Genomic DNA, 72089 nt, shown 5'->3' with positions numbered 1-72089 from the left:
AGTCAGTCCCAGATATTTTCTAACTACTTTGCAAACAGTTTTTATTTTTTTGTTATTAATTGTATTTAATGTTTGTTACGAGAATTATTATAAAATCTTAATTTCTATGGTAACCTCAGCTTTGTTGCAACTTTTTAAAATAACTGCTATTAGGCTGCTTAATAATATTTTTTTTTTAGATGTAAAAACGTTGGGTTTTTTTGTCAAGAAAAGCCTGAAATAAGTTATAGCTGTTTCTATTACTTTTATTTTGTTTGTGATAAAAATCATTTCAGATCCTCATTATTAAAATTTAAAAATCCATATCCTACCCTAAAATAGTCTTGCCTAATAAACAGCATTGTGATTGTTTAAAGTTTAATGCGCAATATTATGATTATTATATTGTAGATAGTTGTATATAAGAAATCTAATAATCGGCCTAAAGATAAAATGAAATGTTTTCAAACAGTATTATTGTACATGATGCTGTTGTAAACCAATATTGTAGCAGAACCTTATTATTAGAAAGGAACGAAGGAAGGAACCGTTTCTTCCTATGACTTTACAAGAACCGTGTTTCCCTTTATATGGCTTTCCGGCTGTCCCGTTGATATGCTTGCAGTTTTAAGGCTCGTTTATACTACGACGATAAACAACTGCAGTAGATATTCACAATTTTTTTTTTCATTTTCATCAATTTATCTTCGTTTTTTATTGTCCTAGTATAAACAGGCCTTTAAACTAATTAGACCTGGTTTCACACGTAAAATGTGCCATTTCAAAGCAATATGTTTAATTTACTAAAATGGTGAATAGAATGCAGTCCATAATGACATTAGAGTTATTTGGTTCACCACATCAAAATAACAAATTACAAACTACAACTGTATTGAACATTATTTTGTTTGAACATCAGCGTCCAATTGTTAGATCACCATAGATAAGTGTGGGACTCAAAACCTTGAAAAAAGTATGCGTTGTTTACTGTACTTAATTGTGATGCAATGTTCAATATTAAGATAGCTCTGTATAGAATTATATTATTTGTGTATACATGTGTTCATTTTTTAAATACAAAAACGTTTTTCATGTTCTCCAAAATTCATTTAAAAATGGACATCCGTGCATTTAATTCACTTATTTTAATTCACACCGTTACCATTGTACGTTATAATCAAATACCAAATAGTATTTGTCACTTTTTTATGAAAATGTTTTTTAAAAATCTGTATTCCTCTAAAGTAAAAACGTTGTTCCAATCCAAGAAAAGAAATTCAGTCAATCGATTATAACTATGTATTTCATGCAGTACAATACAATACTGCTACTGTAGTAATAGGTTTTTGTTGTTAAATAAGTCTCAATGCTTACGAGTTGAGTCCACCACTATTAATAGTAAATATTTAACTAATTATTTTCCGTATACTTTTTAAAGGAGATATTATTAGCATGATAATTCTACATGGTGTACACTAGATAAATTGTTGCACATTACTGTATGTACAGTTATTGGATTCTCCCCTGTGCACACTAAATTGTAGGGCATCACTGCTTCCTGTCAGTAGTTTGATGCGATCTCGTGAAAAAATGATTCTTTATAAATAATAATGTGAGTACACTTACATGAAGTGTGCTTTCTTTAATATGGTAATAATAATTGTTTTCTTGACAAAAAATATATCTTTGTAATAAATCGCTCATTGTGTGTTGAAATAATATGTACTGTGTTTTTTTGTTGTTGTTTTGGTATAAGTAGTATTTTATTGATATTACACTCATAGGCGACATGATAATTATACGGCCCTAATAGATTTGAGTTCCTGTATCTAGTCATCCGTATCTTTTACAATTACAAGAGTTCAGTTCCTGTATCTGGTCATCTGCATCTTTTTGAAGAGTTGAATTCCTGGATCTGGTCATCCGCATCTTTTACAAGTGTTCAGTTCCTGGATCTCGTCATGTCTGCATCTTTTATAATAATTGTGAGTTCCTGTATCTGGTCATCAGCATCTTTTAGAAGAGTTGAGTTCATGTTTCCGGTCATCTGCATCTTTTAGAAGAGTTGAATTCCTGGATCTGGTCATCCGCATCTTTTACAAGAGTTCAGTTCCTGGATCTGGTCATCCGCATCTTTTTGAAGAGTTCAGTTCCTGAATCTCGTCATGTCTGCATCTTTTATAATAATTGAGTTCCTGGATTACGTCATCCGCATCTTTTATAAGAGTTCAGTTCCTGTATCTGGTCATCAGCATCTTTTAGAAGAGTTGAGTTCATGTTTCTGGTCATCTGCATCTTTTAGAAGAGTTTAGTTCTAGATGTATCTCGTTATGTCCGCATCTTTTAGTTGAGTTCAGTTCCTGTATCACGTTATCTGAATCTTTTAGAAGAGTTGAGTTCCTGGATCTGATCCGCATCTTTTAAGAGTCGAGTTCCTGGATCTGATCATCCGCATCTTTTAGAAGAGTTGAGTTCTTAGATCTGATCATCTGCATCTTTTAGAAGAGTTGAGTTCTTGGATCTGGTCATCCGCATCTTTTAGAAGAGTTGAGTTCCTGGATCTGGTCATCCACATCTTTTAACTGTTGAGTTCATGTATCTAGTCATCCGTATCTTTTACAAGAGTCGAGTTCCTGTATCTGGTCATCCGTATCTTTTAAAGAGTTGAGTTCCTGGATCTCGTCATGTCTGCATCTTTTGAAGAGTTAAGTTCTGGTATCTGGTCATGTGTCCGCATCTTTTAGTTGAGTTGAGTTCCTGTATCTCGTCATCCGCATCTTTTAGTTGAGTTAAGTTAAGTTAAACGCTAAATACCACTGCTTCTGTTTAATGATTGACGTGTAAAGCTTTATATATCACAACAGCTAAAACGGGAGTTAGACAGTCAGAACATTGGAACAAATTCAAAGAAATTCGAAGACTCTTGGAAAGAATGTAGTGTGAAATAGATGTTCGATAAGTGTGCCGAGAAAATCATCAACATGCTGATGAGAGACAGATTAGTTATAAAGAGCATATCGTATATTAAGAGTTAATTAATGATGATGTTCATTTCATCGTGTATATTTGTTATATACCTATCAATTTATATAACATTTTCAAATCTAGTAAAGAAGGAAATGAAGGAAAATCAGTTGTAATAATTGAACCAAAGGACCTACATCGTACGTTAACAAAGAAAACAACAAAGTAGAATATGATCTCATATCTTGATTGTTTGTTTAATGAAGACCTGCACTCATTACTTATCACTTTTATTATGCATGTTGCCCTGGTTTTCAGGTGTTTCTCAAAAACTTTAAAAAATACTTCAAACCACTCAAATTAAAGTTGCTAGGTTTATATTAGATAACATAACCGAACACATCTTGGTAAAGACGAACTGAACCAAATCAGTCTAGAGGATAGATTTTTCCAACTCAAGCTAACTGTATCTAAAAGATATTTTATGGATATTTGATAAGTTTAAAAGATTTTCATCTACTAGAACAAGAAAAATGTTAAATCACATAAAAGAATCTCAATGGAAATAAGCTAATAAGCTTTTTGGAAAATCTTTTATAATGTATTTATTTGTAATGTCAGTAATTTATTATATCACTTTGTATTTTGATGATGATTTTCCTAATAAATTCAAATCAAATCAAAGTTCCATGATTTACCGTGCCATGCATAATTTTGTTTACTACACAGAAAAATCATTTACAAGAGCCATTGGAAAGAATTTAAACAGGAAAATACGTACAGTTATGCCTATCGAAATAACAACTCCAAAACATGTATGTATAAAAACAATTAAAATCAATGCATGCTATCTCTAAATCTCTGTCTTGAAAAAAAGTGCGCTAATATGGTAGTTATAACTTAGACATTATCGTGTTCATATATGGGCACATCACTTTTTTGTCACATAAAGTCTTATAGTGTAATAGAGCTTTACTCAGCAAATGAGTGATAGGTATCTACATTTTTTTTAAAGTAGGCTACTGTGGGCCTATAATTAATAATAATCAGATTTAAGACAGGAATTAGGCCCTATACGATAGGCCTAGTTGACGATAATGCACACTGTATTATATGAATAATTCTTTGTTTGTCACACAAGCTGTTTAAGCTAGCGCAAAAAGCTTAGGACTTTAAAAGGTCCTAAACGGCGCCCCGTACTAAATTCAATAAAAAAATACAAAATGCGCTGGATATATATAAAAATATAATGTAATTGTTGTTTGTTGGTTACGCTTGGCTGCCTTCATTATCATTTCCAAGGCACTCTTTCGTGTGTAAAAACAGTATGATCCTGATAAATACTGTACACGTTATACCTACATTTGTGATTATTAAACGGACGCAGAGATCTTGAAAATCATTGGAGAACTGATAATACTACACGTGCGGTGAGTTAACATTAATTAGGCCTAGGCCTAACTGCCTTTTTATTCGGATAAGGAGTGGAGATTAGGTCTGATCATGGAGGTATAACATTTTAAAATGTTACACCTCAATGGTCTGATCCTTCTTCTATTCAACACGAATTTCGTTCTACACGGAAGCCATCTTGCAGATTGTATAGCAAGCCGTTTTATCATAAAGGCCTACCTCAAAATTAAACTAGGCCTAGGGTATATTAAAAGTCGAATATATTACACTGAAGTGCAATTATATTCATCTTCATAAAGTGCGATACATTCGACTTAAGTGCAATCAATTTTATTTGCATTAATATTTTACTTAACTGCAATTGAATTACACTTAATTGAATTAAAATCTAATTGTATCCTAGGCCTAGTTAAGTACTGTACAAGTTAATCAAAGTTAACTCTACCTTAATTGTATTCAACTTAACTGCAATTTTTCACAATTGGAATATATTAGTAAGTTTTTTGTCTTTCCATTAAGATATATTGGGTAAAGATTGGGCGTTTCAAACAGATACAATTTAACAACAAAACATATACGGTATATACATTTGTTCATACTTATTATGACTACTGTACTTTATTTAGAAGAGATTGTGTTCTTCAAGTTCTTTTTTTTTCAAAATAGACAAAGGTTTGTCATCTGTGCATTCACTTAGTGTTCCACATACCGTTACGCCAACTTGGGCAATGTACAATAGTAAAATTATAAGAAACTATATTCAAAAATAGAAATTCAATCAATAATTAAGATCATTATCGTCCTACTATAAATGGGCCTGGCTTTACAGTACTACACAACCATTGGATGGATCAATTAGAGGGATATATAAATGATGCTGCCTGTTATTTCCAATAATTGTTTTTTTTTTTTAATTAAAAATGTCATTTTTTGATAAATTGAAATAAACACTGAGCATACTTCTTCCATCCCACCTAATATCTATTTTTATCATTGACTAGAACTGGTTTGGAGGATGTTTGTGCAGTTTAGCAATAACTATAAATGGCTATGCTACTAATCTAGTTAGTCAAAATAGTGTACAGTAGTGCTTTTTACAGTACGCTCCTTTTCTACACTACAAATTTACTGTAGCTGTACGAATGAACACAATTAAAAATTACATTTTTTTAAAATTTATAATATATTATGGTCAATTGATAATAATAATGTGTCGTAAAGTTGTTCGATCATTGAAATTGACAGGAAATTTGACCATGTCATTTTCAGTAAGTTCAGTTGGCTTTATGTTATATTTCAGGTTTCATAATTATTCGTTATTAATTTATTTCTTTTACTATTGTCTCTTAATCTTACTTATATGATAACGTTGAAAGAATATTAATTGATACTAGACTGATACTAGGCAATGAATTTCGGTTTGCTCCCTTTTTCCATTTTAAAAATTGTTTTCCTGTTTTAAGGGTTGTACTGTACCCTCAACTGCACTAAAACAGTTCAAGGGTGATACTTGAAATAGGTCAGGTTTGAACTTGAAAGCATCTTCCTAGTACTTGGTATTGAGTAAACCATTCCGATTTTATTGTTTTTTAAAAATCGAAATGGTACTCACCTCACCATCACAAAAAGTGTGTAGTTGGTCGCTTTCTTGTAGATGCTTTAATTGTAGAACGTAATTATTTATTTATTTCTTTCTTTCTGTGCTCTGTTCTGAGTTGACCAACTAGCATAGGTGTTTAGCACCTGTTTGGTCTTTCCTTGCCTCCTTTTATAATTGCTTTGTCTTCTTTGTATATGGCAGAAATTGAATAAATAAAAATAAATAAATAAATAAAAAATAAATAAACAATAAAACAGTTTAGTAAAGATAAAAATCAAACACTCGTTATTAACTATAATGTTGTATCTTCACAGATAATGGAGTCAAGAATACGTCAGTATATGCTAAGAGAAGGAGTTAGGCAAGAAACTATAGATGCCCTTCAAGACAAAAAAGTTAGTGAATAAACATTTAAATTCAATGTGTAAATCTACTATATGCCTCCACTAGTTTGTAATATATACAGTATGCCAGGTACTTTGCTTCCAATCCTTTCACTGAGTGCCCAGTGTAAATGCTGATGCTATAGTTATTTTGAATACCACCTGTAGGCCTACATGATTACTATACAGTAATAAACAACTTAATTTGCATCATACGAAGTCTGTATCAATTCATTACACCCAGTAGCCAATATTTTCCCTAAGACTGAACTGCTTAAAAATAATTGTTTTAAATATTTTCTATCAGTACTGTCACCCTCTCTATATCTTTTCCGACTAATTTAAGTTACTTGCAATTCTCTTATAGTGTTCTTATCTATTATCATAGACAAACGACATAGAAGGATTTGCATCATAGATCCACATCAAAGCCTAATAAAAATGCATGTGAAAACACATTTAAAAATTTGTTCGCATCCAAATCCTGTCAAAAATTAAATGTGCGCTAAAACAGGAATGGAGTTGTGGCTTGGTGGTTATGATGCTTGGCTACCACTCTAAGGCTCCTGGGTTCAAGTCCTGTCACATGTCAGGATTTTTTCTAAGGACAAAATTACAACTCCACTCCCAAAGACTTGTAATAAGACTTTGTTTATGTAGAGCATCTTGTGTATATGTTTGTCTTGTGAACCTCGGAGGGTCCCTAATGATCAGCAATTGTGGATGGATCACCCTCATTAAATATGGTAAAAAAAAAAGAAATAGAAAATTCCTAAATGGAGTCTTCTGTGGACTAAGTTCTATCTATGTGATCAACATTTGGTCAAAATCTGTTCAGTATTTTTGTAAGTAATCTTACAGACAAACAAACAGTAACTTCCATTGTAAACATGGTTATTCTTTTACAGTTGAATTTTGTTGCTCAGATCAACAAGACATCTGATGAGACTCTGTTGAAGACTTATGGATTGAAATCAATTGAAATTGAGAATATACGACGTGGAGTTGAAATGTTTGAATTGCATCACAAAGAAGAAACGGTAAAATGTTTCTAGACATTTTTTTTATTAGGCAGTACTACTACACTGTATACTTCTTCGTATTTTTTTTTTGCCCATAAGTTACATATTTGAAATATGTTTTGAATAATGATTATGTTTTTAACCACAGGAAGATATAAAACCCAAGTCAATTAAGACTGTTGTGTCGAATCCGACTTGGGATCCGACTTTACAAGAGGCCTCCAGCTCTAGAGAAACAGAGGTACAGGTAATGGTCCGTAAGAATGTTTAAATAATCATAAAGTAAGAAAGCTACCATTAATAAATAAAATCCCATCTAGGAAAAAATATGATGATGCCATTGGAATGTGGTGCAGATGCTTCAATATACAGTAACAATGGTAGTAATTTTGTCTGCCTGCTACAGTATATTCATTCATGCAAATTGTACCATGTATATGTTTCTACTATAATCAGGTAGAAACTCAATCAAGATTGTAATAATTTGTATGACATTTATGTATCAATTGATCTAGAGTAAAGGTGCTCAACATTTTCACAAAGATAGAAACAGTGAGAAGTTTGCAGAGATACAGTAAATCTGCCCAAAGCCATAATTTTTTCTATGCAAAATTTGTGATTACAGTACATACACAATTTAGCAAAATATACTGTAAAAACATAATAGTTCAAGCTTAAAGCTGGAAGATGCTTGGAACGGTGGTCATAATGGGCAACTGTATCTGATTCTAACCTTATTAGAAAAAAACAGATTTAAAAAATGATATACAGTACCTATACTGTATGCCAATCACCTATATATTGAATTTAACTAGTTGTACCTCTTGTATTGATTTCTTTTTTTAATTATGTTCATTCGAACTTGAACTATTATTATCTTATATTCATCACATTAATTAATTGTAATTATCGATTACATGAAGTATTGTACATTACAGTGTGTAAACTAATTTTACTTTTCATGATTTTAAGGAAGCACATAAAGGAGATTTCTTAATGGAAAGGTAAGTAATTAATAAATTTCTATGCAATAACATTTAAAAATATAACTTTCTTTAGAAAATGAAAATCATAATAATTCAATTATTGTCCCTGAATGCTTTGTTTTTTTTTAGAAATATATTGGAAGAGGCTATTTTGGAGGAAAAAGGATTGCAAGAAATTGAAAAAATATGTATGAATAAACCACACCTTGTGAAAACCATCAATAAGGTATGGAAAGTAAAAAAAAAAAAACCATACATTTTAAAATGTATACCAACATAAAACAACATACCTATAGTACACACAATATAAAACATATGTAACTTTTTCAAAGAATCAAGGAACGGACAGCATTTACACATTACAACAAGAACATGCACAGAACCAACCAGAGAAGAGAACACAAAATACACAAACTGTTTTAGTTACATTATTTACATTATAATTAGTTACAAACCAGTACTTATTGGATTTGTTGTTGTGTAAAAGAATTTTTTATTTATACATTAATTTTCATTAACTCTCAGTTTTACCTTCCAAGAAAACTAAATAAATGTATTGTATTATAAAAATATATTATTTACATTCATTCACATTTAGCTACTAAGGAAACTAAACAAATTTATTGTACTACTTTATACAAATTGATTACATTTTTATTTCGAAAAATAGAAGCTTAATGGTGAAAATAAAAGAGAATGTACAGTAGATCTATCAAAACAGACACTTTTAATTAGTCAACTTGGTATTATCATGTGAAATCCAAGAAAGTGTCTTCAATTCCTTAAACATGTAAAACCTTTATTAATTTTAGGTCAACTATCTTTCTCTTGTCCCACCAAATTTTGAATACTGCAGCAATTATATTGTCAAACTTACTAACTACTACTAACTAAATGTGGAACAAGACTTACTGTATATGAAATGCCCATTTCCTCTCACCGTCTAAGGGAATGTTCATGTCACTTGGTTGGTTAAACCTTAGGTACATAATCTGAATAGATCATCTTAAAAGTGTTTAAATGGAGATTTATCCGAATACTGTACCATTTATATTTGAAATTTTATAATGAAAATCATGAACATTTCACAAGAAATATAGTTTCATTTCATACTTTGCCTCAAAACAATACATAAAAAAAAAGAAAAAAAAAACACAACCAGAGACAGGATTCACATCTTTCTAATGATATTTAAAAAAAAAATCATTTTTAGTCTTTCTTTGTTTATTCACCTTAGTTTTATTACTACCATGTATATATTACATTTCTCAAGACTCAACTTTAAGGCTCCTTTTGGTTTATTTGAGTCACCAGACATAAAACAAATTTAAGTTTGTTAAATAAGATATGTTTTACGTTTTTTTTTTGGTATTTATTTGAAAAAAAATATAATTAAATGAATTTATGAGGTGTATCTTTACCTCTTCGGTAGTTCACATCTAGAGCCCTAACATGCCAATTTTTTATCTGCATTTCTAAAGTCTGAAGTCTTCTTAAAACAAGGATCACGGCATTAAATAACACATGCAATGTAAAAATACAGAAACAAATGTAAAGGCCAATTGTATTCATTTAGAAACCAATCTATCCCTTGACTAATTACGATTCTTTTCAGGATGGAGACACACCACTACATCTATATCTAAGAAGGAGTTTATCCAGACCACTACCTTTATATCTAAGAAGGAGATCTGGAGTTAAATTAGAGATAATAAACTGTCTCGTAACCAACGGTGCATCAATCACAACTCCAAACAATGTATGTACATTTAATTTTACAAATAATTTATTAATGGTAAGCCAACATTTTTAATTGCAATAATAGGTATTAGACATTTCAGATCAAAAAACACAGCTTAAATTGAAAATTTATTAAATTATAAATTAAATTAATTATCTAGTTTTAAACCAGTAGGTTTAAGATAATTATGATCTATATTTAAGTATAGTCCATCACACAGAGTTTAGCTCATCATCTGATAAAGTGTGGTAATAAATTAGAGAAACTGTCCAGTCTTGTTCATCAAGATGCATTAACCACATCAAAGTAATGTGCAATAAATGTTAACAATTTGTTTTCACCTTAAACATAATTCTTTTTTTCCTATCATGCAATTAAAGTATTGTGTACCCAATGTAATGATAGCAACATTGTATTTTATATTTTAATTATACATTTTAAAATAAATAATCATCATCATTGCAGATGTTTGTAGGCTAGTAATAGAACCTTTTTTTTTAATCTTAAAGTTGCAACATGTCTATTTTATAGCATGTAATCCTAAACCAATAAAGCTTCAGTAATTATTATTTATTTCAGGATGGAAACACCCCACTACATCTATATCTTAGCTTATTCATGCCAGAGTATGACTATCATCGGATGAGGCATCATCAATTTGAATTAGAGATACTGAACAGTCTTGTACATCCAGATGCATTAACCACATCAAACAAAGTAATGTACAATACATTTTAACAAATAATTTAAACCTTCAACATGTCTAATTTTTGTTCCTGTCATGGAATTAAAATATTGTGCACCAATGTAATGACATAGTATTGTGTTTCATCTTTATTATATTGCAAAGCAGGAAACATACTGTACATAAATAAATTAAATTAATAAAATAAATAAAAAAATACATTGATTTAATTAATTAAAATTGAAACACATTATATGATTGATTGATTGACTGAATTTCTTTATTAATTAGAGTGGCATAATACATACAATATAAAAACAATTAAATCATGAGAAACAGTTAAATGTCTTTATCAGAATGCACTGTGAATTACCAATTTTGTTTTAGTTAGACTTTATAGCTAAACAATTTTTATAAAAATCTGTTCATAATCCAGATGGGTCAACATTCATGAGATATGACTTGAGTCTTTGCTTCAAAGTAATTATGTTGGTCAATATTGACAGGATTCCCAAAAAGTAAATCTAATCACTCTAGAGTAACTGGTCTCCAAATTGCACCGATTTAGAATATAAAAATATATATAAAATATATATATTAAAAATGTGTAAAAATACAACTTTATACTATATTATATTACATACAGAATAATACAATTTGATTTAGTTGCAAACCATTTTTAATAGAAAAATGTAACAATGTGAATGATATGAATTTATATGGTTTTTAAATTATTATTGGTACAGATGTTTAGATCAGTATTAGAGCCTTTTTAAAATCTTAAAGTAGCAACAGTTTTATATAATCTAGTTTTAAACCAGTAGGTTTAAGATAATTATGATCTATATTTGAGTATAGTCCATCACACAGAGTTTAGTTCATCATCTGATAAAGTGTGGTAATAAATTATAAAAACTGTACAGTCTTGTTCATCAAGATGCATTAACCACATCAAAGTAATGTGCAATAAATGTTAACAATTTTTGTTCATCTTAAACTTAATTCTTTTTTTCCTATCATGCAATTAAAGTATTCAATAAGCTTCAATAATTATGATTTATTTCAGGATGGAAACACCCCACTACATCTATATCTTAGCTTATTCACTACAGAGTTTTACTATCATCTGATGAGGCATCATCAATTTGAATTAGAGATACTGAACAGTCTTGTACATCCAGATGCATTAACCACATCAAACAAAGTAATGTGCAATGCATTTTAACAAATAATTTAAACCTTGAACATGTCTAATTTTTGTTCCTGTCATGGAATTAAAGTATTGTGCACCAATGTAATGACATAGTATTGTGTTTCATCTTTATTATATTGCAAAGCAGGAAACATACTGTACATAAATAAATTAAACTAGATTTGAACTCGTCACTACGGACGAGTTAGGTTATCCGCAGCGCAAACGCCACGTGCACGTCATATGTTAGAATATTACGCGCAGAAAAACGATCATGCCATTGGAAAAATGTTAGTGCGCTCTCTATTTTGTGTCACGTCTAAGTATATACAGTACACTATATACTGTATACGTACTACATACAGTGCAGTATAGGTGAAAATAAGTGACCAAAGTTTTTGACGCTTTTGCACATGATGACGTCATAACAATTTTAAAAATTGTAAATCATGCGAAAAATAATTGATTGACCTAGACAATATAAAAAAATGGAGGGAAATGGAATATGGATAAGTGGAGATGCGCTCTATTTAATGTGATGAGCTATGACGAAAGATACAAAAATCCTATATTTTATATTCGAGTGGCCATACGATGACGTCATAATGTCCGTTTAGCCATATTGATTCATGATTCGATATTTACAACTCATCTACTTCCAGAATATGTAATTTAAAAAAAAGTTCACCAAGTAGTTTAAAATCTATGACTGTTTAAAAAAAGGCATAATTTTGACGAATTTTTGAACATTTTCATCAAAAACGCGCGCAAATTGTCCAATTCGACGTGCTCGTATGACGTTAAATTATGTCGGAATTGTTTAAAAGTTGGTAAAATTACTAGAAAAGGCTGAAAAAACAAAAATCACACAAAAAAATCTGTTTTTAAAGCTACGTGCGCACCGCGCGCGTAATTTTTTGCGCGCACGTGGGAATTTTTGACATGCTTAAAATGACATGAAACGCGTAGAAAGTTGATTAGAAATTGATTTTTCGCATTTTGAAATTTTAAACGCGCGTGCGCACGTAACTTTCTATAAAACATGCCATTTTTAATCCATAGAAAGTTTGCCCTTGACATGACTTAAATTTTCACCTAGTGTCAATACAAAATGACTTTTGGTTTTTAATCTATGATCAATCATTGAAATTCATAAAATCGCGCGTAAGTCACGTTGTGCAACTCTAAAATCATAAAACAAAGTGTCTTGCACATCTACAGTTAGAGGTCAATCTTCTGACAAAGTTATATAATCTTATGTTAGCAAGAATTAGAGATATGCTGCCAACAAAATTCTGGGAAAGAAAGAAGAATATAGAAAAAAAAAAAAAAAAAGAAAAAAAAAAAGATCCTGACAATAACAAGGGGTTATCCGCCAAGTGCGGATAACCAATTAATAAAATAAATAAAAAAATACATTGATTTAATTAATTAAAATTGAAACACATTATATGATTGATTGATTGACAAAATTTCTTTATTAATTAGAGTGGCATAATACATACAATATAAAAACAATTAAATCATGAGAAACAGTTAAATGTCTTTATCAGAATGCCCTGTGAATTACCAATTTTGTTTTAGTAAGCTAAACAAATTTTATAAACATCTGTTCATAATCCAGATGGGTCAACATTCATGAGATATGACTTGAGTCTTTGCTTCAAAGTAATTATGTTGGTCAATATTGACAGGATTCCCAAAAAGTAAATCTAATCACTCTAGAGTAACTGGTCTCCAAATTGCACCGATTTAGAATATAAAAATATATATAAAATATATATATTAAAAATGTGTAAAAATACAACTTTATACTATATTATATTACATACAGAATAATACAATTTGATTTGGTTGCAAACCATTTTTAATAGAAAAATGTAACAATGTGAATGATATGAATTTATATGGTTTTTTAATTATTATTGGTACAGATGTTTAGATCAGTATTAGAGCCTTTTTAAAATCTTAAAGTAGCAACAGTTTTATATAATCTAGTTTTAAACCAGTAGGTTTAAGATAATTATGATCTATATTTGAGTATAGTCCATCACACAGAGTTTAGTTCATCATCTGATAAAGTGTGGTAATAAATTATAAAAACTGTACAGTCTTGTTCATCAACATGCATTAACCACATCAAAGTAATGTGCAATAAATGTTAACAATTTTTGTTCATCTTAAACTTAATTCTTTTTTTCCTAACAAAGAATTAAATATATGAATGATACCTTAATTATAAATTGTTGATTTAATATGAATTGATCATATATTGTAACCTTAGGCCTTGATAATTATGATTCCTTTCAGGATGGAGACACACCACTACATCTATATCTAAGGAGTTCTGAAGTTAAATTAGAGATAGTAAACTGTCTCGTAACCAGTGCATCAACCACATCTCCAAACAATGTATGTACATTTAATTTAATACAAGTAGTTTATAAACCATACGACAATATCCCTAGGTATTAGACATTTCAAGTCTAAACAACACAGCCCCCACTGATAAGAAAGTGCTTATTTTCAACAAGCTGGTGTAACACAAATAAAATCACAAAAATTATGAAACATAGGGAAATCTATAGATCGATAATAATTGGAATGTATGATCAATAGAAATGTTTTGCCTACACCTGGCCTTCATGGCTCTATTTGAGTCACCAGACATAAATGTATCTACATTTCTGAAGTCTGAAGTCTTCTTAAACCAAGGATCACGACATTGAATAGCACATGCAATGTAACGTATTATATTGCACATTGTGGAAGATACATTTGCAAAATACAGAAACAAATGTAAAGGACAGTCTATTTCTAGAAACCAATCTATCCCTTGACTAATTACGATTCTTTGCAGAATGGAGACACACCACTTCATCTATATCTAAGATGGAGTTCTGGAGTTAAATTACAGATAATAAACTGTCTCGTAACCAATGGTGCATCAATCACAACTCCAAACAATGTATGTACATTTAATTTTACGAATAGTTTATTAACGGTAAGCCAACATTTTTAATTGCAATAATCTTAAAGTTGCAACATGTCTATTTTATAGCATGTAATCCTAAACGAATAAGCCTTAATAATAAGACAGTAAACCTTAACCTGTCTTTTTTTTCCTGTCATGGAATTAAAGTATAGTGCACCAATGTTAATGACATAGCATAGTATTGTATTTCATCTTTAATGTAGGCCTACAAAGCGAGACAAATGCTGTACATTTTGCAAAATACAATAAAGAAATAAACATATGACTGATACCTTAATTTTAAATTGTTATTGTTGATTTAATATGAATTGATCATAATATATTGTAAAGAATGAAACCAGTTATATCCATTGATAATTATGATTCTTTGCAGATTAGAAACACACCACTACATCTATATCTAAGAAGTTCTGAAGTTAAATTAGAGATAGTAAACTGTCTCGTAACCAGTGCATCAATCACATCTCAAAATAATGTATGTACATTTAATTTAACACAAATATTTTATAAACCATATGGCAATATTCCTAGGTATTAGACATTTCAAGTCTAAACAACATAGCCCCCACTGATAAGAAAGTGCTTATTTTCAACAAGCTGGTGTTACACAAATAAAATCCCAACAATTATGAAACATAGGGGGATCTATAGATCGATAATTATTGGAATGTATGATCAATAGAAATGTTTTGCATGCAACTGGCCTTTAAGGCTCTATTTGAGTCACCAGACATAAATGTATCTACATTTCTGAAGTCTTCTTAAACCAAGGATCACGACATTGAATAGCACATGCAATGTTAACGCATTATATTGCACATTGTGGGAGATACATTTGCAAAATACAGAAACAAATGTAAAGGACAATTGTATTCATCTAGAAACCAATCTATCCCTTGACTAATTACGATTCTTTGCAGAATGGAGACACACCACTTCATCTATATGTAAGAAGGAGTTTTGGAGTTAAATTAGAGATAATAAACTGTCTCGTAACCAACGGTGCATCAATCACAACTCCAAACAATGTATGTACATTTAATTTTATAAATAGTTTATTAACGGTAAGCCAACATTTTAATTGCAATAGTAGGTATTAGACATTTTAGATCAAAAAACACAGCTTGAATTGAAAATTGATTAAATTATAAATTAAATTAATAAAATAAATTAAAAAATACATTGATTTAATTAATTAAAATTGGAACACATTATATGATTGATTGATTGACTGAATTTCTTTATTAACCAGAGTCGCATAATACATACAATATAAAAACAATTAAATCATGAGAAACAGTCTTTAAATGTCTTTATCAGAATGCCCTGTGAATTACCAATTTTGTTTTAGTAAGCTAAACAAATTTTATAAACATCTGTTCATAATCCAGATGGGTCATTATCATAAGATATGACTTGAGTTTTTGCTTCAAGTGATTATGTTGGTCAATATTGTCAGGATTCCCAAAAAATAAAAAACTAATCACTCTAGAGTAACTGGTCTCCTAATTGCACTGATTTAGAATATAAAAATATATATAAAATATATATATTAAAAATGTGTAAAAATACAACTTTATACTATATTATATTACATATAGAATAATACAATTTGATTTAGTTGCAAACCATTTTTAATTGAAAAATGTAATGCAGAATAATATAGGCATTCATTTGAAAGGAAATGTGTAAATATTTTTTAAAAGTAAGAAGAGACTAGAGATACATTAACCACAAACAAAGTAATGTACTATTAATTTATAGAACATACAATGTAATGATATAACACAGTAATCAGTATTACATTATCATTTCACAGTGTGAAATATACATTTTACAAAATAAAGAAAACAAACAAACTGTTATTTTAATTGATTTTATATGAACTTATATGGTTTTTAAATTATCATTAGTGCAGATTTTTAGATCAGTATTAGAGCCTTTTTTAAATCTTAAAGTAGCAAAAATGTTATATCATCTACAGTTAACATGTATGCTTAAGATAATTATGATCTATATTTGATTATAGTCCATCACACAGAGTTTAGCTCATCATCTGATAAAGCGTGGTATTAAATTAAAGAAACTGTCCAGTCTTGTACATCAAGATGCATTAATCACATAAAAATAATTTGCAATATATGTTAACAAATAACTTGCCTAATTCTTTTTTCCTATCATGCAATTAAAGTATAGTGCACCCAATGACATAAACATAATATTGTATTTCATATTTTAAATTATGGATTTAATATGATTTGATGGTTTTTAAATAAATAATCATCATCATCAGTACAGTGTTTAAATGGAGATTTATCCGAATACTGTACCATTCATATTTGAAATTTGATAATGAAAATCATGAACATTTTACCAGAAATACAGTATTGTTTCATTTTATTTACTTTGCCTCAAAACAATATATTATAAAAATACAATACAGGGAAAAGAAATAAGAAAAAAAAACTAGAAACAGGATTCCTAGAAGAAATATCTTACTCTTTCTAATGATATTTAAAAAAAATTCCTGTTTGACCTTTGTTACATTTTTAGTCTATCTTTGTTTATTCACCTTACTTTTGTTACTACCATATATTACATTTCTTTTGGAGACTCAACTTTAAGTCTCCTTTTGGTTTATTTGAGTCACAAGACATAAAACAAAGTTAGGTTAGTTAAATAAGATATGTTTTTACGTTTTTTGTTATTTATTTGAAAAAAAATATAATTAAATGAATTTATGAGGTGTATCTTTACTTCTTCGGTAGTTCACACCTAGAGCCCCTTTTTTGACATGCCAATTTTTATCTACATTTCTGAAGTCTTCTTAAGGTCAATTTGAATTAGATACTGAACAGACTTGTACATCCAAATGCATTAACCATATCAAACAAAGTAATGTACAATACATTTTAACAAATAATTTGAATTTTGAACATGTCTAATTTTTGTTCCTATCATGGCAATAAAGTATAGTGCACCAATGTAATGACATAGTGTAGTATTGTATTTCATCTTTATTACATTACAAAGTGAGAAAGATACATTTGCAAAATAAATAAAAACATACTGTTACTTTTGTATCATCATGGCAGATGTCTGTAGACTATAGTACAAAATTACAATTAAATCATAAGTTCAATTATATTATTATAGTAGGCCTTAATGATTATGATTTATTTCAGGATGGAAACACCCCACTACATCTATATCTTAGCTTATTCACTACAGAGTTTGGCTATCATCCGATGAGGCGTGGTAAATTTGAATTAGAGATACTGAACAGTCTTGTACATCCAGATGTATTAACCACATCAAACAAAGTAATGTACAATAAATTCTAACAAATAATTTGAATTTTGAATCTGTCTAATTGTTTTTTCCTGTCATGGCAATTAAAGTATTGTGCACCAATGTAATGACATAGCATAGTATTGTGTTTCATCTTTATTATATTACAAAGCGAGAAATATACTGTACATTTGCAAAATACAATAAAGAAATAAACATATAACTGATACGTTAATTATTAATTGTAGATTTAATATGAATCGATGGTTTTTAAATAGATAATCATCAGCATTGCATATGTTTGTAGATCAGTACTAGAGCCTTAATCTTAAAGTAGCAACAGTAAATCAGTAGGCCTAATAATTATGATTTATTTCAGGATGGAAACACCCCACTACATCTATATCTTAGCATATTCACTACAAAGCTTGGCTATCATTTGATGAGAGATGGTAAATTTGAATTAGAGATACTGAACAGTCTTGTACATCCAGATGCATTAACCACATCAAACAAAGTAATGTACAATACATTTTAACAAAAATAATGTAAACCTTGAACATGTCTAATTCTTTTTTCCTTTCATGGCAATTAAAGTATAGTGCACCAATGTAATGACATGGCATACTAGTACAGTATTGTATTTCATCTTTATTATATTAAAAAGCGGGAAACATACTGTACATTTGCAAAATACAATAAATAAATAAACATATGACTGATACCTTAATTATAAATTGTTGATTTAATATGAATTGATCATATATTGTAACTTAGGCCTTGATAATTATGATTCTTTGCAGGATGGAGACACACCACTACATCTATATCTAAGGAGTGATGAAGTTAAATTAGAGATAGTAATCTACCTCATAACCAATGGTGCATCAACCACATCTCCAAACAATGTATGTACATTTAATTTAATACAAATAGTTCATAAACAGTAGGCCAATATTCCTAGGTAGACATTTCAAGCTGGTGTAACACAAATAAAATCCCAAAAATTATGAAACATAGGGGAATCTATAGATCGATAATTATTGGAATGTATGATCAATAGAAATGTTTTGCCAGCACCTGGCCTTCAAGGCTCCTTTTGGTTTGAGTCACAAGACATAAATGTATCTACATTTCTGAAGTCTGAAGTCTTCTTAAAACAAGGATCACGACATTGAATAGCACATGTAATGTAACGCATTATATTGCACATTGTGGAAGATACATTTGCAAAAACAGAAACAAATGTAAAGGACAATTGTATCCAACCAATCTATCCCTTGACTAATTATGATTCTTTTCAGGATGGAAACACACCACTTCATCTATATCTAAGAATGAGTTCTGAAGTTAAATTAGAGATAATAAACTGTCTCGTAACCAATGGTGCATCAATCACAACTCCAAACAATGTATGTACATTTAATTTTATAAATAGTTTATTAACGGTAAGCCAATATTGAAACCAATTATATCTCTTGATCATTATGATTCTTTGCAGGATGGAGACACACCACTACATCTATATCTAAGAAGGGGGTCTGAAGTTAAATTAGAGATAGTAAACTACCTCATAACCAATGGTGCATCAACCACATCTCCAAACAATGTATGTACATTTAATTTAATACAAGTAGTTTATAAACCATACGGCAATATTCCTAGGTATTAGACATTTCAAGTCTAAACAACACAGCCCCCACTGATAAGAAAGTGCTTATTTTCAACAAGCTTGTGTAACACAAATAAAATCCCAAAAATTATGAAACATAGGGGAATCTATAGATCGACAATTACTGGAATGTATGATCAATAGAAATGTTTTGCCAGCACCTGGCCTTCAAGGCTCTTTTTGGTTTATTTGAGTCACAAGACATTAATGTATCTACATTTCTGAAGTCTTCTTAAAATAAGGATCATGACATTGAATAGCACATGCAATGTAACACATTATATTGCACATTGTGGAAGATACATTTGCAAAATACAGAAACAAATGTAAAGGCCAATTGTATTCATCTAGAAACCAATCTATCCCTTGACTAATTACGATTCTTTGCAGAATAGAGACACACCACTACATCTATATGTAAGAAGGAGTTTTGGAGTTAAATTAGAGATAATAAACTGTCTCGTAACCAACGGTGCATCAATCACAACTCCAAACAATGTATGTACATTTAATTTTATAAATAATTTATTAACGGTAAGCCCACATTTTGAATTGCAATAGGTATTAGACATTTCAGATCAAAAAACACAGCTTGAATTGAAAATTGATTAAATTATAAATTAAATTAATAAAATAAATTAAAAAATACATTGATTTAATTAATTAAAATTGAAACACATTATATGATTGATTGATTGACTGAATTTCTTTATTAACCAGAGTCGCATAATATATACAATATAAAAACAATTAAATCATGAGAAACAGTTAAATGTCTTTATCAGAATGCCCTGTGAATTACCAATTTTGTTTTAGTAAGACTTTATAGCTAAACAAATTTTATAAACATCTGTTCATAATCCAGATGGGTCAACATCCATGAGATATGACTTGAGTTTTTGCTTCAAAGTGATTATGTTGGTCAATATAGACAGGATTCCCAAAAAATAAAAAACTAATCACTCTAGAGTAACTGGTCTCCTAATTGCACTGATTTAGAATATAAAAATATATATAAAATATATGTATATTAAAAATGTGTGAAAATACAACGTTATACTATATTATATTACATATAGAATAATACAATTGGATTTAGTTGCAAACCATTTTTAATAGAAAAATGTAATGCAGAATAATATAAGCATTCATTTAAAAGGAAAGGTGTAAATATTTTTTTAAAGTAAGAAGAGACTAGAGATACATTAACCACAAACAAAGTAATGTACTATTAATTTATAGTACATCCAATGTAATGATATAACACAGTAATCAGTATTACATTATCATTGCACAGTGTGAAATATACATTAATTTACAAAATAAAGAAAACAAACAAACTGTTTTAATTGATTTTATATGAATTTATATGGTTTTTAAATTATTATTATTAGTGCAGATGTTTAGATCAGTATTAGAGCCTTTTTAAAATCTTAAAGTAGCAACAATTGTATATAATCTAGTTTTAAACCAGTAGGTTTAAGATAATTATGATCTATATTTGAGTATAGTCCATCACACAGAGTTTAGCTCATCATCTGATAAAGTGTGGTATTAAATTAGAGAAACTGTACAGTCTTGTTCATCAAGATGCATTAATCACATCAAAGTAATGTGCAATAAATGTTAACAATTTTTTTTTCACCTTAAACTTAATTCATTTTTCCTATTATGCAATTAAGGTATTGTGTACCCAATGTAATGACAGCAACATTGTATTTTATATTTTAATTATAAATTTTTAAATTTATAATCATCATCATTGCAGATGTTTGTAGGCTAGTAATATGACTTTTTTTAAATGTTACAGTTGCAACATGTCTATTTTATAGCATGTAATCCAAAACCAATAAGCCTTAATAATTATGATTTATTTCAGGATGGAAACACCCCACTACATCTATATCTTAGCATATTCACTACAGAGTTTGGCTATCATCCGATGAGGCGTGGTAAATTTGAATTAGAGATACTGAACAGTCTTGTACATCCAGATGCATTAACCACATCAAACAAAGTAATGTACAATACATTTTAACAAAAATAATGTAAACCTTGAACATGTCTAATTTTTTTTTCCTGTCATGCAATAAAGCATAGTGCACCAATTTAATGATATATCATAGTATTGTATTTCATCTTTATTATATTAAAAAGCGGGAAACATACTGTACATTTGCATAATACATTAGAGAAATAAATATATGACTGATACCTTAATTATAAATTGTTGATTTAATATGAATTGAGGGTTTTTAAATAGATAATCATCAGCATTGCATATGTTTGTAGATCAGTACTAGAGCCTTAATCTTAAAGTAGCAACAGTAAATCAGTAGGCCTAATAATTATGATTTATTTCAGGATGGAAACACCCCACTACATCTATATCTTAGCATATTCACTACAGAGTTTGGCTATCATTTGATGAGAGATGGTAAATTTGAATTAGAGATACTGAACAGTCTTGTACATCCAGATGCATTAACCACATCAAACAAAGTAATGTACAATACATTTTAACAAATATAATGTAAACCTTGAACATGTCTAATTATGTTTCCTTGTAATGGAAGTATTGTGCACCAATGTAATGATCATCTTTATTATATTGAAAAGCGGTAAAAATGAAATACTGTACATTTGCAAAAAATAATAAAGAAATAAACATATGACTGATACCTTAATTATAAATTGTTGATTTAATATGAATTGATCATATATTGTAACCAATGCCATGATAATTATGATTCTTTGCAGGATGGAGACACACCACTACATCTATATCTAAGAAGGAGGTCTGAAGTTAAATTAGAGATAGTAAACTACCTCATAACCAATGGTGCATCAACCACATCTCCAAACAATGTATGTACATTTAATTTAATACAAATAGTTCATAAACAGTAGGCCAATATTCCTAGGTAGACATTTCAAGTCTAAACAACACAGCCCCACTGATAAGAAAGTGCTTATTTTTAACACAAATAAAACCCCAAAAATTATGAAACATAGGGGAATCTATAGATCGATAATTATTGGAATGTATGATCAATAGAAATGTTTTGCCATCACCTGGCCTTCAAGGCTCTATTTGAGTCACCAGACATAAATGTATCTACATTTCTGAAGTCTGAAGTCTTCTTAAAACAAGGATCACGACATTGAATAGTACATGCAATGTAACACATTATATGTACATTGTGGAAGATATATTTGCAAAATACAGAAACAAATGTAAAAGGCCAATTGTATTCATCTAGAAACCAATTTATCCCTTGACTAACTACGATTCTTTGCAGAATGGAGACACACCACTACATCTATATCTAAGAATGAGTTCTGAAGTTAAATTAGAGATAGTAAACTACCTCCTAACCAACTGTGCATCAATCACAACTCCAAACAATGTATGTACATTTAATTTTATAAATAGTTTATTAACGGTAAGCCAACATTTTTAATTGCAATAATAGGTATTAGACATTTCAGATCATCAAACACAGCTTGAATTGAAAGTTGATAATAAATTAAATTAATAAAATAAATTAAAAAATACATTGATTTAATTAATTAAAATTAGAACACATTATATGATTGATTGATTGACTGAATTTCTTTATTAACCAGAGTTGCGTAATGCATACAATATAAAAACAATTAAATTATGAGAAACAGTTAAATGTCAGAATGCCCTGTGAATTACCAATTTTGTTTTAGTAAGACTTTATAGCTAAACAAATTTTATATAAATCTGTTCATAATCCAGATGGGTCAACATTCCTGAGATATGACTTGAGTTTTTGCTTCAAAGTAATTATGTTGGTCAATATTGTCAGGATTCCCAAAAAATAAAAAACTAATCACTCTAGAGTAACTGGTCTCCTAATTGCACTGATTTAGAATATAAAAATATATGTAAAATATATATATATTAAAAATGTGTAAAAATACATCTTTATACTATATTATATTACATATAGAATAACACAATTTGATTTAGTTGCAAACCATTTTTAATAGAAAAATGTAACGCAGAATACTATAAGCATTCATTTAAAAGGAAAGGTGTAAATAAGTAAGAAGATACTAGAGATACATTAACCACAAACAAAGTAATGTACTATTAATTTATAGTTCATCCAATGTAATGATATAACACAGTAATCAGTATTAAATTATTGTGTGAAATATACATTTTACAAAATAAAGAAAATAAACAAACTGTTTTAATTGATTTTATATGAATTTATATGGTTTTTAAATTATTATTATTAGTGCAGATGTTTAGATCAGTATTAGAGCCTTTTTAAAATCTTAAAGTAGCAACAGTTGTATATAATCTAGTTTTAAACCAGTAGGTTTAAGATATTTATGATCTATATTTGAGTATAGTCCATCACACAGAGTTTAGCTTATCATCTGATAAAATGTGGTATTAAATTAGAGAAACTGTCCAGTCTTGTTCATCAAGATGCATTAACCACATCAAAGTAATGTGCAATAAATGTTAAAAAAAATGTTTTTATAACCTTAAACTTAATTCTTTTTTCCTATCATACAATTAAAGTATTGTGTACCCAAAGTAATGACATATTGTATTTTATATTTTAATTATAAATTTTTAAATAAATAATCATCATCATTGCAGATGTTTGTAGGCTAGTAATAGAACCTTTTTTTAAATGTTACAGTTGCAACATGTCTATTGTATAGCATGTAATCCAAAACCAATAAGCCTTAATAATTATGATTTATTTCAGGATGGAAATACCCCACTACATCTATATCTTAGCTTATTCATCACAGAGTTTGGCTATTATCTGATGAGGCTTGGTAAATTTGAATTAGAGATACTGAACAGACTTGTACATCCAGATGCATTAACCACATCAAACAAGGTAATGTACAATACATTTTAGAAAAAATAATGTAAACCTTGAACATGTCTAATTTTTGTTCCTGTCATGGCAATAAAGTGTAGTGCACCAATGTAATGACATAGCATAGTATTGTATTACAACTTTATTACATTACAAAGTGAGAAAGATACATTTGCAAAATAAATAAAAACATACTGTTACTTTTGTATCATCATGGCAGATGTCTGTAGACTATAGTACTAAATTACAATTAAATCATAAGTTCAACAGACTCAAGTTAAATGAATATTATGGTCATAGAACCTTTGTCAAAATGAGCAACAATTTTACAGCATCTAGTTGTAAACAAGTAGGCCTTAATGATTATTTTTTATTTCAGGATGGAAACACCCCACTACATCTATATCTTAGCATACTCACTACAGAGTTTGGCTATGAACTGATGAGGCATGGTAAATTTGAATTAGAGATAATGAACAGTCTTGTACATCCAGATGCATTAACCACATCAAACAAAGTAATATACAATACATTTTAACAAATATAATGTAAACCTTGAACATGTCTAATTTTTGTTCCTGTCATGGAATTAAAGTATTGTGCACCAATGTAATGACATAGCATAGTATTGTGTTTCATATTTATTATATTACAAGAAACATACTGTACATTTGCAAAATACAATAAAGAATTAAACATAAGGCTTAAGTATAAATGTTAAAAACAAATGTTTTTAACATTGAACATGTCTAATTCTTTTTTCTTATGAAATAAAAATAGTGCACCCAGTGTATTGAATTATTATAATTTTATTGCACATTGTGAAATATATATTTTTAAATTGAAGAGAAAAAAAATATATATATAGAGTGTGTGTGTATTCTACCGATATATGAATTGTAGGTTTAATATTTATTGAATTGATACGCTTTTTAAATAATTTTATATCATAAATATAATATTCTACCTATTCAAATTATAAAATTTGTAAAGTATAATATTTCATATTAAGTTATTTAATTAAACTGATTAATTGTTGTGTATCAACCAGAAATTCATTGAATTAAATCACATTTGTTTATAGATGGGAAAGACGCCAGTATCTATTTTAAAAGATAATGAGGAGATGGACGTAGCTGTAAAAAAAAAGATATTGAAGTTATTTGACAGTAAGTTAATGTTTTAAAATTAATTTAACCCCCTGAATGCGAGTCCGTTTTAATTGCTAGCTTTAGCTTAGATTTTTTTACTATTTAATTTGTTCCAATACACCCATGAAACTTAAAAGTTTTGGAAATACAGTTGAACCTCTATGAGCGGCCAACTCTCTTATCGGCCGCACTTTCAAAAGCCTGTTTGTCCTTCCTATCTAATTAGTGCATTTGATACCACCCGTCCATTTTTTACTAAAAATTAGATTTTTTGCATGCTTGTAAATTACTTCCCGTAAGCGGCCACCCGAAAAATTTGTAATGACTTTTGACAACAAAAATGCAATTTTGATACTTATTGCGCTTCATATTAACTTTATTTCGAAGCGGTTATAAAACATTTTTATGTGAAGAACATTCCTACACAGATTTTGACCGACCATTTTCATATGATAAAAGCTTTTAAAATTTGTCTGATAATCATAAGTAATACAAAAAATCTAATTTTATAATTTCGGCCACTTACGGGAGTTAGTATCAAATGCACAAATTAGATAGGAAGAACAAACAGGCTTTTGAAAGTGCGGCCGTTAAGGGAGGTGGCTGCTTACGCAAGGTGGCCGCTCACAGAGGTTCAATTTTGTTCTTCAATATGGCCTAAAATAATAAATAGCACACCCTCTGTTGCTCTCTTTATTTTTTGCAAAGTATTTCGCTCAGTTTACTTTTTGATACAGTTTAAATTAATAGAAATGGTATTTTTTCTTGTCTTGTTTAACTAAAGACAATATCATTATATATATACAAAATTTACATTATCAATAGTATACAAAAAAAAATATTTTAATATAAAATGAAAAAATACCGGTAATTAAATTACGGAATCTGAACTGACTACAAACTCGATGTGAAACATGCGCAGTCGATCATGTGACGACAAGCAATAGCTTAGTGCTTCACGTACGCGGTAAAGTGTTTACTGGAAATACAGACAACCGGCGGTAAAGATGTGTCTGGAAATACAGACAAAGATCAAAGATAGCAAAGATAGTGTAGTAGGACTATCTTTGAAGATAGGCGCCTAAACATGGGAAGGGAGGGAGCAGGAATCTAGAAAGCTGCTGGAAGATCATGCCAAAAGTTGGATGGCTGGATAAAAAAATCGCGTGAAAAAGATAAAGAACAAGACCAAGAGGCTGACCGCCTTATTTTTCCAAACATATATGCGTTGCACAATTCCATCTACGAGCTGTGAGTGTGAGAGAAGTGCAAGTGCTTTAAAAAGACTGCATACATACACACGAGCAAGCATGACACAAGAGAGGTTATCATCGCTAGCACTCATGCATATACACTACTCAAAAGACGTCGACTTGTAGTTGGATCAGGTCGTGGATTTATTTGCAAAAAAACATCCAACAAGAAGGCTAGAGCTCAGCTTCATATCATACGCTATTACATGATCGTCATTCTACTTAAACAGTAATGAATCATTTCAAATAAATCATTGTCAATTACGAACACAATTTAATTAAGATTTGTCATTTTGTTGTCTTCTATTCAAAAAATCATGGTAAGGCCAATTTACTTGTTGAAATTAATTTTCTGCAGTTGGTCAGAGTGTTTCACTGTTGGTTCAGGCCAACTCAGACAGCGTCGTACGACGCTGTCTGAGTTGGCCTTTAAACATCATGAAAGCGTTAAGTTCTGGTGTCCATCATTCAACTAGCCCAAGCCTCAACAAATAGTCTTAAATCAGTCTTTAGAACGTCAAATAACACAAATTTTGTCGACACAACCATTAACTAGCACTATGCATTCAACATCTGAAACCTCACTACTTACTACAAGTAAGTATTCTTCTAAAAAACATCAAAGGAATACCAACTAACAACAGTAAAATTCATTGAACTCTGCCATTATTAATATCCAAGTTATTTATTTATATTAAGCACATGTAAATCTAAATGTATGTATTCAAAGTTTGATATTTTGATCATTGTGTTTTAAATATGTGATCATTGTTATTCAAAAACAGGTAATTCTGAGACAAATCACACATATTAATTAATGAATATTGCTGCTGTACTTGGTAAAATTTTAACTTAAATGTTTCAGATTCAATTCAACTTTCTTTAAAGACCCATTCTCTACAATTGTTGACGTTTTGTTAAATTAATGCATAATACTGTATTACTTTCAAAACATTAAACCAAGTCATTCCTTGTTTAAATGTACGTTTTATTGTAAATTATGATAAAAAGAGAGAAACAATGCACTACCTAAGTAGCTCGCGTCGATGTCTTCTAAAGAAAAAAACAAACACCCAAGACACAATCGACCTCATCATAACCTCTCGCCATTCTGGCAGAGCTAATAAAAGGTTATTTATAAACAAAATTATGGAATTCTCTACAAAGTTATATAAGAACATCAGAACTGATGATATGGTTCAATTTTCAAATCTTTACTTTAGAACCATTCTGTTTATCTTTTACCCCATACTGTATTATTAATATAGTTAATTTATTTCCAGTATATCACCTGCCACTTTTCTCTATGCTTGTAAATTTTTAAAATAAATTGTTAGCTCAACAGTCTGTAGAACACCAAATATTAACACCAATGATTCAAGCTGCAGGGTCTAGCAGTACTACTGGAAGAGAATCTGAAGAGATACCATCAATGTCTGAAACTACCACAAATGTAAGACGGTCGACAAGTAGAGAAAAGTTACCATGTAAGCCATAACATTTTGTAAGAATTAGTTCTTTGATGGTAAAAAAAATAATAAATGTACAAATATTATTGCATGAAACTGAACAAGTTAATTTGGTTTATTTGATGTTAGAGTTCTGTCTGTCTGTTGTAGCTAACCAGATATCATTAGTTTCATAAAATTGTAACTAAAATTACATTAGTAGCGGCAAGTTGCTATTATCGTATAATCGATAATTAAAACACTAAGTCTCCTTAGTTTGCTGGTATAAATCTGTATTATAACAATTTGTTCTCATTGTCATTAAAGTATAAAATCTGTAACACTGTGTAAAATATTATAATCATTATAAAACACAGCAAGTTTCTTCTGCACAATACCGTAATTCTTTTTATAATACTTTATTTTCTAGATATTCTGACACTACATCTCAAGAGAACTAAAGGTCCACCATATCCGCAGTATGTTGTAGACATGTTTAAGGACATTTTTAGTGGAAAAGATGTTATACATGCTGAGAATCTGACAGAAAAAAGTGACACAGTTAAAAAGCTTGTTCAAGTGATGGGGGACATTGGTTTTACTATTTCTTCCCTCAAACATAAGTGTATAACATTTTATCTTTGTGTATTACATTTAAGATCTCTATTTCTCATATGGAGCTTGTATAATAATAGAAGGCTTCTGAGATTGTTAAGTGAAGTATTAGCTCCCGAAGAACATCAGTCTGAATTCATTTCTCAATGGACTTTGCTAATCGAGCAACAGCAATATGAACAGGTTTTCAAGAGTATGCAACTAAATGGTAAGTTAAAATTAGTTGTATTAATCGTATTTTCTCATGAATGGTGATTAAACCTTGCTTTCAGTTTTGGAATTATCAGAAAAATTTAGGTTTGAAAATTGTCAATTTTTTTTTAAAAAAAAAGTATGTGAACAATAATATTGTTTTTAAAATAAATTGATTTGTGCAATTTGGATCCAGAAAATAGAAAAATAAATAAAACCACTTGCGTATTGCATAGAGGCAAATTATAAGGCAAAAATCATAATAAAAAAAAGAGCTGACAGTGTCAGTAAATAAAAATATTTGAACAAATATCACTATCCACTCCTTTATCGGTTCCGTATACTTAATGTTTTCAGAACTTTCAACACCAAGATTGACGTCACCAATAACACCCTCAATACGTAAGTTAGCAGTATGTTAGTATACACATTAAAGTATATGAGTGCAATGTGGCAAATAATTTCATGAGGTGAAAGATAAAAGTATATATTTTTACGAGACATAGTTTATCTTTCACCGAATGAAATTGTTTGCCCCGTATATATAAATATAAAACATTCATTATTTTGTGAATTATGTCAACAACCGAACATATTCCTAGGCCTAGCTAGCCTAGGCTGGTACTAGGAACACTAAAATCGCTAGGCAACCTTTGCTTATTCAGCATGACATGAATGCCTTTGTAGTTAGTATTCCCTTCAGCTCTACTACCGGTAGAGCATCTACACAGAGTTTTGGCATAAGTACAGTTACACTCACAGTACTAGGTACGATTGTCAGTGTGGACAAGGTGCAAGAGCAGAGGAGCTGCTGAAGACAAGGGCAACAATTTCATTCATTTAGAAACAAAACTAGATTTTATTAATCTTTATTTTTCATGTTTTTCGGGGACAATACATCTTTAAACTTTATGTTAAATGTGATGTGCCCATATATGGACATGATGATGTCAAAGTGCATTGTTGTCGGCCACTCCAACCCCTACAGCAGGAATAAATTTGTAGTAGCAGCAGTAGCAATAGTAGTAGGGGCAGAATCAGTAGTGCTTCTAAGGTCAATGTGAACCTTCTCTACCATGTCTCAAAAAGAAATAATGATCTTAATTAAAATTGTCCGGCGTTTGTCAAGGAGGTGTTGGTAGTACCACCATATTTAACCAATATTTTGATTACGTTATTAGAGTGTTCAAATAACACTGTAAATATTCATTATCAATAAGCATGTATCATTATTATTCCCTCAATGTCAATGTCATTTAGGTTGTTCTTAAAAATTGTATTGTACATTGCTCATGAATTTTCAGAATTCATTTTTTTAAACTTTAGAATAACCTTTAAAATTATATATTGAATATTAACATATATTGTTATAGTTTCCAATAACTTAACTCAAAAATATGAAAGTAAATTTAACTGTTATTTAATAGCTGATGTATAATTACTTTTATACCTCTACAGAATATTCTACAGAACATTTTGAAGACCTGATGGTTGATGTTGATTCATTCTGGGAAGAGTATGGATATGTTAGTTTACTAAAGTTGTTACTATGTGAGTTTCAAAGCAAAACATCAGTAAGGGCAATAGAGAAGGGATCTAATGCACATGGTCTGTTCAAACTACTTGTTGGGCCAGGAATTCTCAACGATTCCGATGTAACGGTTCTCATTGAGGCTGTCTATCTGAGTTGTTTAATGGGATTAGAATCAAAAATCAAGAATACAGTACCGTTATTTAAAGGATTCAAGAATTTTGTCGTTTGTAAATTCTCCAAGCATCGACAAAATTTAGTTAAATTGGGTTTTAAAATTAGCTCTGCAAAAATGGAACGGATTGACAAATATTACAAAGTTGATCCAAAAGACCAATGGGATTTGATCTTCAAAATTGAAATATTAGATAAATTGCCAGAATTAGTTGAAAAACTTAAAAAAGAAAAAATGATGGAGGAGTATGAAATCATGACATCATCTGATAACTAAATTGTGTTTAGTGCAAGTCTAACAACTTTGGTTATATGCCTATACATTCATGTAAACTAATATGTTTTAGTATAGAAAGCTTGGGTCAGTAGGCCCTATTACTGTATATACTTTTATATTTTTTATTGTATTATATATCTTGTATATTGCTCGTTTGTAACTGTCATAAACCTCCTCATTTTATAAAAAACATATGCAATTTGTTTTTCAGTGACAAAAGTTTAAAAAGTTTTTTAACAAAAATTTGAAAATGTAAAGAAAAGGTACAAATGTACTGCAAGTTTAAAATACAAAATAAATCTGAATCTAATCGTGATAAATGAATTCATACAGCAGGTAAACAATTAAAAACAATTCAACTAATTGTAACAAGAACTAATCTATTCAATGTTTATATTTAATTTAAATTTAATGCCTATATTACAATTTTTGGTTAGGTAATTTATTTTTACCATTGTCTACAAAAACTTTTACAATAAAGGTATTCGTTTTTCCATGACGTGTATGAAATTTTCTTGACTATTAAATTACATTGTAAATAGTAAAATATATTATATATATTTTACTATTTGCAATGTATTTAATATTCAAGAAACTTTCTATAAATTAAACAACTTTTGCTGGACTTAATAATCCTCATCATTCCACGGCATAAGGACATTTTTCTATTTTATTTATTTTTGAAGTATACATTTTTAAAATTAAATTTAACTCTATTTTAGTAAAATATAAATATTTTTGTGTTACACTAATCACCAATTCTATGTCAACATGAATTTTATTTGGAGCAGATAAAATAAAGTATAAATGATTTTAAACTTGTTAAATCAATAATCAATTCATTTTTTTGTTTTTAACATAATTACAGTATTTCAATTATGTCATAATAAGTAAGTATAATAATAAAAATGTAGATTGATTGATATAGAGACAACCAAGCAATCACATATACAATACTATTATTAAATGTAGATTGATTGTACTGTAGGTTTTTTTTTACTGTTATTGATAATAGCAGGGAGTTACAACTCTCTGATATAGAAACAACCAATCAATCACATATACAGTACTATTATTAAATGTAGATTGATTGTACTGTAGGTTTTTTTTACTGTTATTGATAATAGCAGGGAGTTACAACTCTCTGATATAGAGACTTTCAACAGACTACTGAAACAAATTACAGATAGGCCTATTGGAGTTTATGAGAGGACATGTATGTGTGACAAAGGGACTTGCTGGATTTACATCAATTGATCAAGGTCATTGAGCATGGTAACATTGAAATAACACAAATTAATGATTTCATCAATTGATGAATTTGAAAGCCAACATTGGTGATATCCTGATTAATGAAGAATGTTGCAATTCTCACAGAGGTGTTTGTTGGCAAACTTATCAAAGTAAAAGAGGACTCCTATAGAAATTCTTTGTCGTATCACATAGCCGGTACACAGTACTGTATATAGGAAAGTATGAGTATTTGGCAGTTAATGAAAACCCATATGGCATTACTTTTAACTTAAAATATTGTTCATAATGGGTGTTACTTTGTCCAATATGGTACATTTATTGGATAGTTTACGTATTGGCGGCAATCTTGGATTTGACACCCAATTACCTTACATTACGATTAAGCATGTTGACAGGAAAGGGGTAGACCTATACTGAAAATACGTACTGTTATAACCTACGAAATAACAACGAAAACATATGTATCAGAAGAAAAATTAGAAATCAATGTTATCTATAAATAAAAGTTCTGTCTACACTATCAAAAGAGTGTGGTGCCTTATGGTAGTGGTATGACATCATCCTGTCCGGCATATAATGGGAAAATCCCATTTTTTGTCACATGAAGTTTGATAGCGAAGATAGAGCTTAAAGCATGGTTCCCACTAGAACGCAACGCAGCGACGTATTGTCGCAAAGTGCTGTATTGCGTAATCACAAGTGGGGAAACCGACGACACACACACACACAGTGCTGCAAACATCGCAAGTTTGATTTCACGCAGGCGGGGTCAAACACACTTATGATAGAAGGGCATTTTCTTACGTTAACGTTGCGCAGATTGCGTTAGGCCTACGTCGCTTCTGGGAACCAGGCTTGAAGCGTGGTTCCCACTACCGACGCAACGTAACGCAACGCAGCGACGTTTTGACACAAAGTGCTGTATTGCGTAATAAGCAAATCAGAGATAGGTCTATACATTTGTTTTAATGTCATGTCGGCTACTGTATAGGCCTATAATTAATCATATTTAAGACAGGCCGATCCGGTCAGGTATTAGCCCTATACAATTAAATAGGCCTATTATGCGTATACGTTACTCGCAAACCGTAGAGGTTATGCACACTGTATTTTATGACTGCTCATCTGTTTGTCTCCAGCCCAAAGTCCACGAACGACGCCCCATTCGCTATGTAATTGTTGGGCTCATCATTCGGGCAAGGCAAGGCAATCTTTCGTGTAACGTAAAGCACTATTTTGTTCGTTGTATAAATACTGTACACGTTGTATTTTGGCAGCAGTTTAAGCCTAGCACAGTCTACCTACAATTGTGATTAGGCCTACTATCTAAACGGACGCAAAATTAATATTGTTACAATCATTGGATGAACCAATAACACGTACGGTGAGTTTTACATAAGTTACGAATTTATTTGAACACGGCAAGGAAAGGAAGCCCGGCCGTTTTATAATATACTGTACCTCCAGATGAAACTAAATTAAAAGTCGAATATATTTCACTGAAGTACAATTATATTGAAACTTTATTTGCATTTCAGTTAACTGCAATTGAATTACACTTACTGTAACTCTAATTGTTTCAAGTTAAATGCAAGTGAATTGAAGTTAACTCTACCGTAATTGTATTCAACAATTGGAAGTAAGTAATATATTATTCACCAGTTGTTTTGTCTTTTCATTAAGTAAATGTGATTGGTTTCAAAAGCAGGTATAATTTTAACAATTAATTAAACACGTCAGATGGAAGAATGAAATTGTATTATTTTTGTGTCCGTTGTTCTGGCTACTTTTAAGCGATTCTATTCTCAAGTTCTCCAAAATGTTTTTATCTATGCAATTACCAGGGGCGGATCCAGGAATTTGTGAAGGGGGGTGGGGGGGGGGGGGGGGGAGCAGCGCAACTGTAGTGAGTCCACATATTTTCAAAATCGATTTTGAAAATATAACACCTCTAGATGGTCGGAAATGGCACTCTCACGTTATTATAAATGTATTAACAATTGATATTTTAAATATGAAAACTGAGGTACTAGCCAATTAAAGAGTGACATTTTCCACATAGGCCTAAGCGTCACAACAGAGCGCTTCGCGAAAAAAGGTGTTTGTACAGGGCCGCCGTCGACAGGACCTGTGGCGAAGCGAACTTTGATAAATGACGTCCCCCAGATGGCCGGAAATGGTACTCTCTCACATAAAATTTATGATAAATGGCACCTCTAATTTGCAGGAAAAGACACTCTCATATGTAGCATGCTACCAATGAGCAAAACGATCATACTTTTTCCCTCCAATCACGTGACTAATTACATTTTGTTGCCGATTTCATTCACTCAGTATTTAGTTTTGATTGCGTTGCATTCAGTTCAATGCGAACGTACATCTAGGGGAAGCCCCGGAAAAAGCGCAAAATTTAATGCTTATAATATATCAAAATATTTATTTACATCAATTTGTTGAAGAAATTAAATATATAAATAGGTATTGATACAGTTGGGTGGGTGGCCTAGAAAAAAAATCGGTTGCTATAATGTATACTACAGCACAGACCTACCACAGTTAGTGTACTATATTATTATTAACATATCCTCTATGATGATGATCTATAGGTAACCACGCCGTTCCATTTTTGACGTATATATACACTTTTATTTATGCTTGCTGACTGCCAGCGATCTAAACAATAGGTAGGCCTACGGGCGGTTGTATGGCGGTGTCCTTTGTACGAATCGTTCGTTCGATTTATAGGGGGACGTGCGGAGGGTGCGCCCCCCCATCCATCCCCCCCCCCCACTGATTACTTAGCGCGTGACACATATTGTTACGCCAACTTGGACAAAGTCCACACAGTATACAACTGAATACTTGAGGTATATAACAATAATTCAACAATCAACAATGCAAACATGTCTGTGGAGTTGGTATAGGCTTAGTTCATAGTTCTATTCAGAACAAGTGTATCATTGTTTCTTTTTACTTATTGCAGAAATCACAAGCCTCATAATCTGACTGACCAATCATGTATAGAAAAGTGTTTGTGCTCAAGATTCTATTTACCCACCTTAATTTTATGTCAATTTTGACCATGTCATTTTCAGCAAAATTAGTGGGTAAATACATTACCCACTGATGTAACAATCAACCAAACATTTAGTAACAATTTAAATGAATTGATACTAGAGTGGTTGTCGTAACAACTAGGCAATGATTTTCGGTTTGCTCCCTTTTTCCATTAAAACAATTGTTTCCCCCCGGTTTTAACAAGGGTTGTACTCAACTACACCGAAACAGTGCAAAGGTGAAATACTGTAGCTGGTCACGTTTGAAACTTGAAAGGAACCTGCTTCCCTGTATTTGGTATGGAGTAAACAGCCATTTCGATAATATTGTTTTTATTCACCACAAAAAAATAAACGATAACAGTAAAGATACTGTATGTACTATTTTTGTTGATAATCAAACACCATTATTAACTAATGTTGTATCTTCACAGATAATGGAGTCAAGAATACGTCCGTATATGCTAAGAGAAGGAGTTAGTCAAGAAACTATAGATGCCCTTCAAGACAAAAAAGTTAGTGAATAAACATTTAATTCAATGTGTAAAAAAATAAAAGTCTCCAGTAGTTTGTAGTATATATGCCAGGTACTTTGCTTCCAATCCATTCACTATGTGCCCGTGTAATATGCTGATGCTATAGTTATTTTGACTACCACCTGTACAGGATTACTATAATAAACGACTGACTTTGCATTCATACAAAGTCTGTATCAATTCATTACACCGGTAGCAAATGTTTTAGACTGAACTGCTTAAAAATAATTGTTTTAAATATTGCCCATCAGTACTGTCACTCTCTATATTTTTTTCTGACTAATTTAAGTTACTTGCAATTCTTATAGTGTTCTTATCTATTATCATGGACAAACACCATAGAAGGACTTGCATCAGAGATCCACGTCACAGCCTAATCAAACTATGCCCCCTATCTGGGACTGGCTGACTAACCAGTCCTGGCTTGCAATCCTTTTTAGAGTAGACATTTCAGCATAATGGCACAAACTAAATCCTATGTTCAGAAATTGTGCTAGTACATTGATTTATTCATTGAGTCAATTCAGAGAACGGCATTGGTAAAAAGTGAAAACGCATAACATCTTGGTCGCATCCAAATCCTGTCAAAAATTAATAAAGTCTATATTAGGTATCCTTGTCATTGCTTCCGGGATTGCTTGTGTAAAAATGTTCGCTTCCATGCTTCTATGCAACACATGCAATTTGATTGTGAAGATTTTCCAAAATATGCGCTAAAGCTAGAAAATTCATAACTGGAGTTTTCTGTGGACTAAGTTCTATTTATGTAATCAATATTTGGTCAAAATCTGTTCAGTATTTTTAGTCGCGTGGACGCTCTATAGTTCACTATGACGGTCGGTCTGTCGGTCTGTCTGTCGGTCCGGTATCACTATGCGTTTTAGCACGCGATTTTTCTTTCTCAGAAATGATATACGTTCTAGTTTAAGTTTTATTTATTTTAAAAGGCCAAAACTCGATAAGCGAAAGCTTTTTTTTTTGGTCTTTTGTCTTTAGTTTTGATTTTATGTATGTGAAAAAGAACAAACAAGAAAGAAAGACAATAAAGATTATTATTTACTTATGGCTGTTGGCCTTGTTGTAAGTAATCTTACTAATAACAGACAGAAACACAGACAAATAATCCAGGGTGATTGGTATGGTTATTCTTTTACAGTTGAATTCTGTTGCTCAGATCAACAAGACATCTGACGAGACTCTGTTGAAGACTTATGGACTGAAATCAATTGAAATTGAGAATATACGACGTGGAGTTGAAATGTTTGAATTGCTTCACAAAGAAGAAACGGTAAAGTGTTCAGATTTCTAGACATTTTTTTTATTAGACAGTACTATTGTACTACATTGTATACTTCTTCATATTTTCTTTTGCCCAGATAGATATTTGAAATATGTTTTGAATAATGATTATGTTTTTAACCACAGGAAGATATAAAACCCAAGTCAATTAAGACTGCTGTGTCGAGTCCGACTTGGGATCCGACTTTTGATTGGACTTTACAACAGGCCTCCAGCTCTAAAGAAATAGATAAAAAAATGGTTCGTAAGAATGTTTAAGTGATCAGAAAGTAACAAGCATTAATAAATAAAATTCCATCTCGGAAAAAAATGTGGCATTGGAGTGTGGTGCAGATGCTTCAATGGTTAGTAAATTTGCCTGCTATCCATTCATGCAAATTGTACCATGTACATTTTTCTACTACAGTCAGATAGATAGAAACTCGATCAAAATAATTAACAGTTGTTTATCAATTGATCTCGAGTTAAGGTTCTCAAAAATTCTTACAAAGAATAAAGATACAAACAGTGAGAAGTTCGCAAATTATATACCTAAATAAGTGTAATTATGACAATCACCTATAGTAATTCTATGTACTGTAGTTAACTAATTTTTTAAATATTGGATATTTTGTGTTTACTTTTTATGATTTTAAGGGAGCACATAGCAGACATATGGCAGATTCCTTAATGGGCAGGTGAGTTATTTAATTCTAGACAATAAAATTCAAGAAAAATAACCTTTTTTTTTTTTTTTTTAATTTATTTATTCAGGTATAAAACACATATACAAAACAGCAGCCATTGGCTGATAACGTTTGTGTACAATCAATATACACATTTAAAGTAAAAGAGGCACAATTATAAACAGTATAAAAAAAATAACTATATATTATAAAACACAAAATACAATATAATTACAATATATATATATATTATATATATATTATTATTATTATTAATTATTATTATTATTATTTAAGATTTTTTTATTTTTAATTTTCTTTATTAGAAAATAAAAATCATAAGAATTTAATTATTGAATGTCCCTGAATGCTTTGTTTTTTTAGAAATATATTGGAAGCTGCTATTTTTGGGGGAAAAGGATTGCAAGAAATTGAAAAAATATGTATGAATGAACCACACCTTGTGAAAACCATCGATAAGGTATGGGAAATGTATGCAGTCACAATTACCAAGAAAAAATTGAATTTATTATTATTATGTTTTTAGCAAATAAAAAAATTCATACATTTTAAAATGTATACCAACATAAACAACATACCTATAGTACACAAAATAAAACTTAATCTCTGCTGATTAAAAGTGAAGTCGTGAAAGAATTTCAAAGGACCAAGGAACTGACAGCATTTTTACCAGTAAAATAACAACTACCAAATACTAGGGCCTACAACACTGCCTTTAAAAAAACATGCACAGAACCAACTAGAGAAGAGAACACAAATATGTGTGAACTGTTTTTATTTACAAATTAGTTACAGACAATTACTTATTGAATTGGTTGTTGTGTAAAAGAATTTTTAAATTAGATTAATTTTTATTTGGTTCAGTCACTTTCAGTTTTACCTTCCAAGAAACTAAATAAATGTATTGTATATAAAAATATATTATTACATTCATTCACATTTAGCTACTAAGGAAACTAAACAAATTTATTGTACTACAAATTAATTACATTTTTATTTCGAAAAATAGAAGCTTAATGGTGAAAATAAAAGAGAATGTAGACCTATCAAAACAGACACTTTTAATTAGTCAACTTGGCATTATCATGTGAAATCTGTATCCAAGAAAGTGTTTGCAATTCTTCTATCCATAAACATGTAAAACCTTTATTAATTTTAGGTCAACTTGATCTTTCTCTTGTTCCACCAAATTTTGAAAACCGCAGCAATTATATTTTCAAACTTACTAACTACTACTAACTTTCAAAAATTTGGAACAAGATTACTGTATATGAAAGACCCATTTCCTCTCACCGTCCATGGATTAAGGAATAGAAATATATGCATCAGTTTGAGATCAAAGCTTCCATGACTCTCACCGACAGAGCACAATGTTAAAAAATAAACACAGTTTAATTAACCGTCCTTGACAACGAAATGGCTGTGTGCCTAATATATTGTTTACTGCACATGCGCAACAACCTTTATAACCTTGTTGTTGGCTATGCTTTCGCGCGCTCTTGGTGGCATGATTAATATTTCATATTTTTAGCGCTAGATGCTATGGCTCCGAACAAAACGATGCGATTATAATTTTATTATAACTTTTCTTAATTCAAAATAAATGATATACAAATTATTTGTAAATTGTAGTGCCCTTTGTGTTTAAAAAAAAACATTAATTTTGCCAAAATGTTAAAAAAAAACATTAATTTTGCCAAAATGTTCGAAATTTGGCGCGATTGATCTACGCTAATGTTTTTATGACCTTAAAGTAGCATTTTATGACCTGTAGTAGCCCTACATCTGAGACAACAACTAGTTGTTGTCACAGCCTACATGTAAAATTACAAAATCAGCAAGGATACTAGGCCCGTGCCTTCTAGACCTACTACTAGTAGTAAATCCTATGATTTGCCGACATTTTTTTTTTTTTTTTTTTTAACCATATTTAAAGAGGGTGATCCATCCACCAATTGCTGATCATTAGGGACCCTCGGAGGTTCACAAGACAAACATATACACAAGATGCTCTACATAAACAAAGTCTTATTACAAGTCTTTGGGAGGGGAGTTGTAATTTTGTCCTTAGAAAAAACCCTGACATGTGACGGGACTTGAACCCAGGACCCTTGGAGTGGTAGCCAAGCATCATAACCACCAAGCCACAACTCCACTACGACATTGATATAGGCCCATCCTAAGGTAGGCCTATTGGTAGGCTAATCTTAAGTGTAGTAGCTACAACGTACGTGTAATCATGATCTATATACTCACCGTTGTCTACTTCTTGTGGGAATAATAATAATGGACAAGGTACTTTTATTCATTAATCCATGCTCCATTTGTTTATGGTTAAGTTTTAAAATATATATATTAAAATTGTGTAAAAATACAACTTTATACTATATTATATTACATACAGAATAATACAATTTGATTTAGTTGCAAACCATTTTCAATAGAAAAATGTAAAGATGTGAATGATATGAATTTATATGGTTTTGAAATTATTATTATTAGTGCAGATGTTTAGATCAGTATTAGAGCCTTTTTTAAATCTTAAATTAGCAACAATTTTATATTATCTAGTTTTTAACCAGTAGTCTTAAGAACATTATGATCTGTATATTTGAGTATAGTCCATCACACATAGTTTAGCTCATCATCTGATAAAGTGTGGTATTAAATTAGAGAAACTGTCCAGGCTTGTTTATCAAGATGCATTAACCACATCAAAGTGTGCAATAAATGTTAACAATCTTTTGTTCACATTAAACTTAATTCTTTTTTCCTATTATGCAATTAAAGTATTGTGTACCCAATGTAATGACATAAACATATTGTAATTATATTTTAATTATAAATTTTTAAATAGATAATCATCATCATTACAGATGTTTGTAGGCTAGTAATGGAGCCTTTTTTTGAATCTTAAAGTTGCAACATGTCTATTTTATAGCATGTAATTCTAAACCAATAAGCCTTAATAATTATGATTTATTTAAGGATGGAAACACCCCACTACATCTATATCTTAGCATATTCACTACAGGGTTTGGCTATCGTCTGATGAGGCGTGGTAAATTTGAATTAGAGATACTGAACAGACTTGTACATCCAGATGCATTAACCACATCAAACAAAGTAATGTACAATACATTTTAACAAAAATAATGTAAACCTTGAACATGTCTAATTTTTGTTCCTGTAATGGAATTAAAGTATTGTGCACCCAATGTAATGACATAGTATTGTGTTTCATCTTTATTATATTGCAAAGCAGGAAACATACTGTACATCTGCAAAATAATAAAGAAATAAACATATGGCTGATACCTTAATTAATTATATGAATTGATGTTTTTATATAAATAATCTTCATCATTGCAAATGTTTGTAGGCTAGAGCCTTTTTAAAATCATAAAGTTGCAACATGTCTATTTTATAGCGTGTAATTCTAAACCAATAAGCCTTAATAATTATGATTTATTTCAGGATGGAAACACCCCACTACATCTATATCTTAGCATATTCACTACAGGGTTTGGCTATCGTCTGATGAGGCGTGGTAAATTTGAATTAGAGATACTGAACAGACTTGTACATCCAGATGCATTAACCACATCAAACAAAGTAATGTACAATACATTTTAACAAAAATAATGTAAACCTTGAACATGTCTAATTTTTGTTCCTGTAATGGAATTAAAGTATTGTGCACCCAATGTAATGACATAGTATTGTGTTTCATCTTTATTATATTGCAAAGCAGGAAACATACTGTACATCTGCAAAATAATAAAGAAATAAACATATGGCTGATACCTTAATTAATTATATGAATTGATGTTTTTATATAAATAATCTTCATCATTGCAAATGTTTGTAGGCTAGAGCCTTTTTAAAATCATAAAGTTGCAACATGTCTATTTTATAGCGTGTAATTCTAAACCCATAAGCCTTAATAATTATGATTTATTTCAGGATGGAAACACCCCTCTACATCTATATCTTAGCATACTCCCTGCCCCTGCAGAGTTTGACTATCGTCTGAAGAGGCGTGGTAAATTTGAATTAGAGGCACTGAACAGTCTTGTACATCCAGATGCATTAACCACATCAAACAAAGTAATGTACAATACATTTTAACAAAATTAATTTAAACCTTGAACATGTCTAATTTTTGTTCCTGTAATGGAATTAAAGTATTGTGCACCCAATGTAATGACATAGTATTGTGTTTCATCTTTATTATATTGCAAAGCAGGAAACATACTTACATAAATAAATTAAATTAATAAAATTAATAAAAAAATACATTGATTTAATTAATTAAAATTGAAACACATTATATGATTGATTGATTGACTGAATTTCTTTATTAACCAGAGTCGCATAATATATACAATATAAAAACAATTAAATCATGAGAAACAGTTAAATGTCTTTATCAGAATGCCCTGTGAATTACCAATTTTGTTTTAGTAAGACTTTATAGCTAAACAAATTTTAAAAACATCTGTTCATAATCCAGATGGGTCAACATTCATGAGATATGACTTGAGTTTTTGCTTCAAAGTAATTATGTTGGTCAATATTGACAGGATACCCAAAAAGTAAAAAACTAATCACTCTAGAGTAACTGATCTCCTAATTGCACTGATTTAGAATATAAAAATATATATAAAATATATGTATATTAAAAATGTGTAAAAATACAACGTTATACTATATTATAGTACATAGAATAATACAATTGGATTTAGTTGCAAACCATTTTTAATAGAAAAATGTAATGCAGAATAATATAAGCATTCATTTAAAAGGAAAGGTGTAAATATTTTTTAAAGTAAGAAGAGACTAGATATACATTAACCACAAACAAAGTAATGTACTATTAATTTATAATACATCCAATGTAATGATATAACACAGTAATCAGTATTACACTATTATCATTGCACAGTGTGAAAGATACATTTTACAAAATAAAGAAAACAAGCAAACTGTTATTTTAATTGATTTTATATGAATTTATATGGTTTTTAAATTATTATTATTATTAGTGCAGATGTTTAGATCAGTATTAGAGCCTTTTTAAAATCTTAAAGTAGCAACAGTTTTATATAATCTAGTTTTAAACCAGTAGGCTTAAGAACATTATGATCTATATTTGAGTATAGTTCATCATACAGAGTTTAGCTATCATCTGATAAAGTGTGGTATTAAATTAGAGAAACTGTCCAGTCTTGTTCATCAAGATGCATTAACCACATCAAAGTAATGTGCAATAAATGTTAACATTTGTTTTTTCACATTAAACTTTCTTTTTTCCTATCATGCAATTAAAGTATTGTGTACCCAATGTAATGACAGCAACATTGTATTTTATATTTTAATTATAAATTTTTAAATAAATAATCATCATCATCATTGCAGATGTTTGTAGGCTAGTAATAGAGCCTTTTTTTTAATCTTAAAGTTACAACATGTCTATTTTATAGCATGTAATTCTAAACCAATAAGACTTAATAATTATGATTTATTTCAGGATGGAAACACCCCTCTACATCTATATCTTAGCTTATTCATGACTACAGAGTTTTACTATCATCAGATGCAGTTTGTTGATTTTAATTTCAGGATACTGAACAGTCTTGTACATCCAGATGCATTAACCACATCAAACAAAGTAATGTACAATACATTTTAACAAAAATAATGTAAACCTTAACTTGTCTAATTTTTTTTTCCTGTCATAGAATTAAAGTATAGTGCACTAATGTAATGACATAGTATTGTGTTTCATCTTTATTATATTGCAAAGCGGGAAACATACTGTACATCTGCAAAATAATAAAGAAATAAACATATGGCTGATACCTTAATTAATTATATGAATTGATGTTTTTATATAGATAATCTTCATCATTGCAAATGTTTTTAGGCTAGAGCCTTTTTAAAATCATAAAGTTGCAACATGTCTATTTTATAGCATGTAATTCTAAACCCATAAGCCTTAATAATTATGATTTATTTCGGGATGGAAACACCCCTCTACATCTATATCTTAGCATATTCACTAAAGGGTTTGGCTATCATCAATTTGAATTAGAGATACTGAACAGTCTTGTACATCCAGATGCATTAACCACATCAAACAAAGTAATGTACAATACATTTAACAAAATAATGTAAACCTTGAACATGTCTAATTCTTTTTTCCTGTCATGGAATTAAAGTATTGTGCACCAATGTAATGACATAGCATAGTTTTGTGTTTCATCTTTATTAAATTGCAAAGCGGGAAACATACTATACATTTGCAAAATACAATAAAGAATTAAATATATAAATGATACCTTAATTATAAATTGTTGATTTAACATGAATTGATCATATATTGTAAAGCCTTGATAATTACTATATCTAAGAAGGTGTTATGAAGTTAAATTAGAGATAGTAAACTATCTCATAACCAATGGTGCATCAACCACATCTCCAAACAATGTATGTACATTTAATTTTACAAATAGTTCATAAACAGTAGGACAATATTCCTAATAGAACCCTCTCCTCAGGTAGTGAACTTAAATCCTTCCACGCGTGTAAGGCAACAGGTCAATTGTAAAGCATCTTGAAACCAATTATAGGCCTTGATAATTATGATTCTTTTCAGGATGGAGACACACCACTACATCTATATCTAATGAGGTGGTCTGATGTTAAATTAGAGATAGTAAACTGTCTCATAACCAATGGTGCATCAACCACATCTCAAAACAAAGTATGTACATTTAATTTTACAAATAGTTCATAAACAGTAGGACAATATTCCTAATAGAACCCTCTCCTCATATCATATCATATCAGGTAGTGAACTTAAATTCTTCCGCGCGCGTAAGGCAACAGGTCAATTGTAAAGCATCTTGAAACCAGTTATAGGCATTGATAATTATGATTCTTTTCAGGATGGAGACACACCACTACATCTATATCTAAGAACAAATGTTATTAAATTAGAGATAATAAACTATCTCGTAACCAATGGTGCATCAACCACATCTCTAAACAATGTATGTATATTCAATTGCTGTACTGTACATCAATACTACTAGCAACGGTAGTTATTAGACATTTCAAGTCTAAATAACACAGCAGTAATTAGGGAAATTGAAGCACTTGATGGATTGAATTTTTTTTGTTAACCAGAGTCATACAATATATGAAAACAAACAATTGAAAATATGTAAAATCACAACTTTATACTATATTATATTACATACAGTAATAATACAATTTGATTTAGTTGCAAACCATTTTTAATAGAAAAATGTAACACAGAATACTATAAGCATTCATTTAAAAGGAAAGGCATAAATATTTTTCAAAGCGACTAGAGATGCATTAACCACAAAGTTATGTACTGTAATAATGCATCCAATGTTATACAAAAAATGAGTGTAATATGGTACAAATAATGGCATGAAGGGAATGATGAAAGGTTATATTTCAATGAGGGGAATCTAAATAGATTCCTGTCATTTAAATCAGATTTAATAAAGGATAGCTAGGCCTAGACCTACTCATATCAAATAGTAACATTTATTTGTTTTATATATTAAATATTTTTATTTATTTGGAATTTATAAACATACCTCCTGTTAGTGTTAATGGTGCTAATGTAGTTTCGTACTCACCCCTTGAATGACTCAAAATTGTTTCAATAATTCATCCAACCTACTCCTGCAAGCATAACAAATAAATTTTAATTTGTGTTAAATAATTTTTTATTTATAACTATTTTTAATCAATTAAAGTAAATATGTATTATATTTTGACAAATTATTATTATAATTCATTATATTACAAAGTAAAAGCCAATTGTATTTCATCTAGTAACCCTTGATAATTATGATTCTTTTCAGGATGGAAACACACCACTACATCTATATCTAAGAAGGAGTGATGGAGTTAATTTAGAGATAGTAAACTATCTCATAACCAATGGTGCATCAACCACATCTCAAAACAAAGTATGTACATTTAATTTTACAAATAGTTCATAAACAGTATGCCAATATTCCTAATAGAACCCTCTCCTCAGGTAGTGAACTTAAATCCTTCCACACGCGTAAGGCAACTGGTCAATTATAAAGCATCTTTAAACCAGTTATAGGGATTGATAATTATGATTCCTTGTAATAATACAACATTCAACAGAGCGCATCTTGGTTATTTGAGCTCAAATTTCAGTATGTGCTTGTTCAATTAATTATCTTTCTCATGAGTTGCCAAATTTTTGAATAACGTAGGTTGTGTAATTTCACCTTCAGCATATATTTGAATTGCTCAGCTTTTTAGAATTAAAGGTGACCTTGATGTTTATAAGTTATGAATGCTGCCGATATGTAGATATGAATTCATTTACAAATTGTGCCTATCGTATGTTGTGACGTTATACTGTATGGCCAGTTGAAGTTTTTTCATTTCTCTCATCAAAGTTATAATAATTTCAAAGAGCGTGTACTGCGCTTCTATGTGCCAATTTTTTTTCCAAATCTTTTATATCTTTTTTTGCTCATTTCATTATCTTCTTCGTCATCTTCAAGTTTATTTTGATAACATCATCATACCAAAAAATTAGAACATGTAGATATAGAGTTACGTATTTTTTTTTTTTTTTTTTTTTTTCTTTCATTTCATTTCATTTATTTCACTATCATCATCGCAGCCTTAGCTGAATTACAAAGATATTTACATTTTCTCAATATTAAAATTTGTATAAAAGTATAAAACCAATGATAATTATATATAAAAGAGGAGGCAATTTACACAAGAAATACAATACAGGAACATTCAACAAGTTTAGCATTAAAATATTAAAATAGAAAAAAAAACACCAAAAAGGACCAATAAGAATTGCATAGCTGTACTGGGTGATATATAATGATTATTCATTTAGAAGCGAGATAAGGTATGGTATTGCACTTTTTCTATATCTTTCAACTCTGCATTTGGGTTGTTGATACTTTACACGTCTTAGTTTCATGTTACTTACATTCTTCACTGGAAACCATTTTCCAAAATGAATACTTTTTGAACAATTCAGAGCAAACTTATAGCATAGATTACGCCTTCTATCAGATAAAGTGTCTAAAGAAAGATCATTGAGTGCTTGGTCATAACATATGTAGTCATTACACAATATTATTCTGCAAGCCCTTTTTTGGACAGATTCTATCATATCACTTTGTTTCTTAGTGAGACTAGAATGCCATACTGGGACAGCATATTCAACACTTGGTCTTATGTAACTCTTAAATACATCTACAAGATCAAATTTCGGAAGATTGAACTTTCTTAATCTACACAATATATGCAGACGTCTGCTGGCTTTGGATACAATTTCTTTAACATTACGGTCCCATTTGAGGTTGGCTTGTATCCATAAACCTAGTAACTTAGTTTCATTAACGATTTCAATTGTAGCATTACCAATCAAAAGGGGTTCATGTTCATATTGATTTCTTTGAAAGTTAAAATACATAGTTTTACATTTAGTTGGGTTAAGTTTTAGTTTGTTTTCATTAGACCATACATTCAGTAAAGCAACATCATTCTGAATTGAGGAAATTTCATCCTTTTTTACTATCTGTCCTATGCACAAATCATCTACATATTTCCAAGTTTTACATGGCGAGTCTTGCATGGCATCATTAATTAGAGCAAGAAAGATCATAGGCCCAAGGAGTGTGCCTTGAGGGACGCCACATGTTAGATTAACACTCATTGATAATGTAGATTTATAGCGTACTTGTTGGGTTCTGTTTGACAAAAAGCTAATTAACCACGGTACAATTTCAGGTCTACAGCCAAGTGTTACTAATTTAGAAACTGCTATTGTGTGGTCAACACAATCGAATGCTTTACTAAAGTCAGTTAAAACTAACTGACCAACAGATTTGGGAATGTTACTACCTTCATAGAACACATTTAGTAGATCAACCAAATTATGGGTTGTAGAAAAGTGTTTACGGCAACCATATTGGTTGTTATCAAGATTTTTCTCGATATCTGTTAAGAGCCATTTTTTAATGAAGCCCTCAGCTACCTTAGCTAGGATACATGTAAGCGAGATTGGTCGAAATTTGTCAACCCTAGTACAACCATTTTCTTTGGGAACCGGAGTAACAATAGCATCCTTCCACATAGTTGGGACATGACCCTCACTGAGGGAGGCATTTAAGATATTAGTCATAGGGATGCTTAGTTCGCATGCAAAATCTCTTATTAATCTGTTAGGCACATTATCAGGGCCCGGGGACTTATTTACTTTAACTTTTCTTAATTGATTGTACATTTCCCATTCTTTTACATTAGGGGGTTTATTGGCAGGTAAATACGTAGGAAGCTTACATAAATCAATACTAGGTCTGCTTTGGGAAGTTATAGCAAAATGGTTGTTTACAAAATTACTTATACCATGATAGTCATCCTGCGGAATATCCTCTACACTAATAAGTGGTTGGGGTTTAGTTTTATTAGCTAACATCTGCACGCCTTGGTGCCATTTATGGGGATTAGTGGCTTTTAAGTTTAATAAACGTTCATTGTAAAAGTTCATTTTGTCTTTCTTGATCACTTTTTGTACCATATTCCTATAGAATTTCCATTGCAGCGATTTACCATGATTAGTAAAAGCGTGTTGACGTTTCATTATAAGATCCTTTGCTTGTTGCGAAATCCATGGCTTATCAGTTGGATGTATCTTAATGGATTTAACCGGGAAGAATGTGTTGATAGCAGAAGTCAATGACAAATAAAATGATTGCGTTTTCTGTTCAGTATTACTCGCGTTAATAACCTCGTTCCAGTCATGGGTAGTTATCCAACGGCCAAATTCTTCAACACTTCTCGCTTTCATTGGTCTGATTACACGCTTTTCGATTTTGTTGCTATTCGTCCTTGTAGTTGCTGACAACAGAACACAATTATGATCGCTAGCACCCATCGGCGACACAATTCGGGGATTGCAATAATACTGCTTCAGATTGGTGGCTATAATATCTAGTATTGCATCACCTCGCGTTGGTTCTTTCACAATTTGTTTTAGGTTATGTGCACGGCATAGTGGGGCTAGGTCAGTTCTGTTCAGGTCCCCCATAATAATGAAGCCAGCGTCTGGGTGTTTAAGTTTAAGACTGTCAAGAGATTTAATAATATGATCCAAAAGCAGTTGTTGGTCAGAAGAATTAGGTGGAATATATATTCCACAAACTATAATAGAGGATACAGCTCTGGGGAGCCTCTTCGGTCTTATAAAAACCCAAACACACTCTAGCTCTTCGGGTACTACTATTTCAGGTATTCTTCGCGACAGAAATTCAGAATTAACATATACGGCCACTCCACCACCCTTCTTATGCGTTCTATGATAGGTATAAATATTGAAGTTGTTAATCATCAGTGCATCATCTGTTATTTGCGGTGTTTGCCAAGTCTCTGTGACAACTGCTAAATCAATACAATTTTGAAGTAGAAGGGTTTCTAGTTCGTCCACACGGTAGATTAAAGAACGCGGGTTAGTCAGGAAAATTGATGGGAGTGACGGCTGTAACTTTGTATAGTTGACTTTACGAAGTGAATTAGGGAATAAACTACTTAGAAAACGCCCTCGCTTGTTGTCTATATAATCAGAAGCACGTGTAACAGTGATAATAGTGGGAATTTTTCTGCGTATATTTACACCACCTCTTCTACCTCTACTTTTACGATAGATGCCAAGATTATTCAGCTTAGTGAGGGTTCCCTTAGGTAGGTATTGCACCTTATTACGACGTTTAATGAAGGCTGATCCAATATAAAATAGCTCATGTCTGGAATAACGAGTCATTTTGGCTTGCTCAGTGGCTTGTGTATCATTCCAATATAAGAATTAAATCCCTCTTCGTTAAAATTTGAGAACTTATCTCACCCCAACAACAGCAGTACAGATACAATGTTAAAAAGGGAAATTATCTCAATCCAACACCAACAGTACAGTTAAAATGTTAAAAAGGGGTTCCACATCAAAACATGAAAAGAAAAAGTACTTGCACAAAGTTAACATAAGATCACAAACACATAAAGATCATCATGCTACAGTCGCCCAATACTTCTGAAACCGCCGATTCTGTCGGTTGGTCTGGGCCTAGGCTAGGCTGCCCACTCGGCTTGCCTGAATTCTCCGCCGACAACCGTCCGACGATAGGTCGCGGCGAGCCCAGCCAGTATCCTGGTTATAGTTTCAGTTGTGGGCTTAGCAAGTTAATGTTCAGATTGCAATTTATAAGCATAACATGTAGCATTCAATCCACAGTACAATGCACAAATTTTACTACAAAAGCAACAGATGTCCACAAAACAACAAAAAACCAGTCACAAAAGAGGAATTCCAGAGCCAAAAATCTGTAAACTAATTAAGAATGGCGACAGCTATAAAGCGCCCTCCAAAAAAAAAAAAAAAAAAAAAAAAAAAAAAAAAAAAAAAAAAAAAAAAAAATACTGTATACATTATCTATATGAGACATAATAGGCTAAAAACTATAAGCATTATACCCATCTGTTTCAGGTCATAGGATGGCAAAGTGACGAATTAAATTCTATTTTTTTTTATTTTTCTGTCTTAATGATGTGTGTGAACTGCAACCACATGAATGCGAGTTTGGTGTAATTGTTATGTACAGTCTTTCACAGACGGATCCCTGGTTCAATTCTTGCTGAGTAATTCTCAAGAAAATGCAATTTCAGTTTACTTGTTATGTTAAGACTGCTCAGTACAGATCACTGGCTTTAGAGAATGTTCTCCTATCTTGAAAATTAGCAGGTCTGAATTGGAGTTGTGGTACGGATTGCCTCCAAAATGTAATGGAGTGGCCCTTGGCCACTTATAATATATAATATCAATCTGTGTTTTCAATTTGGTAAAGATCTGGTAATAATTGTGTAGGTAATCCTGTTAACAAACAACAAACAAACAAACGCACTTGATCGACTACATAACCTCCTTGGCGGAGGTAATAAGCATATTCACTACAGGGTCTCTATCATCTGATGTTAACAAATAATTTAAACCATGAACATGTTTAATTCTTTTTTCTTATTATGACATAAACATAGTCCAGTGTAATGTATTGAATTATTATCATTATATTGCACATTGTGAAAGATACTTAGAACAGACGTGACACATACTGATACATATACATACACTGATGATATTTTTTATACAATTAGTTTGATTTGGGTTTGTATAGCATATCAACTAAATTAATGTCTTAACAATGAAATCACATTTGTTTATAGGCGGGAAAGACGCCGGTGTCTATTTTAAAAGATAATGATCAGATAGACCTAGAAGTAAAACACACGATTTTGAAGTTATTTAAGAGTAAGTTAATGTTTTAAAATTAATTTAACCTCCTGAATGTGACCCTGTTTTAATTGCTAGCTTTAGTTCTAAATCTAAAACAAGATTATTTACTTGATTTTGTACAAAAACTAAATTATTCACTTCATTCATGGAATTTTAAAGGTTTTGGGAATACATCGGTTTCTGCTGTGTTTATTTTCATGTCTAAGCCTGTTCAGCTTACTAGAAGGTGCTAGAAGAGACACATGAAAATCAATCTGAAAACAAGAGATATCAATATGACCAACATTGTTTCAGACTCACTACTTACTACCCGTAATCAATCATGTAATTTGTGTGTGAACACAGAACTAATTGCTTCATGTGCCATTTAAACAATGAGATAGTGAGAATAAGAATCTTGCCAGGATAATGAGCAATATGGCACAAACGGGGTCTTGAGAATAAAATCCTCTACTTGATTAGGCAAAAATTAAAATTTTATTTATGAATTTTAGAAGATTCCTGAAATACAAAATAACAAAAATTACACTGAATTTGTATATTATTGTTACAGTAGCTCAGAAGTCTGAAGTGGGTCCAGCAGCAGCAGCAAAAGGTACAACTGGAAAAGAATCTGAAAAAGAACCAACATCATTGTCTGCAACTACCACAACCGCAGGACTGTCAACGTCTAAACAAATGTTACCATGTAAGCCTTCTTTAAAATGAAGGTACAATATTCTAATTTTGAATAGTACAAACAAAATGCGACCAAAGGTTATGATTATCCAATTTAAAACAGCACATACAAATATTATGCAAACAATGAATGTCTTATGAGTTGAATGGTGAGAATATTCCATGGGTTGAAATATTGACTGCCCTATTTAACAATGCGGAACTGAATTAGATAGAACATTTAATCGCTCAACTTATCTTGATTTTTTCACCATTTTTATTCAGTATGTAAGCTTTATGCAATTTGGCCTGTATTATATGGGACTACATTAAAGCACAATCAAATCTGTCTATGGTCTGTATTGAAGTTAAATCAGTATTATAACAATCATTTCAATGTCTTATTAAGTAGGATATCTATACAAATACAGTGTAATGGTAATCATTATCAAGTTTCTATCTCACTCGATTTCTAATGACAGCAACAAAAAATCACTTACATAAAACAATAATACTCCTTTACTTTTCAGTTAATGTTACAGTTCATCTCAAAAGCATTAAAGATCCACCACATCCACAGTATGTTGTAGACATGTTTGAGGACATTTTTGGTGGAAAAATACATATACATGCTGAGGGGTCCTGATAACAAAATCCTCTACAGTACTTGATTAGACAGAAATTACAATTTTATCTAGGAATTTTAGTAGATTCCTGAAATATAAAATAAAGAAAATTACACTGAATTTGTATATTATTACAGTAGCTCAGAAGTCTGAAGTGGGTCCAGTAGCAGCAGCAAGAGGTACAACTGGAAAAGAATCTGAAAAAGAACCAACATCTGCAACTACCTCAACTACAGGACTGTCAACGTCTAAAGAAATGTTACCATGTAAGCCTTCTTTAAAATGAAAGTACATATATTCTGATTATAATAATACAAACAAAATTCGACCAAATATTATGATTATACAATTTAAATCAGCACATACAAATATTCCTGAAATACAAAATAAAGAAAATTACACTGAATTTGTATATTATTGTTACAGTAGCTCAGAAGTCTTCAGTGGGTCCAGCATCAGCAGCAAAAGGTACAACTGGAAAAGAATCTGAAAAGGAACCAACATCTGCAACTACCACAACTGCAGGACTGTCAACGTCTAAAAAAATGTTACCATGTAAGCCTTCTTTAAAATGAAAGTACATATATTCTGATTTTAATAGTACAATCAAAATTCGACCAAATATTATGATTATACAATTTAAAACAGCACACACAAATATTCCTGAAATACAAAATAAAGAAAATTACACTGAATTTGTATATTATTGTTATAGTAGCTCAGAAGTCTGAAGTGGGTCCAGCAGCAGCAGCAAAAGGTACAACTGGAAAAGATTCTGAAAAGGAATCAACATCAATGTCTGCAACTACCACAACTACAGGACTGTCAACGTCTAAAAAAATGTTACCATGTAAGCCTTCCTTAAAGTAATAAAATATTCTAATTTTGAATAGTACAAACAAAATGCGACCAAAGATTGTATAATCAACACATACAAATATTTTGCCCTAATTAACAATACGGAACTGAATAAAATAGAACTGTATTGTAGTTAAATCATGTCTTATTAAGTAGAAAATCTATACAAACAGTGTGTAATTGTAATCATCAAGTTTCTTTTTTACACTCGATTTCTATTGACAGCGAAAACAAATTACTTACATAAAACAATAATATTCCTTTACTTTTCAGTTAATGTCACAGTTCATCTCAAAAGCATTAAAGGTCCACCACATCCACAGTATGTTGTAGACATGTTTGAGGACATTTTTGGTGGAAAAAATGTTATACATGGTAAAGATCTGCCAAAACAAAGTGACAAAGTTAGAGAACTTGTACAATTAATAAGAGACATTGGTTTTACCATTAACGCCCTCGAGCGGAATTGTATGAAACTTCATCTTGATACATTACATCCGAGAGCTGTATTCCTCTTAAAGTGCTTGTACACTAGTGGAAGGCTTCTGAGGTTTTTAAGTCAAATATTAGTTTCTGAAGAACATCGGTCTAAATTTGTTGCTCAATGGAATTTGCTAATTGATCAACTGCAATTTGAAGAAGTTTTCAAGGGTGTGAAACTAAAAGGTAAGGAAAATTACTTATAATTTCTTATTTTTTTCGTAGTTAAAAATAAACAAAATACTGTTGTAAATGCATACATACATACACATATCAAGCACAAAATCAAGTCAGTGTCAGTCAGTATTTTGAACAAAACTAACTTTTTGTTTTCAGAAAAACTTGCAATACCAACACCAATATCACCAGCAGCACCAGGACCAATATCACCTGCAACTCCAGGACCAGTATCACCAGCAACACCAGGGCCAATATCACCAGCAACACCAGGGCCAATATCACCAGCAACACCAGGGCCAATATCACCAGCAATACCATTAATAAGTAAGTTTACTTTAGTTCAAAAGCTGAATTTTTCAAGATAGGTCCCTAATGTTGTCTAGAACAACATACTATTAACTAAGTTAAGTCCCTGGACTTTCTGTGGTATGCTATTTATCGTGTATAATACAGTACAGTATAGAATTGTTATTTATTTAACCTATACAGTAGTACTGCACAATGAATTTGCTATATATTGTTAACTAGCGAATATGATCCATTAAGAAAGGCCTGGCATTAAATAGCATTTTATCCACAAAATTTTCAAATAAACTAAATTATAAAGATTAGCTAAATAAAATGAAATTGGATAAATGTGATGTCAGTCATGTGTGATACTTATAATCATCATTTTTATATCTCTAAAGAACATTCTACAGAACATTTCGATGAGCTTATAGCTGATGTTGATTCATTCTGGAAAGAGTATGGATATGGATATGTTAGCCTACTTAAATTATTACTATACGAGTTTCAAAACAAAGTGCCTTTAATTGCAATACAGAATGGTAAAGATGCACATGGTCTGTTCAAACTACTTGTGGCGCCAGGGATTCTCAATAAATCCGATGTAACTGTTCTTATTGAAGCTGTCTATTTGAGTTGTTTAGTTGGTTTAGAATCAAAGATAATGGATTTGGTACCGTCATTTAAAGGATTTGAGAATTTTGAGGTTCGTAAATTCTCAAAACGTAGACAAAATTTAGTTAACTTTGGTTTTATAATAAGCATTGACACAATGAAATGGATTGAGCAATTGTACAATGTTAAGTCAGAAGACCAATGGGATTTGATCTTCAAAATTGAAATATTACGTAAATTGCCATTTTTAGTTGAAAAGCTTAAACAAAAAAACATGATGGAGGAGTATGAAATCATAACATCATCTGATAACTAAATTGTGTTTAGTGCCAGTCTAACAACTTTGGTTATATGCCTATACATTAATGTCACTATTAAATATGTTTTAGTATAGAAAGCTTGGTGGTCAGTTGGCCCTATTACTGTTTATACTTTTATATTTTTAAACTGTATTATATATCTTGTATATTGCTCGTTTGTAACTGTCATAAATGTCCTAATTTTATGAAACATGCAAAGACAAATGTTTAAACATTTTTTTAACAAAAATTTGAAAATGTAAAAAAAAAATGTACTAAAGTGCTGCAAGTTTAAAATACAAAATAAACTGAATTTAATCGTGATAAATGAATTCATACAGCAGGTAAACAATTAAAAACAATTCAACTAATTTTAACAAGAACTAATCTATTCAATGTTTATATTTAATTTAAATTTAATAGCATATTCCTTCAAAGTACTATTCTTCAAAAAGCCATTTTCATCAACGAAACTGCCGCTTTCATCGTCAAACACTTTAAAACCGTCTTGAATGCTCTTTTCATCCAATACTTTAAGTTTCAAATATGCTGGTTCATTTTTATATAGTTCAGCTATAACACACACTTCTGTGCTGATTGGTTCTTTTTCCTTCGGATGTTGCCAACACACTGTCGCAGAAGATAACACAGCCATCATGTCTACATCACCCAAAATGTATTTAGGCATTCCTTCACAGAAACTCCCACTGGTATACATTCGTTTAATTATTTGGTTTTTCTCTTTATTGTTATATATCTCTTCAAAAATCATTGAATAAGATATTTGAGCCAATCTTTCAAATGTTTTACATGCAATTACGTCATTTGCAAACTCATCCATCACTAGTCTCGTGTTCATATTTTCCGCCGACACATACAAAATAAAAAGTAAACAAATATATAATGTAATGTAGTCATGTTTGATATAACAAAGTTCCAATATGCTTTAGAATGCAATATTCATGCATGATGACCTGGATTTGTTTGATGGACCGTTACAAAAATAGCCGACTTATAGATCTTTGTCTGCTATACATTTGTTCTGTAATTCTGCTTTTGTAAATATTGGTGATGTATTTTGCATAGTTATTAATGATTCGTTTTACAAGTACTGGACGTAGGCCTACTTATGTAAATAAAAAATGAGAATTATTGGTAAATAACTTACTCGGTGTTTATTATTATAATATCTAGTCATAAATTACTAAAGACCTAATTGTTTGCAAGATTGTTTTGATCTGCTATTAGCGTGGCCTAGGAACTCAAATTACTATTGTCCATTGTTGTCGATTTTCAAGTTCTGTTTTCTCGTTAGTAAGGCCTACCTTAACAATCAGCTAAAATCATTATTTTTAATCAAATCTGAACCATTTCAAATAACCGTATCCGGATATTCACCCCCTGGACATTTACCCCCCTTAGGACAACTACCCCCCGGACAACCACCACCTGGACAACTACCCCCTTAGGACAACTACCCCTTTAGGACAACTACCCCCCGGACAAATACCCCCGGACAACTACCCCCTTAGGACAACAACCCCCTTAGGACAACTACCCCCTGGACAACTACCCCCCGGACAACCTGACTCTGCAACAGTGTATAATAGGTAGTTGACCGGGGGGGGTAGTTATCCTAAGGGGGTAGTTGTCCTAAGGGGGTAGTTGTCCGGGGGGTAGTTGTCCGGGGGGTTGTTATCCTAAGGGGGTAGTTGTCCTAAGGGGGTAGTTGTCCGGGGAGTAGTTGTCCGGGGGGTAGTTGTCCTAAGGGGGTAGTTGTCCGGGTGGTAAACATCCGGGGGGTAACTGTCTAGGGGGTAGGTGTCCTAGAACCCAAATAACTGTATTTACTTATTCAACAAATTAGGAACAACTCTTAGTAGTAGGCCTACTCTATACTGCTTATTATTATTATTTTTAACTTTTTTATTCTTTCTGGTGGATCCAGGCTTAAAGCCCCTTGGGGTTTAAATGGTATTCTCCAGGCATAATGCAACTATTATTTACTTAATTTCCAACCATTTGTATCTATTATATTTGTGTATATGTTTGCATTATGTGAATAAATTTGAACTTGAACTTGATATGAATAATGGCAATATATTATATACTATTTTACAATATCACAAATAGTGTGTTAGGTTATGGTTATTGTCACATTAAAAATCAGATGTGTAATCATAGGCCTATGGGTAACCGGCCTATGTGTCTCGCTATGTGATTGAAAAGAAACAAAGACTGTTGCTATGTATTCCTGGCTGACATTCAGTAATGAGTGTAGGCTGGTATGTCGTTTATATGAATGTCGTGTATATTTTGTTAAAAGCAAACTTTGACTTTATTTCATATCTTGATAATATAAGGAATGAAAAAAAATATGTTGCCATATTTTCTAAAGACATTTAAAGGACCAAATTCAAAATGGCCGTCCACATTCAAATAACCCTATTTAAAGTCAGAATATCATCAATAACACAAATTATGAATGTGGAGTGAAGTCTGTTTTGATGGTATTACACATTATACAATCTTAACTATGTAAAGCGTTACTTCCGCTGTATCACTTTCAACAGACTACTGAAACAAATTACAGATAGGCCTATTGGAGTTTATGAGAGGACATGTATGTGTGACAAAGGGACTTGCTGGATTTACATCAATTGATCAAGGTCATTGAGCGTGGTAACATTGAAATAACACAAATTAATGATTTCATCAGTTGATGAATTTGAAAGCCAACATTGGTGATATCCCGATTAATGAAGAATGTTGCAATTCTCACAGAGGTGTTTGTTGGCAAACTTATCAAAGTAAAAGAGGACTCCATAGAAATTCTTTGTCGTATCACATAGTTAGCCGGTACACAGTACTGTATATAGGAAAGTATGAGTATTTGGCAGTTAATGAAAACCCATATGGCATTACTTTTAACTTAAAATATTGTTCATAGTGGGTGTTACTTTGTCCAATATGGTACATTTATTGGATAGTTTACGTATTGGCGGCAATCTTGGATTTGACACCCAATTACCTTACATTACAATTAAGCATGTTGACAGGAAAGGGGTAGACCTATACTGAAAATACGTACTGTTATAACCTACGAAATAACAACGAAAACATATGTATCAGAAGAAAAATTATAAATCAATGTTATCTATAAATAAAAGTTCTGTCTACACTATCAAAAGAGTGTGATGCCCTATGGTAGTGGTATGACATCATCCTGTCCGGCATATAATGGGAAAATCACATTTTTTTGTCACATGAAGTTTGATAGCGAAGATAGAGCTTAATTAAAGCATGGTTCCCACTAGAACGCAACGCAGCGACGTATTGTCGCAAAGTGCTGTATTGCGTAATCACAAGTGGGGGAACCGACGACACATAGTGCTGCAAACATCGCAAGTTTGATTTCACGCAGGCGGGGTCAAACACACTTATTAGAAGGGCAAGTTTCTTACGTTAACGTTGCGCAGATTGCGTTAGGCCTACGTCGCTTGTGGGAACCAGGCTTGAAGCGTGGTTCCCACTACCGACGCAACGTAACGCAACGCAGCGACGTTTTGACACAAAGTGCTGTATTGCGTAATAAGAAAATCAGAGATAGGTCTATACATTTGTTTTAATGTCATGTCGGCTACTGTATAGGCCTATAATTAATCATATTTAATACAGGCCGATTCGGTCAGGTATTAGCCCTATACAATTAAATAGGCCTATTATGCGTATACGTTACTCGCAAACCGTAGAGGTTATGCACACTGTATTTTATGACTGCTCATCTGTTTGTCTCCAGCCCAAAGTCCACGAACGACGCCCCATTCGCTATGTAATTGTTGGGCTCATCATTCGGGCAAGGCAAGGCAATCTTTCGTGTAACGTAAAGCACTATTTTGTTCGTTGTATAAATACTGTACACGTTGTATTTTGGAAGCAGCAGGACGTATTATTATTATTAAGCTGTTATTTAAGCCTAGCACAGTCTACCTACAATTGTGATTAGGCCTAATATCTAAACGGACGCAAAATTAATATTGTTACAATTATTGGATGAACCAATAACACATACGGTGAGTTTTACATTAAGTTACGAATTTATTTGAAAACGGCAAGGAAAGGAAGCCCGGCCGTTTTATAATATACTGTACCTCCAGATGAAACTAAATTAAAAGTCGAATATATTTCACTGAAGTACAAATATATTGAAACTTTATTTGCATTTCAGTTAACTGCAATTGAATTACACTTACTGTAACTCCAATTGTTTCGAGTTAAATGCAAGTTGCATTTACAGGGGTTGCAAGTTACAGGGGTTGCGGACACAAATGTGTTATGGCGCTCTGTTGCTGTCGCAACCCCTGGACCGCTTGTGTCGAATAAATAAATGAAATGAAATAAATGAAATGAAAGTGAATTGAAGTTATTCTCTACCGTAATTGTATTCAACAATTGGAAGTAAGTAATATATTATTCACCAGTTGTTTTGTCTTTTCATTAGGTAAATGTGATTGGTTTCAAAAGCAGATATAATTTTAACAATTAATAAACCACGTCAGATGGAAGAATGAAATTGTATTATTTTTGTGTCCGTTGTTTTGGCTACTTTTAAGCGATTCTATTCTCAAGTTCTCCAAAATGTTTTTATCTATGCAATTACCAGGGGCGGATCCAGGAATTTGTGAAAGGGGGGGGGGGGGGGGCGCAACTGTAGTGAGTCCACACCACATATTTTCAAGTTGTGGCGATTTTGAAAATATAACACCTCTAGATGGTCGGAAATGGCACTCTCACGTTATTATAAATGTATTAACAATTGATATTTTAAATATGAAAACTGAGGTACTAGCCAATTGAAGGGTGACATTTTCCACATAGGCCTAAGCGTCACAACAGAGCGCTTCGCGCAAGACGTGAGCGTTTGCACATGGCGGAAAAAGGTGTTTGTCCAGGGCCGCCGTCGACAGGACCTGTGGCGAAGCGAACTTTGATAAATGACCGGAAATGGTACTCTCGCACATAAAATTCATGATAAATGGCACCTCTAATTTGCAGGAAAAGACACTCTCATATGTAGCATGCTACCAATGAGCAAAACGATCATACTTTTTCCCTCCAATCACGTGACTAATTACATTTTGATGCCGATTTCATTCACTCAGTATTTAGTTTTGATTGCGTTGCGTTCAGTTCAATGCGAACGTACATCTAGGGGAAGCCCCGGAAAAAGCGCAAAATGTAATGCTTATTATAGCAAAATATTTATTTACATCAATTTGTTGAAGAAATTAAATATATAAATAGGTATTGATACAGTTGGGTGGGTGGCCTAGAAAAAAAATCGGTTGCTATAATGTATACTACAGCACACAGTTAGGCCTACCACAGTTAGTGTACTATATTATTATTAACATATCCTCTATGATGATGATCTGTAGGTAACCACGCCGTTCCATTTTTGACGTATATACACTTTTATTTATGCTTGCTGATTGCCAGCGATCTAAACAATAGGTAGGCCTACGGGCGGTTGTATGGCGGTGTCCTTTGTACGAATCGTTCGACCATGTCATTTTCAGCAAAATTAGTGGGTAAATACATTACCCACTGATGTAACAATCAACCAAACATTTAGTAACAATTTGAATGAATTGATACTAGAGTGGTTGTCGTAACAACTAGGCAATGATTTTCGGTTTGCTCCCTTTTTCCATTAAAAAAATTGTTTCCCCCCGGTTTTAACAAGGGTTGTACTCAACTACACCGAAACAGTGCAAAGGTGAAATACTGTAGCTGGTCACGTTTGAAACTTGAACCTGCTTCCTTGTATTTGGTATGGAGTAAACAGCCATTTCGATAATATTGTTTTTATTCACCACAAAAAAATAAACGATAACAGTAAAGATACTGTATGTACTATTTTTGTTGATAATCAAACACCATTATTAACTAATGTTGTATCTTCACAGATAATGGAGTCAATAATACGTCCGTATGTGCTAAAAGAAGGAGTTAGTCAAGAAAAAAAAAAAAAGGTTAGTGAATACATATTTAAATTCAATGTGTAAAAAAATAAAAGTCTCCAGTAGTTTGTAGTATATTTTTCAGGTACTTTGCTTCCAATCCATTCACTGCGTGCCCGTGTAATATGCTGATGCTATAGTTATTTTGTTATTTTTTCTAGAAAAAAGCAACGGTTTTTAAACTGCATTAAATTTTTATCTGTTATTAACCATATTTTTGTTGGTATTCCCACTAAACATTCAGTAACAACAATTTAACCACTATGTGTGACAAAATGTATTGATAACGTAAACAAATTTAAACTAGGCAATGATTTTTGGTTTTCTCCCTTTTTCCATTTTAAAAATTGTTTTCCTGTTTTTATTTGTTATTGGAATTTCTCTGTATGCTCTTTGTATCTTTTGATGTGTTTTTTCATTATCATGGTTTTTGATGTTTTTTGTTATAATTTTAAGAGCTTTGTCTGTGTATACAAACTTCAAATTTTAAATATTTTATATATTTGACAATAATGCTGTGCAAGCAGCGCATTCATTGGCATTATAAGGGTTGTACTTTACTCCCAACTATACCAAAACAGTATAAGGGTGACACTTGGAATAGGTCAGGTTTGAAACTTGAAAGCATCTTGGTATTGAGTAAACCATTCCGATTTTATTCTTTTTTTAAAATTGAAATGGTACTCACACCATCACAAACAAATAAACAATAGATAACAGTTTAGTATATACTATACTATTTTTGTTAATAATCAAACACCAATGTTGTATCTTCACAGATAATGGAGTCAAGAATACGTCATTATATGCTAAGAGAAGGAGTTAGGAAAGAAACAATAGATGCCCTTCAAGACAAAGAAGTTAGTGAATAAACATTTACATTCAATGTGTATTAATTAATTTACTATGCCTCCAGTAGTTTGTAATACATACTGTATGCCAGGTACTTTGCTTCCAATCCTTTCACTGCGTACCCAGTGTAATATGCTGATGCTATAGTTATTTTGACTACCACCTGTACATGATTACTATAATAAACGACTGACTTTGCATTCATACAAAGTCTGTATCAATTCATTACACCGGTAGAAAATGTTTTAGACTGAACTGCTTAAAAGTAATTGTTTTAAATATTGTCTATCAGTACTGTCACCCTCTATATTTTTAATTTAAGTTACTTGCAATTCTTATAGTGTTCTTATCTATTATCATGGACAAACGACATAGAAGGACTGCATCAGAGATCCACGTCACAGCCTAATCAAACTACGCCCCCTATCTGGGACTGGCTGGCCAACCAGTCCCAGCTTGCAATCCCTTTGAGAGTAGACATTTCAACATAATGGTGCAAACTAAATCCTATGTTCAGAAATTGTGCTACTGTACATTTATTCATTGAGTCGATTCGGAGAATGGCATTGCTAAAAAGTGAAAACTCATCTAAAATCTTGTTCGTATCCAAATCCTGTCAAAAATTAAATGTGCGCTAAAACTAGAAAATTCCTAAATGGAGTCTTCTGTGAACTAAGTTCTATCGTGTGATCAACATTTGGTCAAAATCTGTTCAGACAGACAACAAGCAGACAAATAAACCAGGGTGATGCAGTAACCTCCATTTTAAAAACATGGTTATTCTTTTACAGTTGAATTCTGTTGCTCAGATCAACAAGACATCTGACGAGACTCTGTTGAAGACTTATGGACTGAAATCAATTGAAATTGAGAATATACGGCGTGGAGTTGAAATGTTTGAATTGCATCACAAAGAAGAAACGGTAAATTGTTCAGATTTCTAGACATTGTATTAGGCAGTACTACTACACTGTATACTTCTTTGTATTTTTTTTTTTTGCCCAGATTGATACATATTTTGTCTATTAATCAGTCTAGTATGTATTGCCTTTCCATATTTATTTTTGACATTTTTTACACCTACCCTATTAGAATTGTAAAAACTTGATCGAGTAGTTTCCTAGTGTTTTTCCAACAAAATTATTAAAATATATTTTGAATAATGATTATGTTTTTAACCACAGGAAGATAAACCCAAGTCAATTAAGACTGTTGTGTCGTTTCCGCCTTGGGATCTGACTTTACAAGAGGCCACCAGCTCTAGAGAAACAGAGGTAATGGTTCGTAAGAATGTTTAAATGATCATAAAGTAAAAAAGCTACCATTAATAAATAAAATTCCATCTCGGAAATAATGTCATATGGCCATTGGAATGTGGTGCAGATGCTTCAATGGTTAGTAAATTTGCCTGCTATCCATTCATGCAAATTGTACCATGTACATTTTTCTACTACAATCAGATAGATAGAAACTTGATCAAAATAATTAACAGTTTATCAATTGATCTCAAGTTAAGGTTCTCAAAATTCTTACAAAGATAAAAACCGTGAGAAGTTTGCAGAGCTACAGTAAATCTGCTATAAGAACATGCCCTCAGAGTCGTCATTTTTTCAAGGCCAAATTTGTGATTTAATACTTTGCATACCATTACATAATTTAACAAATATACTGTAAAAACATCAAACTTCTTTATTCTAGTAGTTTAATAGTTCAAACTAAAGCTGGATGATGTGCTGGACGGTGGTTATAATGGGCAACTGTATCTGATTCTGACCTTAGAATAAATACAGATTTAAAAATTATATACCTAAATAAGTGTAATTATGCCAATCATCTATAGTAATTCTATGTACTGTGGTTATGAATTTAGTTGTAAACTAGAGGGTACTTCGAGAGTACAAACCTCCGCCTACTGTAAAATTCCCCTACATAAAATGTCCCCGGAAAATATATATATTAAAAAAAATTTTTTTTTTATTAGTTCTAAGTGTAAATAGGCTAACTGCACACTACACAGTTGTGAATGAGAGTTTGGTGTAATGGTTATGTATCCAGCCTCTCACACTTGAGATCGCTGGTTCAAGTCCTGTTAAGTTTTTTTTTTTTCTTTTTTTTTTGTGGACCTTGATCTTTGACCCTAACCCTTCAAAATTTAAACACAATTATATGACGAGTCATTGATCATTGTGGCTAAGTTTGGTGAGAATCGGATAAAAACTGTGGTCTCTAGGCAGTAAAATAGTTTTTTGTTAGTTGACCTACGACCTTTTCCCCTCCAAATTGAACTCGTCCAAGCTTTTGGGGCATAGATCATTGTGGCCAAATTTAGTGAGAATCGGATGAAAACTGTGGCCTCCAGGCTGTTCACAGACACACACACACACACAAACATACAGGGGTAAAAACATAACCTCCTTAGTAAGTAAGTAATAAACTAATATTTTAAATATTGGACATTTTGTGTTTACTTTTTATGATTTTAAGGGAGCACGTAGCAGACATAGAGCAGATTTCTTAATGGACAGGTGAGTTATTTAATTCTAGACAATAAAATTCAAGAAAAATAACCTTTTTAACTTTCTTTATTAGAAAATGAAAATCATAAGAATTTAATTATTGAATGTCCCTGAATGCTTTGCTTTTTAGAAACATATTGGAAGATGCTATTTTTAGAAGAAAAGGATTGCAAGAAATTGAAAAAATATGTATAAATGAACCACACCTTTTGAAAACCATCCATAAGGTATGGGAAATATATGCATTCACAATTACCAAGAACAAATTGAATTTATTCAAAATGTATGTTTTTAGCAATTTAAAAAATCCATACATTTTAAAATGTACAGTATACCAACATAAACAACATTCTTATGGTACACAAAATAACATGCACAGAACCAACTAGAGAAGAGAACACAAATATTTGTTAATAGTCCAGTCAATCTACAGTTTCAACTCCCAAAAGTAGACAAAATTGCAACAAAAGATTTTTTTTACTCAACTTAAAGTTAATTTTACGATAAAAAACATACAAAAAGTCTACCAAAATCGGACAACTGGAAAGGTGATAAAAAGACAATAAATCATAGCACTATTTCATTAAAATATGTTCGTATTCGGCGTAGTAATATTGTTAGAAATTGTTGTCTCTGATTGGTCGAATAAGTTTTGTGCCGTGTTGTTGTTACGACGGAAAATCTGATATTCCCCAACAAGTATGACTTTAAATCTTGTAATCAGGTAATTTATCCTTTTTTTTTTTCATATTTCATAATTTTAAAAGCAACATTTAATCTTACATTAACTATTTAAACGAATGCGGCAATGTAAATTAGTCTTAGTAGATACGTAAAGAGCGATATAGCATAGGGAGCGGGGATCTACTCGCGATGTTGTTGAAAAACGTTACGTCACGCTAATTTGCGTGTACTGATGTAGGCCTCCGCTCGTCGTACCACCTACAGCAGTAATGACACGTGAGACGAACGGAGGTGGGCCGGTGGCTGGCACCCCGCCCGTGTAGCTAAAAGAAGACCGCCGATATTATATAGGCCTAGGGGATGATACTAAAAACAATCTTAAAATATTTACTGTCATTTCAGCCTACCCTGACTAGGCGTAAAAAGATAAAATTCGGATATTATTATATAGGTCTAGGGCCTAACCGCTCTTCATTTTTTTTTAGGAATTAAGCACAAAAAATAGGCCTACTAATGTAAGCCTACTAGCCTAGCTAGGCTATCCTATACTGTCTAATAAAAGGTCAGGCAGCCGCTACCCGACTGGGCCATGGTCTAGATCTAATAGATATACAGTATAGGGCCTATACCTAGGTAGTAGGCACAGCTATGCACTAAAATCTTAACCCCGGAATGTTTATATAATTAATATAAGAGTAGCCAGCCTTTTTTAGTAGCTAGGCCTAGTTAATTATAACTTATGTAGTATTATAATTATACTTTAATAGTATATAGTAGTGAGGCTAGGCCTCAAAGTCTAAGTACTGTAATAATACTATTTATTTTTTATCAAACATATAGGCCTAGTAGGCCTATGCGATATACATTTCCTCTGTGTAAACTACAGATTATATTCTATTAATGATTTGTTGTGATATCTATTTCATTTACCTTAGATATCTTATACTACTATTAAACAATGCAGTAGCCTACTGCATCATTTGCAAAGAAAAAATTGATGAGAAGAGTTATAAATCTGTATCAATCAGACAGAAAGGTATGTTTAGTTACATTTTTCTCTTACATTATATTTTTTCCAATTACATTTTCATCTTCAATGAACTCAAAAAACAAATGAAAGTTTGTTTTTCACTTTATAATTTTGTTACTACTATTTTAGGAGCAGATAGTGTGAATACAGCGAGCATTCAAAGAGGATTGAAGCCCAATGCTGTTGCGGGGTCAGTAGTCCATACAAATTGCCAGAAGAATTACATAAACGTGAAGGTCATAAAATATGCTGTACATTTTAAGATACATACATGCATGATCAAAACAGTTCCTTGACCATGGTTTCAGTGAACTATTGGCAAGTTATTTAGTTTTATTATGGTGATGTAGTGTTGACTGTTATACTTTATTGTAAAGTGTATAAATAATTAATGTTTATAAATTGAATGGAGATATTAATATTTCCGAATGATTGACTTATATTTAACAGGGCAGAGAGTGAAAATAGTCAATCTTTAAATGAATGAAATATTCTCTCCACTTCACGAAAAAATACATTCATTATTATTATAATAGTTTGTACATGTACTACGTATTTGAGAATGATCAGATTTGGTTGACAATATTAACGTTCAGACTAAATATGTGTACATATTAAAAACAAAAAATTATAAATAACTGGCTGGGTCGAGTTTATTTACTGGATTAGTATTTTATATGGCTACTGGAAAAATAATGCAACTGACCAGCTGCAGCATGTTAATTTATAAGTAGTGCTCGGGTAAATGATTTTTGTGTACATCTTATGAAACTACAGTACTGCCATTATTAAAATGCACATTGCATGACTGAAATATTTTATACATATACAGTAGTACATGTAAATGCATGTAAAAAGAAATGATGTGTGCAATATAATATATTTACTGTATTTATGAAAATAAATATTGAGATTGAAATTACACAGTTTGTATTATGTAATTTGTGTTATTTGTTGTCCAATGTCGTATACAGTACTCATAATGTGAAATATATTTAAATATGGTATAAAAGTTATAATAATAATGAGAACATGCATTGAAGTTTAGTTTTAGTTTAAGTTGTTTTAAAATTATGTTTAAATGTGCCGTAGGGCCCCTCGGAAGAGCAGTTTTATTTTATTACTGAGAGGGCTACCCTACTGAAAGAAAACGAAATAAAATAAAATAATAGGGCTAGATCTTAAATTATACAGTATTAAAATAAAATATTCATGGGTTAACAAAATTAATTTATCTTATTTAATTAAGGGCTATCCAAAGAGATACTGTAATAAAAAAATATATTTCAGATTAATAAAATAGGAAATACATTTAATAATAAATTATATATTTAAATGTTTATAAATAATAATTATATATACATATAATTGTAATTAAAATAAAAGTCAGTCTCAGATGTTGACCTGTGTACAGGTCTCCCACTTGCCTAACGGTAGTAGTGTAGGCCTAGCTAGCTAGGCTAATAATGTAGTGCGAGTGAGTGGCTGCCCATAACGTAAGTAAGGCTATTATTTATTGATTCATCACATTCAATCCTATATGAAATGCATCTCTGGCTGGCACAAATACGGAATAGGCCTAGGCCTTAACCTAAAAAGTTGGCCTAGGCCTAGAAAAAAGCTCCTTTGGTTTAGTCTACACGCACAACATCAGAAGGGTGGCCGTCAAGAATAGACAGGTCTAGGCTAGAGAGAAAGGCATACACCAGTTAATCGGTATTTTTGTTTGCATTAAAATTATATTTATACTAAATCAACTACATTAGCAGCAGACGGCGTAATTATAAAAATGCCTAATAAACAAGTGAAAATAAACAAAAGAGTCAGTAGGCCCCGACCCGATAGCAGCATGTCCCCCATGTGTGTTAACCACACGTCACAACAAAAACGATGACCAAACAGAGGTGGTGACCTAGATGACCTGAATATTAACCAATCAGGGACAAGGAATTTTATGCTAATTAGGTAAACCGTTGAACACATCGCGCAAGAAAACAAAAAACAAAGTTCGACACTTTTCTACTTTAAATACACATTTTCTGTTGTCCGATTTTGGTAGACTTTTTACAAGACGTTTATAGTATTTTTATCTATCAAATAAGTGTATAAAATCATTTATTGCAATTTTGTCCACCAAAAATCGTAGATTGACTGGACTATAACTGTTTTTAGTTACAAATTAGTTACAGACAATTACTTATTGAATTGGTTGTTGTGTAAATGAATTTTTAAATTAAATTCATTTTCATTTGGTTCAGTCACTTTCAGTACCTTCCAAGAAAATTAAATATATGTATTGTACAGTATTATAAAATTTTTGCTGATTACATGCACTCATATTTAGCTGCCGAGAAAGCTAAACAAATTTATTGTATTTAATATACACATTGATTAATTTTTTTATTTCGAAAAATAGAAGTTTAGTGGTAAAAATAAAAGAGAATGTAGACCTATCAAACAGACACTTTCAATTAGTCAACTTGGCATTATCATGTGAAATCCAAGAAAGTGTTTCCAATTCTTTCTATCCTTAAACATGTAAATCCTTTTTTAAAAACCTTTTCTTTCTCTTGTTCCACCAAATTTTGAATACCGCAGCAATTATATTGTCAAACTTACTAACTACTACTAACTTTAAAAAATGTGGAACAAGACTTACTGTACGGTATATGAAATGCCCATTTCCTCTCACCGTCTAAGGGAATGTTCATGTCACTTGGTTAGTTAAACCTTAGTTACATAATCTGAATAGATCATCTTAAAAGTGTTTAAATGGAGATATACCCGAATACTGTACCATTCATATTTGAAATTATATAATGAAAATCATGAACATTTCACAAGAAATATAGTTTCATTTCATTTACTTTGCCTCAAAACGATACATAAAAGAAAAGGAATAAGAAAAAAAAAACACAACCAGAGACAGGATTCACAGGATTACTAGAAGAAATATCTTACTCTTTCTAACGATATTTAAAAAAAAAAAAATCATTTTTAGTCTTTCTTTGTTTATTCACCTTAGTTTTATTACTACCATGTATATATTACATTTCTCAAGACTCAACTTTAAGGCTCCTTTTGGTTTATTTGAGTCACCAGACATAAAACAAATTTAAGTTAGTTAAATAAGATATGTTTTACGTTTTTTTTGTTTTTTTTATTTGAAAAAAAAATATATAATTAAATGAATTTATGAGGTGTATCTTTACCTCTTCGGTAGTTCACATCTAGAGCCCCAACATGGCAATTTTTTATCTACATTTCTAAAGTCTGAAGTCTTCTTAAAATACAAAGGATCACGACATTGAATAGCACATACAATGTAACGCATTATATTGCACATTGTGGAAGATACATTTGCAAAATACAGAAACAAATGTAAAGGACAATTGTATTCATCTAGAAACCAATCTATCCCTTGACTAATTATGATTCTTTGCAGAATGGAGACACACCACTTCATCTATATCTAAGAATGAGTTCTGAAGTTAAATTAGAGATAATAAACTGTCTCGTAACCAATGGTGCATCAATCACAACTCCAAACAATGTATGTACATTTAATTTTATAAATAATTTATTAACGGTAAGCCAACATTTTTAATTGCAATAATAGGTATTAGACATTTCAGATCAACAAACGCAGCTTGAATTGAAAGTTGATTAAATTATAAATTAAATTAATAAAATAAATTAAAACATACATTGATTTAATTAATTAAAATTGGAACATTATATGATTGATTGATTGACTGAATTTCTTTATTAACCAGAGTTGCATAATGCATACAATATAAAAACAATTAAATTATGAGAAACAGTTAAATGTCAGAATGCCCTGTGAATTACCAATTTTGTTTTAGTAAGACTTTATAGCTAAACAAATTTTATATAAATCTGTTCATAATCCAGATGGGTCAACATCCATGAGATATGACTTGAGTTTTTGCTTCAAAGTGATTATGTTGGTCAATATTGACAGGATTCCCAAAAAATAAAAAACTAAGGGCCAATTGCATCTAGAAACCAATCTATCCCTTGATAATTATGATTCTTTTCAGGATGGAGAAACACCACTACATCTATATCTAAGAAGGAGTTTATCCACACCACTACATATGTATCTAAGTAGGAGATCTGGAGTTAAATTAGAGATAATAAACTGTCTCGTAACCAATGGTGCATCAATCACAACTCCAAACAATGTATGTACATTTAATTTTACAAATATTAATGATAAGCCAACATTTTTAATTGCGATAATAGGTATTAGACATTTCAGATCAAAAAACACAGCTTAAATTGAAAATTTATTAAATTATAAATTAAATTAATAAAATAAATTAAAAAATAAATTGATTCAATTAATTAAAATTGGATCACATATTTGATTGATTGATTGACTGAACTTCATTATTAATTAGAGTCGCATAATACATACAATATAAAAACAATTAAATCATGAGAAACAGTTAAATGTCTTTATCAGAATGCCCTGTGAATTACCAATTTTGTTTTAGTAAGACTTTTATAGCTAAACACATTTTATAAACATCTGTTCATAATCCAGATGGGTAAACATCCATGAGATATGACTTGAGTTTTTGCTTCAAAGTAATTATGTTGGTCAATATTGACAGGATTCCCAAAAAGTAAATCTAATCACTCTAGAGTAACTGGTCTCCAAATTGCACCGATTTAGAATATAAAAATATATATAAAATATATATATTAAATATGTGTAAAAATACAACTTTATACTATATTATATTACATACAGAATAATACAATTTGATTTGGTTGCAAACCATTTTTAATAGAAAATAGATGTGAATGATATGAATTTATATGTTTTTTAAATTATTATTGGTACAGATGTTTAGATCAGTATTAGAGCCTTTTTTAAATCTTAAAGTAGCAACAATTTTATATTATCTAGTATTAAACCAGTAGGTTTAAGATAATTATGATCTATATTTGAGTATAGTCCATCATACAGTGTTTAGCTCATCATCTGATAAAGTGTGGTAATAAATTATAAAAACTGTACAGTCTTGTTCATCAAGATGCATTAACCACATCAAAGTAATGTGCAATAAATGTTAACAATTTTTGTTCATCTTAAACTTAATTCTTTTTTTCCTAACAAAGAATTAAATATATGAATGATACCTTAATTATAAATTGTTGATTTAATATGAATTGATCATATATTGTAACCTTAGGCCTTGATAATTATGATTCCTTTCAGGATGGAGACACACCACTACATCTATATCTAAGGAGTTCTGAAGTTAAATT

At 31.1% G+C, this 72089-nt stretch overlaps 2 protein-coding genes across 2 annotated transcripts; both read left to right on the top strand.

The window, feature by feature from the left end:
• The first annotated feature begins 25896 nt into the window (after positions 1-25896).
• On the top strand, positions 25897-31854 carry LOC144840468 (uncharacterized). The gene is made up of 5 exons (XM_078696286.1): positions 25897-25975; positions 28548-28697; positions 29089-29481; positions 29823-29867; positions 30924-31854. Exons 1-5 carry the CDS (start codon positions 25933-25935, stop codon positions 31445-31447), a joined length of 1155 nt encoding a protein of 384 aa, XP_078552412.1. The 5' UTR covers positions 25897-25932; the 3' UTR covers positions 31448-31854.
• Positions 31855-54288: 22434 nt separating this feature from the next.
• LOC144841243 (uncharacterized) lies at positions 54289-56448 on the top strand. The gene is made up of 3 exons (XM_078697501.1): positions 54289-54484; positions 54635-54802; positions 55168-56448. The coding sequence occupies exons 1-3, from the start codon at positions 54289-54291 to the stop codon at positions 55695-55697; spliced, it is 894 nt and encodes a 297-aa protein (XP_078553627.1). The 3' UTR covers positions 55698-56448.
• The last annotated feature ends 15641 nt before the right edge of the window (positions 56449-72089 follow it).

The sequence above is a fragment of the Antedon bifida genome, chromosome 4 (genome assembly GCF_963402885.1).
Source record: "Antedon bifida chromosome 4, ecAntBifi1.1, whole genome shotgun sequence".
NCBI classification, from domain to species: Eukaryota; Metazoa; Echinodermata; class Crinoidea; order Comatulida; family Antedonidae; genus Antedon; species Antedon bifida.
Note: the sequence above shows the minus strand (reverse complement) of the source record. Positions and strands in the feature narration are given on the sequence as shown.

Excerpts from the sequence above, each read along its gene's own strand:
- LOC144840468 (XM_078696286.1), top strand. The coding sequence starts at position 25,933 with ATGGACGTAGCTGTAAAAAAAAAGATATTGAAGTTATTTGACA. Across the intron at positions 25,976-28,547 it reads GATATTGAAGTTATTTGACA|CTCAACAGTCTGTAGAACAC; the intron begins GTAAGTTAATGT and ends ATAAATTGTTAG. Across the intron at positions 28,698-29,088 it reads AAGTAGAGAAAAGTTACCAT|ATATTCTGACACTACATCTC; the intron begins GTAAGCCATAAC and ends TTTATTTTCTAG.
- LOC144841243 (XM_078697501.1), top strand. The coding sequence starts at position 54,289 with ATGAAACTTCATCTTGATACATTACATCCGAGAGCTGTATTCCTCTTA. Across the intron at positions 54,485-54,634 it reads CAAGGGTGTGAAACTAAAAG|AAAAACTTGCAATACCAACA; the intron begins GTAAGGAAAATT and ends TTTTGTTTTCAG. Across the intron at positions 54,803-55,167 it reads ACCAGCAATACCATTAATAA|AACATTCTACAGAACATTTC; the intron begins GTAAGTTTACTT and ends ATATCTCTAAAG.